This window comes from Anas acuta, chromosome Z (genome assembly GCF_963932015.1).
Source record: "Anas acuta chromosome Z, bAnaAcu1.1, whole genome shotgun sequence".
Lineage (NCBI taxonomy): Eukaryota > Metazoa > Chordata > Aves > Anseriformes > Anatidae > Anas > Anas acuta.
Window position 1 is genome coordinate 6,940,607 of NC_089017.1, and position 60,948 is coordinate 7,001,554.

A 60,948-nucleotide genomic window follows, 5' to 3' on the forward strand; every position below is an offset into this window, starting at 1 on the left:
TTCCTTCTCTCTTTCTTTCTCTCTTTCCCTCTTTCCCTCTCCCCCCCCTCCTCTCTCTCTCTCTCTTTCTCTCTCTCTTTCTCTCTCTTTTTCTTTTTTTCTATCCCTTCCTCTCTCCCTTTCTCTCTCCCTTTCTCTCTTTTGATGACGATCTCCTCAAAGTAGCTGGTAAAGTGAATTTTCTTTCTCTTGCACATAGGGAAACAACTAAACAAGGGTCTTTCTGTCCACTTGTCAGTAAGCATTCAACAGAGAACTCCCACCAGAGACCAGATCCAAAAACTGTCCAGGACAGCTGCAGAAAACTGAAGAAGCAACTGAATTTTGCAGGCCAGGTTATGGTCTCCATGCCAGTAACATAAATCCTAAAAATTGTTTCAACTGGTAATACTTAGCAGTTTCATAACCATTACGCCTTCCAGAAGCGCTGAGTCTTTTTAGTACGCACTCCACAGGCCAGGAAAGCCCATGAGGCACTTGCTTCTCCTCTGATTCCAGCAATACTATTTCTGTAAGTAAAGCCTGGTGATCAAAATCCCTTGAACATGCAGGTTCCTACTCATGCCTTGATAAGTAAATCAAAAGTCATGCTACATCAAAATTAAAGTAATATGCCACTTTTACTCCCAGTCAGCTCCATCAATTTAATGGAAGGAGTGTAGATAAAATTAGCATTCAGCACTGTGCAAAAAGTAAGATGAGTGTTTTTTTTTTCTTAGCAAAACATGTTAACTTAGTTAACAATATACCAGATGTTTTGCAGGATTGATTTATTTATGTCAGCTCAATTTTGAAAGTCTCTGCTATAAATATTGGTTATATCAAATACTTCTCAATTGATTAAGAAGGCTTTAATTTATCTGCAATTTAACGTGGTTAGATATCATAAACTCCACTTGTCCTTATGTGTTCTACAGAGTACCTTGAAAAAACTCATTGTTGGGTACATTTCACATGTTCTGTTCCATCCCTGTGCAACTACAATGCAAGTGAGGCATTTTATTTGTGAGTTCATAAAAGGTGCTTCTCCTTCTTTTAGTGTAAGCTTTGGACCTTTTCAGAGCAGAAAAAGAACATCAGAAAATACCTCTTGTAAACAAGAAGTAGTTAAGTATTTTTCTTGGAGACAGAGTTCCTACGTCTTTGGGAACAATGTTACTTGAAGCATTTGTTATCACTTCCTCTTTTAAACAGTTAAATAAAGAGACCTTAAACCAAAGGTTCACTGTGATATTAGCAAAAGGTTAAGATAATATTTTTAGATTATTTTTTCATCAATGATTTCAAAGGGGAAAAGCAGCATAATTTAATTTTAATTGCTGGTCCCATTTCCATGGAATGGCGTGTATTGATAAAACAGATGTAATCGCACCCTTGCTGAACACTCTCACATACCGTAGCCATGGACAAGGTAAACGAACCAGAACAGAATAGGAGGAAGTAGGGGTTACATGAAAACACTGTAAAATGGTGTATAAATACTTTATCAGAAACATGCTTTTACACAATGCTGTTTGAATCATTTGACAGTCAGTCCTCCAGAGACTAATTTCATCGTTGCTCCTGGTCCCTCACAGTCCCAGTGAAACTGCACTGCAGGTGTGCTGGAGCTATGCAAGGAAATTAAAAAACAGCTGAATCAGTGAATTACCTCCATTTTCCCTCACATTGGGCAGCAATAGTGGTACCCTGGAGGATCTTGCAGGGCTTCAAGGTATTACAACTGCCCCCTCTGCGTCATTTGGCTCTCCTCTTTGTACTAATGTACATCTTATGCTGTGACTGCAAGCACCCATTCTCAGGGCCTCCTGGAATGGTATCTGAAATCACTGCAATGTTTTTTTTGCATTCAGGAATGAGTCAAATTTTGGTGCGTCTTATAAAAAAAAAATGTATCTGTGGCTTTAGTAGTATAAATAAAAGGTTAAGAAGGATGAAGAGAAGAGAAAGTGAACATGAAAGAGTAAGAGGACACTAGGGGAAGACTGGAAGCTACTTATGAAGGAAAAATATAATGATAAAAGATCTGAGGAAAGTAATCTAGGCAGTCAAAGAGGCTATAATCCTGGAACAAAGTATAAAGTCATTTACTGAGCTACATTTTCATAGTACTGAAAGTTTCTGAATATTCTGTAGTGAAAGAAGCTGCTGATTCATTTTTCCCAGAAAACTAACATTAAAAAAAAAAAAAAAAAGGATTTGAGGATTTGTAGATGTTTAGTGAAATAATGGGATTAAACAGTGTTGTAATATACAGTAAAATGCTTTATTTAGTGATTAATTTTGCTTCATTAGTGATCAGTTAAATAAGCTGAAAATTTCTGTGAAGAGATTGGGAGTGAAATGCAAATAGGCTATCTTCCCAGCTAAAGATTGAAATCAAAAACTCCAGAGTGTTTCAAATTATCTGAAATCTACTGGTTCAAACAGAACTAAATGTTTCATTTGATGATTGTTGGTTCACTTTTTTTCCCTTTTCATCTGGAATTCCTTTACCCAATCGGATAGCTGTTGGCATATATGGGCATTGGACCTAGGAGATAAACAGTACATTTAGAAATAAATCCAAGAAAAGGGCCAGGAACAAATACTGAAATATTTTCTATCCCCTCTGTTTTTCTGCACGTCAGCTAATAAAACTAAAGCCTTAGGAATCCTACCTAGATAGCAAACTACCTCGACCAAGGAGCTAACCTGACATCTTTCTTGATGTTTCAAATCATTGTTAATGCAAGAGTGATGAAGAAAGCTGGTATTTGAAAATGCCTTTAAAAAAATCTGTTCTCATAAGTGAATGAATTAGGATATAGAACTGGCCTGAAAAATTCCTTATGGGTTTACAAGTTGCAGCAAGTCACTGGGGAGTTGGATTCTGGGCTATAAACCTGCCAAAGTACACAGATCTATGTGGTGTAGACAAGGTTTGGGAGCCGACAAATTTCCACAACAAAGATGCCTCTGATACCGAAAACCAGACCCCTCTGGCTTTCTATCTCCTGTGTTAAATCACACTTAGCATAGATTTTAATTTAATTTAATAATTATAGCGTTAGGAAGAAGGAAAATGCTGGATAATAGTATAAAAACACAAATAAGTGTAGTTGTTCTCAATTTAACAAACTTAGTAGGGTTTCTTCCTCATTTCCTTTGATACCCAAACTCCTGTAGAAATGATTTAATGTTCATTAGTGTTTTAGATGTGTTTTGCAAAAATATTTATCCTTCCCTTTCCTTGTCCTTTTCCTCTGTTTATTTCAATGCCAAATGAAAAATAATGACTGCGACTTACACTACCATTCAAAATTGTTATTATGAAATGGGCCTAGGACAGCATGCTTGATCACCCGCTTGGTGCATGGGTTTATATTGGCTAGCATCAGGCTAACAGAGATGGTAAATGTTGAAGCCAGCTTTGATTCCTTCCATCAGCAGAGACCTTCAGCTGTTTCTCTCTCATGCTCACTCTCACATCATGCCTTTATTCGCACAAAATCTCTGAACTCCAAATATGCTTCGCACCCCTTCACCCTCTGTCAAATGTATTTGAAGTTAGTCACCAGATTAAAAATGTTATGGACAACCTACTGAGTGAATAATCCAATTCCTTTAGTAAACAAGGCAAACACTGGGGAAGGCTTACTGAGGCTTTTGATTACAGAAACTCTTTAAGTTTTACCTTGCTACAAAACTCTTGGTTGAGACTTCGTTTTTTTTTTTTTTTCAGTAAAAAATAGTGAATATTTCTTAATACGTTTACTTTGCCTTTGAATACTTTCTTTCTATTCCATGCTTGAAAACAGAGCTGTTCAAAACAAAGAGGGCTATTCTCTGTTCAGAAAAATAACATTTTAAGAAGACTGATAGAAATGAATATTTTTCAGTTCAAGACACTGTAACAGTTTATCAAGGGTTTTGAAGGAAAGAGTATTACGAGCAGGGTTCACCAGACTTTTCTCTTTCACAATTCTCAGCTTTCTCCTCTGTAAAGGACAACGTGCATTTTATATACACTATGAAAACTGTAAGATGCAGTCTGGTTTGCCAGACTAATACTGAGAAGAAGAAAGTCATGTAAGGTGACATCAAAACATTTGAACACCTCCACTTAAAACTGTTGGGACTAACTCAGACTGAAATAATGGTTTTCAGTTCTTTGATGAAGTATATTTCTCATCAGAAAATAGAAAATATTTTTTCAAACAAAATCTAATGAGTAATTTTCCAAGGGAAAATAGCAATGATGAATATTTTTCTGTCAAACTTATGTAGAAAGCTTTTTATGTGTGACCATCTAATCGGGTATAAGAATGTCAACAAATTGAAAATATTATCAAGAAGTTTCATAACTTGGAATAAACACTGAAACGATGTCTTTCATAATATATATTTTGCTTTGATATTACTATCTACAAGTGTTTTTGAGAAATCTTGTACTCATTTGGGACCAATTTCAGTGGTGGGACAGTGGTAATAATTCTACTGAACTCATATTGGCAGATCTTGAATAATTTCTGAGGTTCGTCACTTAGTATACTAAGAGCTCTGTATTTCCTTTCTGAATTCTACAACACCTAAAGAGAGTGAAAAGAAGTATAATCAGGGAAAAGAGGGGATAAATTGGACCATCATTTCCATTAAAAACTGTTGCTTCTCATCTACAAATTTTCTCTAAAGACATTGGAGAAAAATCTGTAAATCTATAGAGGAGACATGAACTTTATGGCATTAAAAAGCACTTAGTTCTAACCTTCTGAAAATAACACATAGGTACACAACCCAGCTCTGTTTCACTGTGTATTTAATGCATGATTTTAGTATTTCTCATATACATATAGCATGGTCTAGCAGAAGACAATGTGTTGCATATAAGAATGCGTTGATACAATTTGTCTAGGATTATTAAGTTGCTAGCAATGCAGTGTTTAGCTAGTACAATATTACCTCCTTCATTTTGAGAATTTAAATATGATAGGAAACAATATGCGCTATTAGCAAAAGGAGACAGACAGTTTGCAAATCTGTCCAGCTTCCTGCCTCCCACCTAGGATGCTAACCTTCTTGGGAAGCTTGAATTAATCCAGTTAGCCCTGCAACCACGAGGGAGCCTAAGCAATGTGTGAAATGCGGAGCACCGGAGCACTGTAAATGTAATGTAAACACGTGTGCATTTAAACTTACCATAGCTGCAGACCTGAGAGGCGAGGTCTTGATTGAAAGCCCTGCTTCAGATTGTGTTTTGAATAGGGGTGTTAGCCAACCGCTGGCTTTGGGTTTGTTATATCCGCAGGGTTAGTGGAGCTTCTGCCATTCCAGGAGGTATTTGTATCAATTCACAATAGCAAAAAGGATATGAATTAGGATTGTTCTTGACTTTTTAATGAGAGAAGCACATGCCTTTCTATATGAGTATTTGATAGAGTTAAAAATCATTTCCTTGTTTTATTTATTTATATTTTATTTTAGGTTTTCAGATTTTCATGTACAGTTTTATTGTTGTTTTCAGTGAATTTTCAGTGACTTATATTTTCCAAATGACTAGTGATTTTGGATGCATTGTTTAGACATGTATATGGGCCTGCTTTGCCCAATCTAAAGTAGATCTAATTATCTCAGAGCAAGGTTTTGCCACCGGAAAAGTCAAATTACATCAGAATATCTCAGATGAGGCACCGCTGAACAGAGATTTCAAACTACCAGTCCTTTTTCAAAGCCAGTGGTATCTGGAAGCATCTTAACCCAATCAGCCGGTCCTGATGCACGTAAATTACAGGGGTTGCCCCATAGTCAGGTTCAACATTTAGTCCAATCAACAATAGAAATGCAAGAGCCATGTCAGATGCCTGATTTGTCATGGGATATATCAACTTACATAGAGCTTCATGCAAAGAACTTATTTGACTAGGAAAATTGGGCTGGCTTTCAGTCAAAACATCAATACATTCTTGTCAATGCTGTGTGGTGTGTGTTAGTTAAACTTTGTAATGGTCTTTCTATCTTTGTGAAATTTTATCTAAGATGCAGTTACTATCAGTTCAAAGATTTTCTTCTGAGATGTAGCTCTCTTTGTTGCTTGAACGTAGGGCTGTAGGTCTTATTAAGCAATACAGCCAGCTTCAAATTTTACAGCCCTATAGGAATAGGAAGAACTGTGCTGGCATCATGGAAAAAGTACGGGTGTGTCTTTGCCTCCTCCCTCTGAAATGGTACTATCCTGTTAACATTAGCCTGCCAAGTTAGGTACATTATGTTCTAGCAGAACGCTGCCTCCTAATATCAGTTTAATAGACAATAAACTTCGTTTTCAGCAGGTGTTCTCTGCGTAATTGAAGGCTGCAGTGTTGCAATTGGGTTTTAATCATTCTTTCAGCCTGGGAGGTTAAGTCCTGAGAAATCAGAGGTAAGCTGATTGTCTCTATAAATAAATAAATAAATAAATAATCTTTGAAATGTCCTAAGGAAATTTGTGCTATCTTTTATGAAAATAAATAAATAAATAATAGTGACACTGTGGCAATCGCTAATGGACAGATGGCATAACCAATGTCCTCTGAAGGAATGCAGTTTGTGGTTATTTACATTTCTGCAATGAGCCAGAAATAAAATCAGAGCATTAGTAATATTAGACAAAGGTACTTTCTCCCTCAGTAACAGTCCCTGCAGCAACACAGATGCAAAATGGCACAGAGAGCCTGCTCAGTGACAGGAGGAGCAGAATGCGTAACTCCTCAGCACAGCCTGGTGGACCCAAAGGAAAGGCTCCTGGGCCAGGGATTCATTGCCTCATGGCTGCAGCATGACAGAGGCTTTTTCACGAGGCACAGACAACTCAGGTGGGCTCTTCTAAACAAGAAAACAACAATTTTAAAATTAGCTTTAAAGAGAGAGAAAGCAGGAACTTTGGGAAAACTGGCAGGTGTAGGGAGGGAAGGGGGGTTAGGTACGGAGTAGCAGGACTACAGAGGACAAAGGACGAAATAAAGGGAAAAACCGGCCAAGCGAAAACATGGGATGAGAGGCTATAGAAAGGACTGACAATGTAAAGGGGTAAAATAAAACACAATCTCTTATACAGACATTCACGATTAGGAAAGGTTATTTCTCCTTCATTTTTATTTCCTTGGCAGTAAACAGGGAGCTGTAGGGTGGAGGAAATTAAGTGTTTGGTACTGGTGCCGGTGGAAACTTTTGTTTCAGCTTCAGCTCAGGCAGGAGAAAGAATTTAAGACTGGTCAGACCCAGGTGAGGGCTTACAGCACAGTGGCAGGAGCCCTTAATATCTGAATTAATTTGTCAGGCTTTGACTAAGGAAAGTGGTGTTAATGAGGCTTTGACGTACTTGCCACTGCCACGTGACATGCATCTATAAATATTCAAGAACTGATGGGATCACTTAACCAGTCTTTCTTTGTTTCAACCTCATTCCCATCCCAAACTGAACTGGAAAATTTTTTATAGACTTTGGCTTGTCTCAGTTAAATTAATCCCCCCACCCCTCTTTCTATACCTCCTTTCCTGTCTACTTCTTCTGAATCACTCTCGAGCTGTGTCCAGGCTGCTTTCAGCCCTGGCGTTGAACTGTAGCTTTGTCACTGAAGGCATCCTGGCATGTACATAAAGGGATTTGGAGGTGGGAATGACCACCAGCTAAATCACCTCATCCTCCCTCTAGTCAGTGCAGGATCATTCCTGCAGCACACTCCCAAGGGCTTTGGGTTTTAATGCTTTGAGCAACAGAAATTCCACCCCCACCCCCTTTGGGAGGGGTGCCTGAGGGCTAATAGATCACACTCTTATGCAATTTTTCCTGATACATAGCCTACATTTTCCTTTGTTTGATGTCTTTACTCTGTTATTCCTATTTATAACTGGTGCTGGGTGAATCCCAGGTGGTTCTGAGGTTTATTTCTGTTTAAGAAGGCATGCAGAAGGGCAGAGTCTAGTCCACATTCTTTAAACCTTTTGGTGCCTTCCTGTCAGAGACTCCATTATTTCTTCCCTAAAAAACTGCCCAGGACCCAGTAGAAAGCCTCATTTCTCTCTGTCCCAGGGGGGTAGGAGGTTGGATACTGGCCAGTTCTCTGCTCTGGTAAATCTCTTCTGAGAACAGACACTGAAGCCCTGAACTCCTCTATCTATTATATGCCGTTTTCTCGTCATTACCCAGTAATGTAATTCCTCCAGCTTAATTTCCTCCACTCATCAAGCTCTTGCCATGCTTTTTGTTCTCCCTGAACTAGTTGAGGGTGTTTATCAATACCTGTTCATTGAACCTGTTTCTTTGATGCATTACACAAGTATTTCTTAAACTGTTTATCCAGTTGATATCCCATACAACACCACAGTAATCAAACTGGGATCCTTTCCCTTGTCATGAAAAGATCTTGTATGCAAGGATTCAGTCAGGGGCTGCGGATTATTCCCTTAGACCCTCCATCCTGCACATGGAGATAGGTACTGTGGAGGAGTCTCAGCATACTTCACACTTTAACTTAATCACCTCTGGTAATGCTCAGCAGGCACGTACATGTATTATACCTGTGTGCAAGATCAGTGAAAGTGCTGCTGGGACTTTCTCACTATCTGAAAAGTTTCACTATGAGAGCAGCTTTCTCCTTCTTCAGATTTCAGATCCTTTAGTCCAGTCTTTGATTCAGGCATCTAATTTGGCCAGATCATATAAATCACACTATTCCCTCTACTGCCCTTTTAATCAGTAACTGTTACAAGAGCAGTAACAAGTCCCAGATCAAATCTTTCCTCTCTTTGGTTTGAAGAGGGGTTTAAATCCAGAAATTCACGTTTCTGGCAGAATGGCCCCTAAGCCATGGTATATAGTGTGTCTTCTCAATATTTCCCTTTGAAGACTAAATAACAATAAAGTGATTGTTCTGCTGCAGCAAGAGAAATAAATGATAAATCCCCGCTGTAGTCTGTTTGTCTAGGCATACATTGACATTATGGGAAAATTATTTTTAAATGCCTTTACTGAGGCATTTTCATTTTTTATACAACAGCAAAAGAGTTCAGCAGGTCACTAGTTCTCTGACAGTATTAAAGTTTAGATTATTCCCTTAGAAAAACTGCAATTCTATACCTGATCCAAATCTGTGACACTGACTTTCCCCAGATGTGCCACTACTGTTCCAACACCAGGCAAGAGGCAGGGGCACAAGGGCAACTTCTGCTGTATGTTTTGTGTGGTTTGAACATGCTTTAGCCTGCTAGACCCCAAAATGGAGGGAGAAATAACCAATTGTGAAGCCTGCTGGCTTGTAGGCAGCACAGTAGTATTTGGACTTCAGTGCCTGTTCACCCAGGGAGCGCAAGGAATAGAACAGGATGGGGAAATTGTCAGCTTCAGCACTGCAGCAAAACAGGTGGAAGAAGAACAGGGCTTCCAAGGATATGGGCTTCCTATGTCCCCTCACATCCTGGACAAACATAAACCCCTGGTGACAGTTTTCAACTTCAGCTAGTACCTAAGCTATATGTATATATCTAAAATTTGAAAGCAGGATTTTATTGAGTAAATTGAATGGCAGTGTTAAGAAGCAATGGGCAATGATAACAAGTCACTGTACTGCTAGAACAAATAGCAGTAGTGGACAAAGTAAATACTTATAAAAGGGAAATAAGAATTTTTTTTTTTTTTCTGAGGCAGACGATTGAAGACCATCAAACCAGTCCTAAGATGACTCAGGAAAATCTACCCAGAGCAGTATATGTACACAGGGAGACCCTTTTGGCATCACAGACTGAGAATTATGGTTACTCCTAGGAGACAACAAAAGAGGTTCTGTCAGTTGTACAATTACTTTTCATTGGCAGTACTCTTTCAAGTCAAGAAAACATTGGCTGAGTTTCAAGACCAAGATTTGGCTCAACTGCTACCATATTTTTTCAGAAATGTGATGAATATTCCTCAAGAAATAGTTTCCTAAGAAAGCCACAAAAAATGTGTCTAGCCAGGTTACGGGATATCTAGAATGATATCCAAAAATTGCTACCACTGAAGATCAATTGCCATAAGTAATTTAATCAGATGAAATTTTTACCTGTCACACTGGCTGATGACTCTGACAAAGAGATAACTAATGCATTTGGATGAACTGTTTCATAAATACTGATGTATGTACATATGTGCACAACTCATCACATCTCTCAAACATTCATTTTGAAGAAGATGATAAAAAAGGAAAAAAAAGTCAGTGACAGTGGAAGGAATTCCTACCAGTGTGGAGGTACCAACATGCTGGGCATGCAGTAAAAGCATGAGGGCCATATACTGCACATAAATTCAGTCAATTATGTCTCATGACTGTTCCCAAACATGAGTCAAAACTTTATGTTATTGAAGCTGATTAGATTTGTTTCCATGGCTATGGAAAGATGTCAGAGTTTCTCCTGCTGTGTTCCCTGATGATGTATCCCTAGAATTTAACAGCAGGGAAGCATGTATCATTATTGATCTCACTTCTAGCAAACTTAGAATGTTAAAAAACATTAGTAAAATGATCTTTAGTTTATCCTGACTAGAATCGTAAATTGTTTGAAGACACTGGAGATGAGTCATGTAAAATTTGTGCTTTTAAAAAGATCACAGAACCTCTTTAATGAACACTGCTGTTACTAGGAACATGAAACACAACTACTTACACAATTCCTTCTACAATTCTTTTTAAAATAATACTCAAAAATATCATTAATTTCATACAATTCTTGATTGTAATTAGAATTAGATGAAAATATAAGAGCTTAAAAACAAAACTGAAAAGAAACCATCAAGTAAAATCTGGAAAAATAGTAATTTGTGTCTGTACAACATTCATAAAATTAGATCTAAAAAGATCAGATTTAAATCTGAGATTTAAATCTGATTAAAAATAATTCGAATTTTAACATATACCAGGCTTATTTTATACAAATTCAGGAAAGTTAACCTCTTTGCACCTTTAATCAGCTGTACAAACTAGTTGCATTCATTTACTTGATGACAGTATTGAGCTTATTAAATTTAGTGACATGCTGGGACAGTTACCAGTGGAAGGCATTGCAGCTAAGAAAGTAGTTCAACCCTCTCCCAATTGAATGGGCCTCTCTGAGCGTGTATTTTCACCCTTTATCCTTTCCTGGGCTGCAAAAAGATTTTAGGTCTATAGTTAACTCAGAGGATGTTTCCATCTCTGTATCAGCTCCCCAGAGAATTCTTGGTACTTGTAGTTGTGATACAAGTGTGATCAGATATTTCTTCCTTGTACTCATTTCCCAGTTATTTTAGATTATAAAGGTTTGGCATACTCTCAAGCATGAATCTTAAATTTGGCAACATTGCTACAACAGACACATGCTTACAGAAAGCAGGCGGCTAGACAAAACAGGGTAATTTGAAGACTGTATCTAAAAGCACGGGAAAGAAACCGTATGAAATGCCCACAGTTTGATAAGATTGCTGCAAAGAAATGAGCTTGGTAAAACTTGTGAGTTCTGTTTCTCTACAGGCTGTAAAAATCAGTGCTTGCTAGATAAGGTTCCAGCATATTTAAATAATATTTGATTCCTATTTAGTTACATTCCTGGAGAATTGAGAATAAGTAGAAAAATATTCACTACTTGTTTATACCCATTAAAACCTATCCCAGACCTTAATATACTAAGGGAAATACTTTCAAAGACAGGTTAGACTGATTTCTGTTTTATAGTCATCATTAAAATCAGGGTTTTAAATGGCCCTCAATAATCCTCCTGATATTAACTCCTTACCATCTGATATTACCCTATCTATGAAATAGACCAAAGGAGTAGTGAACATATGACAAAAGACACCAGGGAAATAGGTGATACCATATTCCTATTTCTTTAATGGAAAAATTTTGTTACAATTTAGGTATGTGATATTTTTGCATTTTTAAAATGTGTAAAAGAAAATGCACATAATAAAAAGTCAAAAGACACCAATGAATGTAGGTATTTTAAATGACCAAGTTGTAAAAGAAATAAAATACATTACACAAATAAACAAAGGTTATATCCACAGTCATGAATACTCACTCTCCTCTACACAAAAACAACAATAAATAAAATCACATTATATGCAGATAGTTCTACTTACATCAGTAAAATATACTGTGCAGCTTTCCATTCGATTTCTACTAGACTGATAATAGGTTTCTCTGTTGTCCAGTATTTTTACAATAATGAACAGCATCACCCAAAAAAAGGGGACAGAGTTAACGTCCACAGTGTCTATCCTGAGTCCTCTTAGTTTTGTGATAATTACACCTTATGCACAAGAAACACAGCAAATTCTACCCATTGCCTTCATCCTGCCACTATACCTAAGTATTCTCAGCACTTTTAGACCCGCACAGGAGAGAAGACTTTGTTACTAGCACATACCCAGACCTACAGGCATGGTACAACCTCTCCTCTGCACCCCTTAAATCCCATTTAAATGTTAGGTAAGGGAGCTATGTGGGATTTAAAAGGTGAATAAGCTTTCTGCTGAGTCTCTAAGAATTAGATATTGGATAAAGACAGTGTACTGTGGAGGAAGAGCTTGATCCCACCCTCTGTACAGTCAACAGCATCATCATGGGAGTATAATCAATCCCTGAGCATCTTCCCTCTTCTCTCTCCCTAACTCAACTGCACAGATATTTTCCTATTATTCTCAATATATCTCTTCTTTTTTTTGCATCCTACACTGCAGAACTCATTATGTCATCTGCTGCGAAACTACATCAGGGAGATGCCACATACACCTTTTACCATCTTGCATGGCACCAGGATAACTGGCCACCGATTACTAACTGTGACACTGGCTTTCCAGTAGTCTCATTCCTCTGTCACACTGCATTTGAACTTCACAGAGAAAGAGAAGTCCAGACCATCAGCAAGCATGAATCAGCACAGCTGTACTGATTACATCTGCTGAAGTTTCAGTATAACATCAGCAAACCCTCTGATCTTAGTCTGGATGGAGAGAATTGCGCGTTCCTTGTGCATACCAGTTGAGATTACAAAAGAAACCATTAAAACAAGATTATTTTTAAATACCCTTTTTGGTACATTTCTTTGCTTGCTCAAGTGTCCTCTAGAAACATTCACATAACAGAAACACCAAGCAATACTTCACACAGAGTGGATTTTAACCTTTCAGAGATTTAACACCTAATGAGTCCACGTAAGATTTCTGAAGTACTATAGCTTAACATACAAACTTTAACAGTGTCATATTATTGAGAATATTTTGACTTTGATGCAGAATATTAAGTTAGTGGTTAGTGAGAGATTTTGAATGAACTCTAAGCCTCTCTTTTGAAAGCTAGTTTTGTATACTATAAATTCAGTCTATGTCAGTTAAGAGGCCTCCTGCAAAGTAAATTCTGGAAGAAGTAATAGCATAATAAAACAGTCTATGTAATGATACACTGGACATAACTAAACACTACCCCAAGAAAGCCTCAAAGCCATGGCAGCGTTATCTTCTTGATCAAAACCAGCCGTAACCTCTTAAAAACACCAACATTAACCTTTATCCTTTCATCTTCTATTGGTGAGATAAAGGGAGAGTTGCATTTATGCCAGACTTAAGGCTTCACTGGGGCAAGCCAAAGTGCTTAGGCTTCCTGTCATTCTCTGGAAGAGAAACAACACTATCAAAGTCTGCTGCACAGCTTGCTGACCCCTGTAGACAGCCAGGTCTGAGGTCTCTCACAAATAGCTAGTTGTTTTAATTTCATCAATCATTTTTCATCAGTCTCAGAATGTTAAAAGGTATCTGAGAATGGAAAAAATACAGGCCTGAAGCCATCTGAATTCATTTCTGCCTTTAAGCAGGGATGGGCACAGTGCAAACACTTCCGTTCTTCCACTTGAAAGGTTTCACACACACACAAATCTTTTTGTGCTTTCAACAGCAAGAAAGAAAGGGGGGGCAGGGACATGGGGGGAGGAAAGGAGACACACACATGACATCTGAAGGCAAAACTTTTTCCAGTATGTCTTCAAAAATATATTCCAGAAAGTAACTTTTGATTTTCTTTGTTTCTAAAAAGGGCTAAAATTGCCTCCATGGAACGTGTTCCTTCATCATTCACTGCTGTGAGACAAGTTACTAGAGCATGTTCCTGATCTCCAGAAGAAGTAAGGTACCATCAGAAACTCATCCACGTCCATCTGCCCTGCTTTGGGTGGGGTCACTACATTTGATGTCATTTTATAGCAACAATTAGGGTAAAAACAAAAGACAGTGGCTGACATCACCTGACCATGCTTGGACTACTGCATGTCCTGTGAGCCCAGTGATGCCCAGTAATCATTAACTTCAATGGGACTGCTCCTGTAATTACAATTTGTGGTGCCAGCCTTGGATGTTCTTACAAGGAACGGATGCCAGCTGCAAAATTCCAATTAAACTTCAGAGGCTTTTTGGTCAACCCCATTTTTCAACTTTGCATAGTTCAGGAGTCAGGCAACACCAGACAATTCTGGGTGTAAATCTCAGAGAGAGGCTGGTGTGGCAGTGGCCCAATGTGAGGTGTGCCTGTGGCTGAACAGCATGTCAACAAGGAGCAAAGGCTGAAATTACAAAAAAAGAGCCACCTCCCAGTGAGGAGGGAGCACATCTGGCAACATGATGCAAAATGGTCATCTCCTTTTAGAGCACTTCTAAAGCTGGAGAAAAGAGCATTAAAAATAGGGAATTCAACAGTGTTCATTCTACTCCAGGAGAAAATGAGCAAAAAAAACTCAACTGCTTTAAAGAAACAGAACAGCTACATGGCTACACTGAAGCACAGAGGAGGGTAGTGAAGGATGTGGAACTGTCTTGAGCTCCGGAAAAGGTGGACTGAATTGCCAAAGAAATTTATGACCAGGACTATTAGCTTCCTGTCTTTGATGTCTATTCTTGGCTTTCCAGGAGCATTATGGCATTCATGAGGTGAAAATTGCTCTGGAGCCAAGGTCAGCTAAGGCTGATGCAGCCTGTTCTACTGCAAAGCTGAGAAATTCACTCTGAACTGCTTCAAGATGCTGAGTGTAAAGCCTGAAGACACTTCACTGAGGGTCTCAGTTTGCTTCCACTGAATCAAGGAGAGGTTTTTTTTTCATTTGCTTAATGAGAGTGTAATTAGATCTCCAAGCCCCGAAAACGAATCAGATCAACCTCCTGATAAAACAAGCTGTCTGGGTGCAGACTTACTTTGCCCAGCTCAACTCCCATCCTCCCCAGTGTTTTCAAAGCATTAGCTAAGTCTTAATAATTACCCATTAAAAAACTGTAAAATACTTTCAATAATGCAATAAAGCATTTCTTAAGGACATGCTGAAAGCAGATCAACAAAATATATTTTGAGAAGTGAACGAATGTAACTCTTTAATAAACTGAATTCTGGCCACAGTCCGGCAAAGTGCACAACACTTTCGATTCCAATTTTTAGCAGTTGCTGCATGTTCTCAGAACTGAGCCAGATTTGGTCGTCACTGAGGCACATCACAAAAGAAACTGGTAATTAATGGGTACGACGGCAGTCATAGACAGTTCTGGACACACAGACTCTCCATTAGCAAAACTTCCAGAACTACCTCTGGCCCACACCGAAGTATCTAGGCATCTGACTGAAGCTGTGGGTCCCAGCATACTAAATCACGGGTACTATTAGAACTTCTTGTTAATCTTTCTATTTTGGAGAGTATGCTGCAACAGCCAACTTGCAGCGGAAGTCTACATGTTGCAGGTAAGAGGGTGGAAGTGAGGTAATTTGTCCATATAATCCTCAAGAAGAGGATTTTGAGGTGAACCAGCTATTAAGCTGACCAATATTTGGTAGTTTAATGAAATGCTAAATTAGCAGAATTTGCCACTTCAACAAAAGACATGAAGCCACCAGGTCAGTTTCAATTTAGCAGGCACAACTGTAAGACTGTGCAATAAACACATGGAGTATGGGGCCAACCTCACTCCAGTTCAAGCACACCGCAAGACTCCCTTTGGTTCAGGCATTGCCAGGACGATACCCTTTGGTCCCAAGTGAGCAAAGCACTTAGAAGCTGAAGTCAAGCATATTTTAAATGTCTTCTGAAGTGCTGGGCTGAGTCAAGGCCTTCCTTGTGCTGCTCTGCAATGTATGTTTGTAATATGGGTAATTTGTTGAAGCCAAAAATGTAGGTTTTGAAAACTCTTTTGAGAATCAATTATTATTATTTTGATTAGACATTCCCTTACTGAGTTTAAAGCCTAAACATTGTGGCATTGAGCTAATGCACATGAACCATAAAGGAAAAGTGCATTAGATGGTAAAGAATCTCTGCTGAATAATCTAAACTCAAGACAGTTGATCTATGGTTCCTGGAAGACCTGGGAACTATTAACACACAGCGTGTGAGAGGCAGCTAAGAAGAATTACTTATGTGAAACATCTTAAATGATCTCCACACCTCCAATGGAAAAGTGCACTGGTGTACACCAATTTAGAAAGATTAAAGCCCATTGATTTGAAATGTTCTAACATGCAAGAAAGGTTCGCCTTCAAAAGAAGGTGGAAAGTGCTGGGTTGTAAAGTTGTGGCCAGGCCTCCATCAATATTCCACCAACAGATATCTCATGACAACACTTTTGGAAGTCATGATTAAAAACCCCACATAAAATTGAGGATCGGAATTATTTTTACTTGAAGAGTGACCTTTCATGCTATTTATTTTTATTTTTATTTTTTTTTTTTTTTTATGTTTAGTTATAGTAAGATGACATAATAAAGAAGTCCTAACAATTTGTTGTCCCAGTCAGGTATTATTGCTCTGATCTTCTGGACTGACATGACTGTACGTGGCACAGCATAAAGGCAGATCTATGCTACTGCTTCACACCCTAACTTGTTGGGTACTTGTTCAGGCAGAAGGCAACTCATAGCAAACATTGTTTCTAAAAGTCTATCCTTTAAATCATACCCTATTTCCTCTACATGCTTAAAACATTTCATTCTCCTTTTCCGCGGCAAAGTAGCCAAATAGATAAAAAAATACTGAAAAGCATATTTGCAAAACAAGATGTAGATCAAAATTCTCTTTGAAATCTTTTTTAAACAAATACAAATAAAACCCTTAATCAGACACTAGATAAACTCAAATACTTAAAAGAAAAATCAAAAAAATAATCAGGAATGTTTTTTCTCCCCGACTCTATGACAGTATGAATGCTGCTCTAGCCTATATCCTTCTCTGGTACCCATGAGATATGGAGGCTACTTCAGAAACCTGTCCCTTGAGATCAGTGTTACTTCGGATAACGAACCTTTGCAGAAGTCATACAGGCCCTGACTGGAAAATGGGAGGATATAAATCTTGCAGGTGAATAACGCCTGTTACAGCAAGTCCTAAAGATGCTGGATCTACCCAGTCCACAGCCATCATCTACCCTGCAGCTGCCCTGACAGTCAGGAAGCCTGGCCCTCTGGCTGCCTGGGACATTGAGCACAGAGGCAGGTGATGAGCCACTATATATGCTAAGAGATAGTGCAATGTAAGAAATAGCAAAAACAGGCCAAGGAATTATTCCATGGAGTATTTCCCCATGGACGAAAAACAGCAAAAAGAAGACAGAGCCAGCTTTCGCTCTTCATTCACTTCCAGCTACCCCAAAATGGTTTCTTCGAATTTGCACTCTGGCTTCTCAGAGCGTAAAAGTTTTGTAGAACACAGGCTTCAGTGCCAGTTATGACAATAACTATTGTGTAAAGTCTGACTGTGACTCCTGAGACCAGAAAGTTCTGTTTATGAAATCAGAAAAGGATAAGCCAAAGGATTTCATGCATTGCGATCATAGTCATAGCTGGGTTTTCTCACAGACAGTATTTTCTCAGGTCTTCTTCACCACATCTATAATAATAGCTGTTCATTTGTTGACTAGAAAGAGCTCTCCTCTGTCTAATATAAAATAACTTGCCAGTAGCTAATTCATCACAGATTCAGTTTTGCTCCTGGTAAAGTCAGTGGCAAAATTCCCAGGGATACCGATGGCAGCAGAATTAAAGTCAGCCCTAGAGTAGCATTTTACCACCCTGATTCCTGAAGGTAGCTGTTTGTGTGTTTAATTGCACACACGTGAATAGTTAGTTGGTCTCACCGATTTAATATGTAAACAGTTCATTATGTTCAGGATCCGAGCCATCATTGTATAGACAACTTGACAACTGCATTTATATTGGTTAAAACAAATGTTTGCATGTTGCACATGCCTGGAGAAGAACGGGGGACAGAAAGTTTACTATCTACAAAGTCACTTCTCCTTCCCTAAATGTTGCTTCTAAAATGTACTTACAGCTGTTGACTTTCCCCGCATGTTACTCCTGTCATAAAAAATACGTCTTCAAAACATTCTCTCCCTTAACTTTTAATCCTAACAAAGCAAAAATAGATATTTTAATAGAAAAATACAAGATAAAAAAATATCCTAAAAATAAAATGGTAGCATGGAATGTCATTTTTACAGAAAAAGACCACTTTTTGAATTGCCTCAGTTACACACTTCCATATTTACATATTTTGGATGCGATCCTGTGCTCACTGAAGTTAATGGGATTTTGCCATTGACTTCACTGGGAACAGGAGAAAGCTCCACACAGATGATATTTGCCTCTCTGAAAGGTGATGGTAGTGGAGAGAGAAGAGTGTGATAAAACATGCAAGACTGAAGAATTGGCCAGCCCTCTCTGGAGGTCTGTCTTCTCTCTCTCACTATTTCACACCGGTGACACTCCACATCCTTCACTGGAGTTTTTCCTAACTCTCAGTGCATAAGAGGGAGAATCAATGCTTTTGATTGTGATACTACACAAACAAGGGAAGAATGATTTGTGTGTGTTTCCACCTGCCTATGAGTGGAGTTTGTTATATCCCGTGAAGTTAATTACACCCAAACTGCTGGCTCCCTCCCAGGACTAAGCTCTGTATGTCTAATTCTGCATTATTCCCTGTAATCAGTGACAATAATTTAGTGATGCAGGCTCATAACCCAAATGACCCCCCCCTTTTTGTAAAATTTGACAGCAAACCAGCATCTGTGTCTGTGAAACCATATTGATACCCATGAGTGAGATGCAATTAAAGAAGGAGATGGTAGGAGCTAAAAAACAGGGAACAGAATGAGGCATCCCCATCAACTAAACCCACATCTGCTGCCCTTAATATATGCCTTAATATGTAAAGACAGTATATCTTAAGTACTTCCTATAACATCAAATTGCATCTTTTTTTTTTCATGAGATGAAAGGCCATGCGGCATAATGTGATTAGTAAATCATTCCTGAGCTTCTGAAAAAAATTAAGACAAAATTACTGCTTAAAAGATTGAGTTCTTCAAGAGCCTCTTCTTTTTACACTGATGTCTTTGGTTGTGTCCATTTCCCCATTTCTTTTTTTTTTTCCCCAGGAAGAATGGGATTATTTTTCTTCTTTATGCAGCAGAAAAATGAGATCTAATGGAGTCTTCGCGTAACTGCCGATGTTTCCCCATGTTACAGTCCTCCTGTCGAGTTCTTCTCTCAATAGTTATTCTGTATTTCTTTCTGCATGAAAGGAGAAGAACAGAGTGAGAAATCCTTCTCCAGCTATAGGATAACAGGACTTCCCTTATAAAGAATGCCCGTAGGGGACAGCTGGGTGCCAGTTGAAAAATGAAATGTGACAGAATGTGAAACCCTGGTCAAAGATTAAAGAAGTTTGCCTTGAAACATTTTACCCAGGCTCAGGAATGCTCGTTACTCTCTACACAGCAGTCTCAAAGCACCCAGACACAGACATTTGCTTCTTTGAAAATTACTGATCTAAGTGATTAGGAAGTTTTTGCGAAGTGTCATGTGAACTGTGTCACATCACTGCTTTATACTGATCAAAGCCAAATTTCTTTCCTGTATATGGGGGGCACTTTCTGCAGAGTTCAAACAACGGATCTTGCTCTTTATTCAGTTGCATTTCTCACTGAAACTGTATGTTAGCTAACTAACCCTCCTATCTCCCTTTCAGAAAGCTATTCTGTTTATAATGTCAGAGGAGGTAGTAAGATGAATTAAGAAGAGGGATGTAGATGGTAGATAAGACGTAAATACAGTTGGTCATGCCTTAGACACAGTTTTTTCCTGTGTGTCTTCCTCCAGAGCCTTTGAAGAATCCTGTTAAGCTAATTTTTATGTCAAACAAACCCTATGAACTGCCTTTCAGTTTCCACTTTAGTACCCAAATTGTGCCCCAAAATCATAAGACTACCATGTTTACAATTCATGTATTTATGCTTCTACTGAGTTGCAGGACCAAATTTTCAAAACGGCGTTAGTCCAGCCCCATCTGCACACAGCACTGCTTGTGCAGATGCATAACAGCATGCTTGCGTGCCATGGAAAGCTCTGTTCCACTTGCATGTGTAGCATAAGTCAGTGCTAGATACGTGGTGGTGGATACAGGATTTTCAAAACACCACGGTTTTAATTTGGATAATATGGCTCAATAGAAAGTGGGTACCTACATTATTCTGAAAAGATTCCCTAGGCATCTGTGTCTGTATCTGTAGGCTCCAAAATAACTAGAAAAATCTATCTTATTTACTTTACTTATGTATATTTAAGTCAGAACACACCCAGTAGTAGCTCATCCCCACAGATAGATTCCTCTTTCAGAAATGCAGCTCTTTGAGTTTAAATCCTTTCAAAGATACATATCAGAACCACAATCCACACCTTTTGATGGGGTTTGCATGCACACTCAAAGCTGTATTTGCATGCCCATCTGTGGTGATTAGAGATCCAGATGATTAGAAAGATGTAATCAGATGGTGCATATACAGTCTGAAAGTTACAGAATCTTCAGGTAAAAATCACTTCCAGACACACAATTCCTAGAACTGCGTTTTCTGAAAATCTGACCCATTCTTCCTGATATGCTATGTTTCCTAAGTATATTCTACTGCTGGAGTTAGAGGACATTTCTTGTCTTCACCTACCAATTCCTCCCAATACCAGCAATGCTAAAGAAAAAAAATACCTAAAAATTATCAGATCAGATTGGGAATGTATAAAACATGCAAGAACCTCTGATGAAGTACAATATAAATAAACAGTTGTTTTTTGTTTTTTTTTTTTTTTGTCTTTTAAACATAGTCTATAATTAGTCCCAGATAAATTGTCTTGTCTCAGACCTATATAATATAAGCACCAACAACATGCAAGACTAAAATCATCCTGAGGAATTACAGTTCTAAGTATTTGATGAAAAATCCTGTTTCTCAGATCTTTTGAAACCCTGGAAATGCGCTAGTAAACTTATGTAACTTTTACTTCTTCATTTTGTTGACATATTTTTTATAAAACAGATGTTTTGATTAAATTAAATGACTTGATTCTTACATGCAGTGGTTAATTCTATTGTCCTGTCTGCCTTTTCTCTTCTATACCATAATAGGATGAATAATACCATATGCAAGATGCTGAACAGGTATAACAATAATTTGGTCTGTCAGTGTAGGATCAAGTCTCTAGACTTTGCATTTGCTGACTAGCAATGTACAAATTATTTTACCTAAACAGGAACAAAATGCTGATCACCCTTCACTAACCTCAGCTTATTAAGTCAAATGCACAGCTTTGAGATCCAAATGCTTTCTTAAACCAAAACAGAAATCCCTTTTTAGCTTCCCATACATTTCCATCCAATGCTCAAAAACTAAGTATCAGGCAAGTGGTATAAATCTCTTACACGATCACAGACTGCACAATTGTTCTGGCAAAGAATACCAAACAAAGAAAACTTTCAAGGCCAGGCCACTTTATTAAGGTAGCTTGTGAATGAATAGAACTCAGTGGAATTACTTCCATGAGTAAAATTACTCAGAGATGTAAACAGTTACACAATGAGGCCCTGAGTTGATAAAATGATTCCAATTTACACAAAAGGACAAAGTGTATTCACTATCTATAGTAGAAATATTTCCTCAGATGATTATTATGCCTCTTTGTCTACGATCAGGGATGTGATGCAAGCAGCTGAGAGGTTTGGATGGTGAGTAGAGTTTAACAAAACTTTCAATGAATTGGACTAACCTGAAGAAGTAAAAAGCCATTAGCAGGCCTGCTCCCAGCAAGGCGCCCACAACTATTCCTGTAACTGCTGATTCTCCTAGACCACCTGCTTGAAAAAGGGGAAAATAAACAATCAATGTTCACAATGAGAACTATTTGCATTCATATACTGGAAAATAGAAAATACACATGGCTAGAAAATGAATGACCAACACCAGATAAAGACATTCAGAGTTCAGGACTCTATGGGAACCTCTACCCCAGTTCCTGCATGTTCTGATAGCATTGAAAATCACTCTGAACTTGAAGGGCAAAAAGTACTCCCTTCAGCACTGAGTCCCCCAGCTGCTAATTATCAGTATGATTATTCTCTGCTTAGGCTTTTGGTTATATCCTTCTTTCTGGCTAAAACAGATCTTACCTTTTAGCCCCTGGAAGGCTCTAAAGCCTCCAGGGCCCTGGGCTGTGCCTCACATAGGCATCATAATTATTATCACATTTAAGGAGAGGAAAGTGATTCAGACCACGTACCATCCAGGGACGTCAGACCCTAGCTTCACAGAGAGTCAGGAGGGAGAGGTAGTCAGGTCCTAGTTGGACAACTGTGCTGAGCAATTTAATACGGCCCGTTACGCTGCTTTGCCACGTGGGTTCCTCTCTCTCATCACTAGGTACCATTAAGTCACTAAAACTTACATGATTTACACGGTGTATTGTTTGTGTGCTCCGAAACTCGGCTTTCATCTACTCTCAGTCTGCCGTGATTCCAAGGATATTTCACATTTGATCGAATTTCAAAACGTCCCTGCTTTCCATAGTAGTCCCCAATCACCTACACAAAAAAAGAAAGAAAGAAAATTATTTTCCTATCAAGTTAGAGAATTAAAACAAACAAGAGAGCTGCAGTATTCGCTTGGACTCCTGTGGCTGGATGCTGAATCACACAAAACAAGGCTGAAGGGGTCTTTGGGAGGTTATGTAGTACATGTCCTGCCCCAAGGCAAGATCAGCTGAACAAGAGCATTCTTGACAGATATTTATCTATCCTATTCTTGAAAGCCTCCAGAGGGAGACTTGACAATTCCTGTAGACAGTTATTCTGGAACTTAGCTATCTTTACTATCAGTGATTTTCCCCAGCATGTAACTCAAATCTCCCTTGTTGCAATTATCCATCACTACTTATCCAATTGCCAGTGGACATAGAGACTCTTCCTTTCTGAAACATCCTTTTACATATTCACAGATTCTTATCTGGTCTACCCTCAGGCTTTTCTTCTGTATAAACCCAGTTCACAATTATTATTTTTTTTAACCCTCTTGAATATTCTTCCTGCTCTGCCTTTTTTCTCTTCAGTTCCTCCACAGTGGGTTGAATGCCCAGGACTGTCACTCAGCCAAGTGAAAGAATCATTTAAAGTACTTAGTATTTTGGATTTTTTTTTTGTCTGTTTTGCAAGAACCTGGAGATACTTGATCACATTTAGTTAAATCTTCAGCTCTTCTGCAGAGCTATTACAGAGCCAGTCATTCTCCACCTTCTCTTCTGCTTTTTTTTTATATTTGCACAGGAAAGGCAATTTTGTGCTTACCATTCTGGTATCATGGGCTATTAATTCAGACCAATTCAACAAGATACTTTAGAATTTCAGTCCCATCCTCAAGCATAAACTCAGGCTTTATTCAAGGTATCATGTACTGCATCTACTGCAAAGTTCCAGGATTAAATTGTGCTATCAGCAGTTTGTAAGTCATCTGAAAATAGTTTGAAAAAATCTATGCACACTAGTAAAGGTAAAAGTCCAAATATGATAACAATGAAGTAGTCAGCAGCAGTGACAGGAACACATCAAAAATGTATTTGTCTAACTTGTGGATAAGAAACATCTATAAGCACACTGGGTTCAAAATTCAAGACTGATTGCCTGTTCAAATATTTTACCTAAACTCTATTTTGAAGAGAAATAGTTAAAAAACAGATAACATTTAACCTGGCTTGGTACGCAGAGGTAGATTTCACACTAAATAAATGAGCTAATTTCTCTCCCAGCATTTCAACAAGGAGTTAAAACCTTAGAAGAAAGACTTTTTATAATATTTGTTCAAAAATAAATGCTAATTCAGTAAAATGGAAAAAGGAGAGGAAAATAAAACCTCAGAGAGCATTTGCAGGCAGCAGACTTAATTGAGGGATTGTTTAATTTATCAGACTGGAGTGGGAGAGGCATCTTTATTACAGCGTAAGCCTCCTCTACCATCAGGATTTACTAAATATGAAAGCATGCAGAAAGGCTTAAGAACAACAAGTAGCTACAAGCAGCAACCAAACAGATTCAGATCAGAAATAGGATATAGATTTCTAAAAAGCAAGAGTGTTTAAACACTAAAACACACATCAAGGGAGCCAGTGAGACAGTCACCGTTCTTCAGTGCCTCCAAACGCAAAATGTATGCCTGCCTGTAAAATGAACGTTATGGTGCAAGCTTTACTCCCATGTGAACTACAGGGGTCCATACAAGGGTAGGAAACCCACCTGCCTGTCATGAAGCGGAAGCTGAACTAGGTGGACTGATGTTTTCATCTAGCTTTAAACTCTGCACATGGTCCTTTGAAAACAGCTCTGCCCAAACATTGATTCATTTAATTCAGCTTAACTGTGAAACAAATACTCTTGTACTGACACAGAAGAAATAGGCAAAAGGAATAAAAAAGGCATCAAAGATACACTGTTTTTAGAGTGAGGCATGAGGATAGAAATGAATATAGCAGATGCTACAATAAGTAATAAGTAAATATGTAAAGGATATTAATTATCTGTATACATGGATCAAAAAGCAGAGAAAAACTAAAATGAACAATATGTTAAAAAGTTAAAGGTAACATGAAGGAAATAAAAAAAAAAAAAATTGCAAGTGAAAGAACAACGGAAGGAAAGCTAAGTGAGGGATATTAAACTGATAAACAGGATAAAGAGCTAATGGGCTGAACAAACAGAAAATATACAAGTTGTTCATACCAAGCTTATCCCAACTAATTTGTCCTCCTAACTTCAATTAATCATGATTACTCCTACCCCTGGGAGTGTCTGCAGTTTACTGCTGGATTTTTTCAGTCATTTTTACACACCAAAACACACTAGCCACCCTCTTTCATTTAAAAAGGCTTCAATTTGTCGTTGCTGCAGCACTGACAAGAAAAATAACTTGACCAGACTTCACAGAGAAATGTCCAGCACAGGTTTACTGCTGCTTCGCTTTACTTCTGAGCTTGCTGGGCTCTTGACGAAGATGGGGAGGCCAACAAAGTTTATGCTGATCCTTAATTTACAATTAACAGCACAACTAGTAGAAGCTGTATGCCTCAGCTGGAGTTACAGCAATCTGTGCATTAATAAACTCAATCCAACCATGCTGTTACCTGTGTGCAGGTGCTGCTATTTTGCAAAGCCTGTCTTCACAGTCCATCTGCTTCTACTCCTGCCACATCCACTGGAATAACTCAACTGGTGTACATGATGCCTAATTGTCCTTCTTACCAATGTATAAAAGGACTTATTTCAAACAATAATTTATCATATTCACAGTTTACCAGGGTTTAGATACCATATGATATTTTATCCTTTAAATTTTAAAGAGTAGCATAACAAGAAGACAGACATGAAGAATTGTTGAAGACGAGACATTAAAGTTTAAACATTTTTCTAGGAACACTTCTAGATTTTTTTTTAATAGAAAGGATTTGGGCTGCAGGTTGACACAGTTAAGCAATATCTTTCTCATGTGTATATTTAATAAACAGATGCCTACTGAGTAAACAGATGATAGGATGTTGTTACACTGCACTGGCTAACTCATCAGTGGCCAAGTGCAATGGTGTTTGTTTTCTTACCTCCTGCGTGCCTGCCTCAGGGTCCGTCATTGCAATCACAGAGAAATCCCCGTATCTGTCTCCATTGGCATCAATGGACACCTGCCCTGCAATGCCTAAAGAATGGCATGTGAGGAATTAGAAAATTAATTAGTTAAAATACTGAGCCTTTCCAAGGAAAACAAGAAAACAGTGGACAGGTTTTTACAGACTGATATGACAGGAAATCTCATCAGTCTCCCAGCATTTTTGTTGGCATTCCAAAAGAAATTGTAATTTCATCTCGGTGTCTGCATTCCTGAATTCTTAACATTTCTCCTTTTTTAAATATCAAATGTGTGAGACTGTTTGGGGAGCATGTGAGAAAAACCTAATCCAGAAAACCACCATGCCAAAACACAAATACATTTAATGTGGGCTATTTACAGAGAGACTAGCCCTGAACTATCTGACGATGCCCTGATAAGGACAACCCAGCTCGTGTGCTGCAAGGAATGCAGGGGCATAGCCCTGTGCTCCACAGACTGACAGGGTCGGTGCATCCATAGAGCCAGTCCAGAGTTGTTTCCATCTGATGGGATGCTGGAGGGGGGTGAAGACAGGAGACACCACGTGCATTACATCTGCATTAAATCCTGCATTCATTTATGTAGGATTAACAGCCCAGTATGTTTGTGTTTTATAGTTCTAGATCCCCAGCTCGCTTCCTTCCTTTACAAGCTTGAGGGGAAGATTTGATATTCCCTTAGGCCAGCTGCCAATCTTACTGCACAGACTTTGACAACATTTGGACTCCCCAAACTAACCCAAACTGTCACCCTAACTGACAGATCATGGCATCATCCCAAGCAGCCCTTTAAAGGATGAAATCACATTCAAAATTCTATACACGAAATCATGTCTGATTCCTGGTGATTTCAGTATTCGTTTTTGATAATGAGGAACAAATTAAACATCTGTTACGTATTTTGCATGTCTTAAAACAGCATCTCTGACTTCAACTATTCATATTCTACGAAACTTTAGGGAAACTTGGAATCACAGACTGATAGGATAACTCTGGTCTGAATGGACTTCAGGAGGTCTCTAGTCCAGCCTCCTGCTCAGAGCATGGTCAGCTAGGAGGTCAGAACAGGCTGTACACAAGTACATTTAATGTGAGATTCCTTTCATGGAAGAAAAAAAGTTCCTTATATTCAGTCTAACCCTCTGTTTCAGTGTATGCCCTTTCCTATGAAGAGCACAGGTCCAGCTTCTTGCTGTGTAGGGTGATGAAGCTGTTGGGTGACGGAGCACTGGCACAGGTTGCACAGAGAGGTTGTGCAGTCTCCTTCCTTGGAGATCTTCAAAAGCCACCTGGACATGGTCCTAAATAACCTGCTCTAGGTGGCCCTGCTTGAGCAGGGGGTTGGACTAGATGACCCTTCCAGCCTTAGCTGTTCTGTGGTTCTATGAAAATTAAACAGGCACTTGAAAACTATCGAAAAATACCAACTTACTCTGATGAAGCTCTAACCTAACTATAATGAAAACACCACAAGACATTGTGGATATGTTTTATCGCCTAAGATATTCTAAAATGTGATCCTGTGATCCCTGCTTGACACCAAATACAGCCATTTACACCAGAGCAAATCAAACAGGCATCATTTTACATCCATGCTACACCAACTACATTACTAAACCAGGCACAGAGCAGTAGAGAATCAGGTTCTCAGTGACTGTTAATCAAAAGAGAGAGGTCAGGTATTCAGCCAGAGTATAAATTCCCCTGAATACCCTAACAATAATAAAAACAAAACAGATTAACACACCTCTATTTATCTTTTCTCAGTTCCCATTTAGGGATGCAGGGAATGTTTCAACCTGTTGTGCTTTTCTAAACATGCACTGTTCAATGAAAGATTTACTGTCAAGTGTCTATTTCTTCAGTATAACAAACAATACAGTAACCAAACAATCGCAAATGTGATTACTGCAAGATAACAGAATGGGTGTAACTTGGCTACTGTATCACCAAAAGAGGCCACTATAGAGAGCTGCAACATCCTTTTTTACTCAACTTGGCTTCTGGATCTGACAGGAGATGTTAATTGGAACAGACACCTTCCTGGACAAAGAAGCCAAAATTGGATTAGTAAAAGTAGGTTCTAGAACTTGCTGAAACTCAGAATTCCTATGGGATTTTTAATGGGAAACACTTATATTTTACTTTTCCATCTGCTTCAGAGTTTGAATTTTTGATATTTCCTGCAATGGTTTTCCTCAATAGATGTTTTTAGGAAATTCTGAAACAACCTTAGTAAAGAACTGTGTTTGGATGAATGCGGAAAGATTTTATTTGGGCTCTGTTGCTGTCAGATACTTACATACAGACAATATGATGCAGATGCTGCATTCACTTCAGAGAGCAGCCTGCTGGCAGAATAAAGGGATGTAATTTCCCTGAAAAACTGGCTTATAAGCCATCAGGTTGAAGATCTCTTTTAAAATCAGGTTTATCCTTGTAAATTATGTCCAGCAACGTACTGCTGCAGGTAGGAGATGGTGTATAACCTACATGGCATTTTGACCTTTTCAACTGCACCCTCACAGCTCAGCTAGAAAGAGTATTTTCAGAACAGCTGTGACAGGTTCAGCAACAACAAACTGGTTTTCACAAGTGGGGAAAGAGAACATTTTTCCTTCCTGTCTTGTTTTAAAAGGCAGGTGTGAGAATCGACCACAGAACCTGCATGAAGCACATGGTACTATAAAAGAACTGCATGAGCGCATCAGCTGGTGGCTTCCTGCAGCAGAGAATTAGGCAAGAAAACACTGACAGGCTGCGCTTGAGCATCTGTTCCTACACCAGATAGCCAAACTGTGAGCCAAATCCTTAGATGCCAGATTCCCCCTATTAAAATAGTGTGTTTAGAGAAACTGTGGGTGTGAAGGGAGGTAGTGACACATTCAGCACTATTTCCAACTGATGCAGGACTCCTTATGGGATGACTGCAACCAGCATAATTTAAAGCAGTTCCTGTGTTGCCTTAAACCACTGGAGGCTATTCTCCCTTCTGTTCAGGCCACAGTTTGAGAACAGAAAAGAATTTTGGAGCTGATGTCCTTCTTGCCTTCCTCCACTCTATCCAGTGGGGAATGTTTTCTTCTCTTAGACATTTCCATAGGAAATCTTGCCAATCATGCACCAAAAGACTGGAATATTGTAAGAGGTGGATGGGAATACAGTATGAAATGACAGATAATTCAATGATGTCACACTCAACACTCAGTTTCTTTATTGTAACCCCTTCCTGGCAAAAGCCCTTGCATCACTTTGCTTCAATGGGGTGACATTCACTTGCCACCTGTGCCATGGAATCACAACTGACAGGGTTAGGCATAGGAAGGCACCCTATTGCAGCCTCAGAGATAATATGCACAGCTCCTTAAAGGAGGCTGAGGGAAAATCCTTCCAATGCCCAAAAGAGCCCTGTCAAGAAAGAAAACGAAACAACAAAAATAAATCCCAGCACCCTGGCACCACCTTGCTTTGATCCATTCCCAGGCTTTGGTGGAGGGGAAAAAAAGAGAGTCAAATGGAAAAAATGAGGCAATCTCAGAGCTAGTAGGTACACGTGGGTAAAGTGAGCAGCTGTATTGTTTTTTTCAAAAAGAAAGAAGGAGCCTGAGAAAATTATTTGTATCCCTTTACAACATCAATGAGGGTCATTAAATTGTTAGTTTTTTTAAACTGAGTAAGACTTCAAGGGTTGATGCAGAAAAAGGCTGGCAAAGTATGTGAGCCAGTCCTAAAGATATTTATAGTTTCATATGGATATTTTCCTCTTAAATGAGAGTGGAATAGGCACTGGTCCTTATTCTGCGCACAACAAAGACCTGAATTTTTTTCTTGTCTCTGAAAGCTGGAATTCTACATGAACTATTACCTTCATATGTTCTGTTGCGTGTTTGCTGGACGATTTTTTCCCCATCTTTCTTACTGAAACCAAACTTCAAGACTTCCTGTAAAGCTAGAGCATAAAGAAGAATAGCATCATGGAATCCTTCCACAAACATGTTCACCTAAAAAATAAAAGAAGAAAAAAAGCAATGGTAACTGACACATGAAAAAAACATTTTCCCAACTGAATTAACTGGAGGGAATCTCCAGATTGAGTAAAACTAGCAGTTTTGAGAATTATGATGTCAGCTGCAGGTATAGGAATGTCTCTCGAAGAAAAAGCACGGGGAACAATGGTAGCTTTTGACGTATTTTTGAGAACAGCTAACCACTATATGCTATTCTGAACATTCAAATCACACTTAAGTGTTGTGTCTGAACAGTTCTGCAGATAGGGGAGAAATGTACTGATCCCAGGTTCCATGGCCAGCTGCATAAATTCTGCAGTTGACCATATGAGGTTCTGTAAGGTGCTGAGCATCCTCATCCCACAACCCCGAGAATGTCCCCCTCCCTCTGCGCAGAGGTCTTAGCACCTCGCAGGACTGGGAAGCATGATCTGCCATGATTGTTTTGGATAGCACAACTACTGGATTTGCTTGTTTAATGATTACTGCTTCCATTTCTGGCCCCTGTTCAGCTGAGCATCTCTCTGCTAGCAAATGAGCAAAGCAGGAAACTGCTTACCCTCTACAGTAATGTGTTCTGGAACTGCCAGCAGAAGTTTCCTATCCTTTGTGTTTTTTTTCGGTAAGCGACATGAACTGAATGAAATGTTGCTTTCTAACCCTAATATAAAGTGACAGTGCTGCAAACCAGCTCTATCTACCACAAGTCAACAGAAGCAACATGCAGCTTTTGGTCTGCATCACTGTGAGTAACAACTGTTAATAGCAGACTGCTACAGGAATATTTCAGGTTTTACACAGGAGCCTGGTGTGCTTTGGTTATGAAGAATTATGATGAATTGTTATTAGCAGACACACATGGCTTGAGCAACACAGGTATGCTTGTTCTGTAAGAAGCAACTCACATCTCAGTCAATGCATGAATGAATTACCTTTTCAGCTAGAAGAATTATGTTCCCACTCACTCACAGCTTCACTACAATGGAAAAGCTCCTGATTTACTAAAACTAGCAAAGGCATAAACACAGATTACACGACATTATGGTGTCTCTTATTGCCATTTCCATTGAACAATGCATTTTGGTAAATATCCTGCTGGACAGTAACATTATTTAGCTTCTCCATGACAGTGTTCCTAAAGAATTAAAATTGTTGGTAAATAAAGTGCTGCTCAAACTCTCACAGTTTTAGTTGGACATTAAAAAAAAAAAAAGTTGAAAGATAAAAACACGTAGACAGTTAAGTAAATAGCCACTCCACAGATAAAAAAGTATTACATAGCTGATTGGCTGAGCTGAACTAACCAACTCCTGGTAATGTAATTACATGCAAGACATTCCTTCACTCTTAAACCAGTTGCCAACAGTAAGGAGAATTTCAGAATTATTTACTGATAATACAAAAGTTTACATTTCTCTGACATTTAAAATTGGACTTTTAGATAAGTCCAAACTATGTTTCACTAAGAAAATGCACCACAAGTACAGGGGAAAAAAACAACAGAAGGCACAGAGCAGCTCAGTTCAGCCTGACAGCCAAGGACCAAAAGGCAGCTGCAGTTATTTTGACCTAAAGAGAAAGGACGAAAGAAAAGGTATAAGTCTGGCTTTTGGTGGAATATCAGGAGCTGATGGACAAAGTGCACACAAGGACAGGCATTGCCAGTGAGGGGTTTAATTCTTCAGGATTAAAAAACCAAAACCACAAAGCTCAACAACTGCTTTATGTGGCAGCCTTAAAGTCCAAGTAGCCTGTGCATGATTAAACATGTCCTTTCTTGATGTGACACTCATTCTCTTCGGAGAGAAATGAGTCTCTTTAGTTGCTTTATCTCCCTGCTGGCTGATTTACAGACTGTGGCTGGCATCAGTTGCAAGGAAAGCTATTTGTCACTTCCTTCGTCCATGGCAAAGACCTCTCAGTATAACAGAGAAACCTTCAAATCCATTTTGTCAGCGAACTTGCTCGATCTGAAATTTACCCGTGCAACTGGCCTGGAGACAAAGCCTCTTGGAGAGGCCATGGGCTTGCCAGATGAGCCCTGGTAAAACTCATTTGGCAGTCTGGGAGGTTATCACTGCAGCCACCTACCTTGCCTCTTGGCTACAAGCCCTGCCATTACAGAGGAAAAATCATGTTTGAAAATCATCACTAGATGATTGTGCCACCTCTCAGTTCCTCCTCCACAAAACCCCATCATTTTATCTTACGTTGTCAAGGAATGTGAAGCTGGTAATCTATGCCATTTATTTCCCTAAAAGAATGCAAGTTACTAATTAGAGCTGGAAAGCACTCCCCAGCCAAGCTTCACGTTATACACTGGCTACTTTTCACATTATTCCAGTAACATTTTCAAGCACAAGTTCTTGAAAGGAGATGCAGAATGCCATGAAGGTAATCAAGTTTTGTTGCTCATCATCTTGTGTGATCATTTAGAAGTTCTCATGGTTCTACAAAGAGAATGAGCTCTAACCTAGAAGGGATACATTTGAGATGTGAGGACTCTTACAAAGCTAAATAACAGCTCCAGATACTTTTTAAAGGCTTGCTGTTTCTTTGTGCTCATTTTGTAGGTTCATTTTGTAGCCTTATTGTCTTTGACTAAGATTGCCTACAACAGATACTCTGAATAAAGAGCGCAAAGTCTTTGCCAGGTTGTCATCTGATACCACTTCTGACTTACTATAAGTGTCCCAAGTGCTGTGTAGTCCCAGGATTGTCCTTTTTGGACAAGAACGGAATATTTCTGACCTTGTGTTAGTAAGAAGGCTTTTCTTTATTTTTCTTTCTCTCTCTCTTTACTTATTTATTTATTAACATAGCTTCTATTCTGCATTTAGTCTAAATCTTGGCTACTAGAAATGATGAAATAGATTGACACTGAATTTTCCTCAATATGAATTTTACACTTTTTGGCCTGTATTTATTTAGTTTATAGAATATTGAACAGTAACAGAATCATAGAGTGCTTTGGGTTGAAAGGGACCTCAAAGATCGCCCAGTTCTAGCCCCTTGCCATGGGCAGGGACACCTCCCACCAGACCAGGTTGCCCAAAGCCCCATCCAACCTAGCATTGAGCACTGCCAGGGATGGGGTATCCACAGCTTCTCTGGGCAGCCTGTGCCAGGGCCTCACCACCCTCCTAAGTGAAGAATTTCTTCCTTGTTTCTAATCCAAATCTACTCTATTTTTAGTTTAAAACCATGACTCCTTGTCCTATCACTCCACTCCCTGACAAAGAGTCAGGAACAAATACTTACAAAAAACAAACAACCAAACAAAAAAAAAAAAACAACCAAACAAAAAACCACCACCCCAACCTTCCTTCTCCTTGCCTGCATGAAATATATGACCATGAGCAAAAGGGTTATAAAGGGCAAGAAGTAATGTACATTCCATGAATGTGCCAAATAAGGACCAGAATAATTGTGAAGATGTCTTTAAGATGTTGCTTGAAGGCCTCCATGGTAACTGATAATGTGTGGTTCAACATTAGGCTGGTCTCAGGACAAAACTACACCAATTATAAAAGATAGTGAAGATCCACTTAATCTTGTAGGTAACTAACAATTCTCTTAGTTGAGCTCTAATAAAAGTTTTTTTTTTTTTTTTTTTTTTTTACAGTGGTATTTTCCATCCTGGCTTATGCTGTTTTTCCTCATTAGAGCTGAGGTCCAAATGCCACAATTATAATTTGCACATCAGATCTGTTACCATGTTGCTGTCTCTGACCTCTCTTGCACAGCACAGCCACCCCACTGTGGTTCCTTAAGCAATGAAAGTGGCAGTAAAGAGGTTGCCAGGTTTGCTGAGTGTCCTTGGAGGCTGCAGTACAAATATGTGGAAAACCCCTGTCAAGATATATTCCCAATTACTTACCCACCCCATTCAAGGTACAATATGAGAACCTCATAACTGGATGAGATAAGTATATTACTGCCTCTTATTTTGCTACATTTCTAGTCTAATTAACCATCTTCCATCAGAAAAAAAGGAACTCTCCATGGAAATCAAATGAATAAATTTTACACACTTCAAAGTTATGGTTCCCTGAGCAGCTATAGTGTGACCACACTTTTCATATATACCAAGGTGTTAACAGCATGCACAGCAATGCAAAATACTACCGACGTGGAAGACAGCCAAGCTACAGCTATGCAGGACCCATAATTTTCCATATCCTGCCCACTGACTGTTAAGTAAGGTTATTCTCTTCCATCTGGAGCTGCCCAGCTCTGAATCACAGCAATTACAGCAATTCATACCACTTCTGTGCAAGGTGAGGAGGATCATCATTACTCTCTCTCTACTGCAAAAGCAAACAGCTAATGTTCCCCCAAATGGGTGCCTAAATCTACTTCCCAGTACACCCACAGGGTCTTTCAAGTTGTCAAACCACAGTCCCAGGAAGAAGCAGTGAGGACTCTGGTGGAGTTGTATGAGGTGTACCTAGACTTTGCAAAAACTTCACCAATTTACATACTTGATGTGGATTTAAGACTTTGTGCTAAAGCTGCAGTGAGCTAATGCATACAAAGTCCACTGATAGAATAAAATATAGAATCATATAGTCACTTAGGTTGGAAAAGACGTCCAAAATCATCAAGTCCAACTATTAACTCATATTTCACTCTCTTTCAGGTTAGTCCATGGAGATGCAACTTTAATCAATCAGGTTTGGAAGTCTGGTGCTATAATCACCTGAAACTCATCTAACCTCAGGACTATGAACACTACAAGTGAGTGCTCATGCGGTTTAGCAATGCTGTATTAAGCTACAAAACTACAGTATGACAGTAAAAATATGGCAACAAATTTCAAATAAAGAAACTATATTTCCAGTATACATGTATATACACGCCATGATGCATTTCAAACCAATCTCATGCCAAGTTGGTTCATATGCTTCACCTGACCATGAATTTCTGTGGCACAGCAACACGTTACATTTTCAATTTTCTCCTACCATCTCATTTTGTTTTCACATGTCCCAATAGTCTTCTTCCAAGCAGTTGTAACTTAACTCTCAGTTCTCTCTTTTTAATCCTTCTTTAACAAGACAATTATAATTACTGTTATTTCTTTATGAGCTTTTCCAAGAAACGGTCACGCTGTCAACATTTTTACATCCATTTCTGGGCACATATGTTTGGTTTCCTCTGTTGAATGACTCACTATCCAGCAACAAACTTTTCAAATTATTTTGGAACAAGGACTTCTATCTTTTATACCATTTGCTGATGTCATATGCTTCCTTTCATACATTGCTGCTGCTGTTGTCACTGTTACAAGCAGTCCTTTATGTTTGTGGGATACCCAGTGGGCCCTCAGCAGTTCCTGAGGTATAGTTCCTGCTGTACTCTTCTTCTGAGCTGCACAAACCCAGAATAAGATGCTCATGATCTCCATACAGTAGGTGATAGGAAGATACAATTGATGTGGTTTTAAGAATTATTATTTTTGAATAAAAAAGTTAAAATACGATTGTTGCAGTCATTTCTGTTAAATTTTTGGTTTGAATAAACCCAGCAAGAAACTCTGGATGAAACTGAGATGTAGACTGAGAATTTGAAGATGACAGAAAAGTATCCTTATGTCTGAGCATTACCTGCAAATATGGCAAATGCATTTGAAACCAGTAATTTTCTGCCCAGTTCCAGCTTTGCAGTAATCCTGCCACAAGATAGCATACTGCAATACTGCATGTTACCGTCATACCATAATTGCATGGCAGATGTGATTTCTGCATCTGTGAAGCAGAAGCTAAAAGAGTCCCTAAATCTTGTCTGTGGATAACCACTACTCCCATGCATCTGGATTGGGATTTCAAGGACTCCTAAGTACAAAACAAATGCAAAGGCACAGGATTCACTCGCAGCCAGCTGTCATAAACAGCATGTCTTGGTACCTACAGATGCGTGACCTGACCTGTTCCCACTGAGACAGTATCACTGTGAAACCAGCCCAGCAACTGGAAGGGAGGAGAAAGCTGTAAAACAGTTAATTAAAGCTGTACGTTTAAATAGCTGCATCCTAAAAATACAGCCTGTTCTCATGGGCAGCCAGACCAGTTCCCTAATGGAACTGGACCTTAGTGGTTCAAAGAAACAGGAAGGGAAAGAGAAAAATAACAGAACTAACATGCCTCCTCCAGAGAAGGCCATTTCCTCAATATTTAATTCACAACTGAAAAGAATATATGGCGTCACGCCAAACTCTGGGCAATGCAGATGTAACCAAGGACAGCCTCTCAATGTATTCACTGATCCCAACTCTGTGAAAATACATAAATACATAAGCTGGCACCTGCTCAAGAACACGTTAGACCAGAGTTCAGGACTTGGTTTTCCAAATGACAAATAACCATCCCAAGCCTCATTTGTTATCTGGGGCTGAATCCCACATCACTTCTTAGAAAAAGGGGTTGAGTGTTCCCCCATATAAGGAGACATCACGTAATAATAAATCAGTGTGCATATTCTAGAGAGATTTATTCAAATGCTGTTGCATTTATCAATGAAGCATCAATTTAATATTTCACAGGGAGACAGTGTACATGTGGAAACCCATACAAGGCTTGTGATATAGGGGAGCATGTGATTTTATTACAGAATTCTGCGAAGTGAGGCTTATGCTCTGTTTAAAAATTGAAGGTTAAAAATACAGCAGTGAAAAATTATTAGCACTGCAGCTGAAAGGGACATCTCTTCCTTTTAACCTTAGGAAGGCTTTTTCCAACAAGACTGCATGCTCTTCTCTATCTCCTCGCTGGTAGTTATTGGCAGAATGGTGATACTGAATGCAGTGGTGATGGAGGCGTGAGCCTCCATCCGAGGCCCTGCACATGACATGGTATGGGCCCTCCAAACTACAGGAGTTTGAGATCAAAGTGTAAGTCAAGAGAGAAGGTGTATAGGTGGAAAAACAGGGAGGTGATTACGCCTGAGAAACAGCAGCAGTCACGGCACATCTGCTGCCCACCTCCACCATGAAAGAGTCTCCAAGCACCCGTGGGACAAGATATACAGAGAGATCCCTGCTTCTGCTCATTCCTGCATCAACTGCATCTTTGCTCAGCCTCTGGAGAAAGGGGAAGAAACCTCTCCAAAGACCCAGTTCCTTCCCACCCAGATCACTAGCTGGGGCGGGCTTGCTGTGCCACAGATTTTCATCCCTGGCAGCTGTCTGCAACAGTGATGTAAAGGAGAGAAGCAAGCAGGAGATGCTGCAGGCTGTCAGCTGTAGGGGATCCTTTGCAATGGGGCTTACCAGTGATGCCTTGCTCTGCAGGAGCACATGCAGCTCCCCAGAAGATGGCAGCAAGGGGAGGTGCACGGTCAGGAGACCTCTCCTGGCAGTGCCTTCTGCATTATTTGGACACAAAGACATCCTGCCAAAGCTAAGCCCTTCTCTTTCAGGATAAGGTCATGCATTTATTTGTCTGCCTGCACTCTTCAGCCATGCAGCTGACCCAGCTGGTACCCGAGCTGATGTGCACCCCTGGTGTGGTAAACCATTGTCACCCTTGTTCCACCTAGACAAGAGGACGCCTACTCCAGTAGGACTGAAATACTGCCTGCAACAAATACAGTGACAAACTCCCACCCACTTCAAAGCCAGATGCAGACTAGAAGCTAGCCCTTTGTTCAAAGATCTGCTGAAATAATATAAAAAAAAAAAAAATGTAATTAACAACCAGTGTCTGGGATTTACTTAAAAAAGCTGCTAATTTCACGGAGTTCAGGGATTTTGTCAGTGAAGGCTATTTTCTTGCTAGGGAAAGAAAACAAACCACAAAACCATCTCTGCTGGTCTTGTACCTCCTCCCCATTCTTCATGCTCTCTTCCTTGTTGTTTTTTTTAATACCCCATTCTTGAAAAACTGGTAGATTTACTCACTGTCATCCAGCCAGGGCAGCCACAAGCTGCTCTTTTGTTTCAGCCATGAATTGAAGGAGAGACCTATTCAGTGCTAGACTGCAGGGGAGCCGCGCTGTAAAACAGTGGCCTGGACACAACGCAGCACAGCCGATGAGCAAGTGCATGGAGGAGCCCCACCACCACACTGCTTGTGAGAGCTGCCTGTTGTTTGCTTATTTATTGCTTGCAGCCCTCTTGTATGATTATCTAGGAAACAGCTCTAAACCCCTTAGTGCCTGCTGCCAACAGGCAGCTTTCCAAACATAACCAAAACCCGCTCCTTCCATTTAACACAGATACTGGAGTCTCCACCTCAGCAGATTAGAGACTTACCCACAATTAGCTCATGTAAAGGGGCTCTCACAGTTGCTGATTTGCACCAACTTTGGACCAGACACCACCGTCTGACATCTGACTCCCTACAGACCTCCAACAGCACAGCCAAAGCACAGGGAAGTGAGGGAGAACTGCCCTGGTCCAGGCAAGGGGAACATCTCTGGAGCAAGATTTCCCCCCTGCAAGCCTGTACAGGCTCTATTCCTCACTCTATCAAACATGCTCACTGATTTCTTCAGCAATCCTCCATGTTTTGGCTTCTGTATTGTGTTTTAATGCTGCTCTCAAAGGAGTGCAATTGCCACAGCTAAGCAGCAGCGCTGCTTTGTACCAGAATTGAAATACCTAGAGAATAAATATGTGGAGGAATTTTCCCCTTACATGTACTTTACAAACAAAATATTCACATATTTAATTTAGCTTGAAGGACTCCAAGCCACCAATCAAGGCAATAGGCAGAATAAGAGCATGTATTAATGTGTTCCTGCACCTCACCACATTCATAACTCTCTACGTAAATAACCAGCATGAAGGATCGCTAGCACAAAGAATTGTATTACCTCTGCTTACATACTGAAGGGACCTTTACTATAAAAGGTATCGCTGTCAATTAAAAATAAACGTCGGCCATTTTTAGGATTTCCTGCCTTCTAACAAACTACTTAGTCATTCATGTGATGAGTTACAAAACTATTTTCAGAAGTTGTACTTCTAGTCACAGAGGCAAAACAGGAGAGATATTAAGTTATTCTTTTCAGCTGAACACACAGAAATTAAAACGTGCTTGTTTTAAACAGACTTTAAGGCCCCCATTGGCAGTCTGATGATAACCTGTTCTATAGTTGGAATGAATGCTTACGTTTTAAGTTAGCATTTTATGCAACAGTTGGGACATTTTAATTGCAGATGAACATCTAGTAACCAAAAAACCACACTGGTACTTTCATTAGATATAAAGTTTTAAATGTCAGCAAGTGAACTTGTTTTTCAAGTAGGAACATATTTCAGTTTTCAGGATGACAGAGTCACTCATCCGAAAAAATCAGTTCCACTTGCTAAAATAAGCTAACTGGTTTAAATATATGCAGGGCTAGGACAAACAGGAAGGACATTTTTTGTTAAATGTTTATCTTTGTGCAATTGTTTTGGGTTCTGGATTTCTAACTTTATCACCAAACCACAAAAAAAAAAATCATGGAAATATTTTATTTTCTATGCAACAAACTCCCAAGATCACGTCGGATCTCATGCGAAAACTAAGGCAAAAATCACTAAATCACTGCTGTGAAAACTCGTGTGTTCAAACTGTATTTACCTGTGCTATGTTTTAGCTTATGAATAGGTACTATAAGGGTGGGCTGGTGAAACCTTTGACCAATAAAAAGCATCACAAGGTTATCACAAGCATTTGCTCACAGAGCTACGGAAGGACAATGGCATTTCTGCTTTGCAGCAGGTTAGCAAATGCTATCCAGCACAGGATTTGCTTTAAAAACAGTCTTAAGGGCTGGATAAACATGGACCATTTAGGCACAGCCAAAAGTAGTGCTTAGTTCAAAAGTACCCTTGGAGCTGGGATTAGGCATCTAAGCTCCTTATTCAGTACTGGGCAAAAACTAGGTACACAGAAACAGGATTCATAAGCACCAGCACAGCTTCTTACCCCCACCAGCAGGGAATGTGAAAGAGGATGGGTGGAGATGACCCCATCACTCTCGCCCGGGCAGGTAACAAGCTCCCTGCTATGTGCAGACATGGTCAAGTTTTTACAAAAAAAAAAAAAAAAAAAAAAAAAAAAGTCCAACCCACAGGCAGCCAAACCTTTCAAATCCCCTGCCCCTTCCATCTAAAAGCTCTGGGGCTACAATTGCAGTGCTAGCATGAGAGAAATTTATGACTGAAGCCTTCCTTTGAGGCAGCCTGATCTCCTCCCTTCCCCTGCCTGACCAGCAGAACATCCCAGGGAGTGAGTTCCCAGGAGCTGAAAGCCAGGAGCTGGGTGACCTGTGAGTACCTGGGGTACCCCTGTGTGAGAAGTAAATCATTTGCCAGAAGAGCCCACCTGAAGCTGTGGTTGCCATGACAAATGATCCTTTTGTTTAATACTGAGGTAAATGGGCATACTGACTTGTAAACCTTAGTGGCACGGAACTAATGCAAACCCTCAGGCAGCTATTAATCACGTTTCCATTCCAAATATTTTAAAAATAGATGACTTGCCTTTGTTATTTTCTTTCAGATAGCGGATATCTGATGAAAAGTGTTCAGCTGGCTGATTAACCATCCCTTCACCAGCCTATCTGCAAGGAACCCACTATCACAGGACAGAGAGGTACAGCATCTGTCCCCAAAGACACGTACGTGTACCTGTCAGCAGGCAGTAATGTTCCTGCTACGCACCTGGAACATGTCCCACCACCCACCACCAGCAGCACGGTAGTTAAGTTTGAATATTTGAAGATTTATGGCCCTTCCAGAAGACTTAGAACTCTCTTTTAGCTTCTTGTTTCCCTATTAACTGCCCGGTCCCTGAGATACTGCTAGATTTGGCTTTCTGAAGGTATCCTGTGGTCTGCAGTCTGGTGGGCTAACTGGATGCATTGTGAAAACATGTCCCACCAAATGTAAATGTCCTCCCGCCTACTGAATGTCGCCTTGTTCCCAAAGCCTGAGCGAAGGCTACTCAGAGCTCCTCACCTACCCTCCTCCCATTGTCCTGCGCCCCTTTCTCATGCCCCTCTTATTCATCTGCTCTAGGACATAGACAGTCCTTGTCTTTTCATTCTGCCTTGATATATTAGCTCTTCTTGGAATGGACTAAACCTTTTGATTTTGTCTTGGGCTTCTTTTCCTGACAAAAAAAAAAAAAATCTTCTAGAGAGGAGGAAAGCTGGGAGTATCCTCCAGTGGATTCCTATGGCTCCTTCTACACACAGGAACACCGCTGCCTTTATTCACACAGCCCATCCTCACAGGCTGACTATACTAACCCCTCCACATTAGAGGAATTGCTAAATATCCACTGGAAAAAAAAAAAATCTGAGCTGGCAGAGCTGTATGCTGCACTTCTTTTACACACAGGCAGAGCATATCTGAGCTCCACTGCCTGCCTGTGGGTGACTCCACTCACACATGGGGGCTGGCACATCCTCCTCTCTGGTGAAAAGATGTGCAGCCCTGCAGAGTGGGTCTCAGTGCTGCCTTCCAGTTCTGCACGCTCCCAGTTCTCAGCCACAAGTCTGCCAGTGTAGCAAGAGCTCACAAGCTTGTGGTATTACTGATTTCCACCCAAGTGAATCTTTTGGGAAGGCTGATACCTGAATGTCACAAAGTCAGACCTCCCCTGCTGTCATTTGGGCTAGCTTTTACAACATCAAGAGCTTGAATGAGGACAAGAAATCTTTCCTGAATGACCTCAGTGTGGGATCTGCCTCTGGGGAGGCAGCATCTCTTCTGCCCCATAGCCCTTAAACCAGGAACACACATCTCTGGCATTGAAGAATTGCCTTTTCCTTAGGGTCCCTAAAGAAAACCAAGCACTGAAATCTTAACCCCATACATTTTACTGTAGCTTGAGGCTAGCAATGCAGGTAGCTCCCATAAGAAAACAGCAACCAGCTGTGCATCCAGAGCTTTTGTACTGTTGCTTGCTACCAACAGCATCCTGACACGGGGCAGGCACACTCAAACTTCCACTTTATGCTCAACTTATGTCAGGATTTTTCTCTACATTTAAAAAGGAAGCTTTCAACTGAATGTTATTTTCACAAGCTACTCAGGGAACAGGACTGGTAGAAGAAGATATCAGCTAAAAAAAAAAAAATTAGCAGAGGTCTTTCACTTTTAAAGTGTCATTTTGCACAAAACGAGATGCACAGTTTTCTGCTTTCATTCAAACAGAGCCAAACCTGAGGACCATTTAATATCAGTAACAAAATTCCTATGAATTTAAATAAAAACAAGACCTCAATGGGACATACTAGCTTTTGGATCTTTGGCAATGCAAATAGCATGCAAAGGCCTCAGACAAAAACAGTTTATAAAAACTTTGCTGGAAGACAGTGATTCAGTGGTTCTGTCATTTTTCACACTTTAATGTTGGAAAATAAGGTGTATTTCTAGCAAGTACTTCAAAGGAAGAGTGCCTTGCCCATAAATGTCTGTGTGTCTGTTTAGTAAAGTGGAATGTGAATGTCTGTGAAACCAAGTGAAAACATGGGGCTATGGAAAATATACAACATCATATACGAAGATCAATTCTAAACTTTTACATTCCCAAAGAGTTCAGATGTTACTATTTTCAGATATACCTATGGTTTTATATTATCTTGTTCATGGTTAAAACAGTTTCAAAAATCTGCTTAGACAGGCTAGAAAAACTAAACAGAAAGCCACTGGAAGAGAAGAATAATTTCTTTCTTTTCCTGTCTTTTATGACATCTGTTAACTGCAAATAACATGCTATTATGCTGCAGTTTTGCCCAAGACCCCAACATGGTAGACACTTGCCTTTCATATCACTGAGAAAGCATTAACTTCGTCCAAAAATGCATCTGCCATGTTCACAAAAATTAGCAGCCCAGAGATCAACATTGCTCTTACGGAAATCGGAGAACATTTCATTATTTCCATGGGGTGATGAGCTGGTCTCAAAAATCCTAAATATGTTTTACTAATAGAATTCATCTTGTTAATAAGCTGGCATGTGAACCCGTTTTTTTCCGGCTGCTGAAAGCAGCTTGTGGTTTGCTTTTATTCTTTTGAACACAATTAGCAAAGCACTCCAGCAGCTGAATAGGTCTATTCATTTGAACAAATTATTCCCTGGCAGAGTTTAAAAAAATCTCCCCCAAACTCTCTCCCCATTCTGGTGTAGTCAGAATAGACACAAAAGCTTGCCTGTCATTAATCTTGCCTGGCTATGCCTGAAAAATACAAGTGGGACATACACTGTTGAATACGTTACATTTTTACCATCTCTCTCAGTGCCATGACTGAATTGCTTGCTTCTCCCAACCCTTATCTTAGCTGGTGTACAATCCTAATTAAAAGGCTGACGTAAGGAATACACACGGGGAAGAGTCTGGCACGGATGTAATGGATGAGATGATAAACTTTATGAGCACAGCTACCTCCCACGTAGCTTTTGTAGTGAGCTGTTGGCGCTTGAACAGTTGCTCTGATGCTGACCATTTCTCATTTCAGAAGGCTGAAAACATTAAAAATAACAGACTTGCCCTTTCTAATAAGTAGTAGCATCTCGCTCATCTAATTAATCTGTGTAGTTCTGACTCTCTGCTCATTCTTTCACTGAGATAACTTTACAGGCAAATTGGGCTCTAGTTCCCTTCTGCAGCCTATTTTCAGTGTTGCAAAAAGGACTGTGGCTAGGATAAAACCCACGCATTTACCTAGTGAACAATGCTGTCATGTAGGTAACACAGCAGAAATATTTAATTAGTTGCACTTTCAGTTTTTAAATGAGAAGAAAAAACAAGCCATGGGTGGTCTGTAACCTCAGAAGAGCAAATATCCCCGGCTGTAAAATCATCCCAGCTCAGAATACTGGGTTAGACATAAAAAAAAGCATTTATTGAATCCTAGGCCTGAGCCAAGAACAGAAGGTGCATTAAGAACTTCCAAACTGCAGCCTACCACCAATTCATTAAGTGTTCGGCATTATTTAATAAAAATGGCTTATGCATATACTTTAACTGAAACGCTATTTATTCATAAACATTTTTAACTAGAGCATCTGTTGGGAGTTACACACACACCAATTCAGAGACAGTTTCAAATTCCTCTGTCGAGTAAAAGCATGCAATTACCATTGCTGCCTGACCTAGGTTATAGGTCTGCATGTGGAATTTGTCCCATATTTTGCTACTAAACCAAGGGTCTCAATTGCATTATAAAGACCAAGATATGCTGCTGTTAATACCGTGGCAACATGTTAGCATTAGAGAAGTGAACAAATGTTACAGTTTGTGTAACAATGTTAAAGCCTTTTGTCCCTATGCCAGAACCCCAAATCTGAATGGGTTTTTGGAAAAAAATATCTACCTTTAGCTATTTTATCAGAGAAGACAGACTCCAAAAAGTAAATAAAACGGTCAGGCTTTCTAAGGAACAACATGATGATTGTTGAAAAAAATCATGCAATGGGATGTTGCAGACAGCGAACATCAACGTTTTTAGTCGCCTACCTAAATACAAGTAAGATGTCTGCTCAGACACTCTCTGCATCTCTTAAATTTCACTGCTGTTTAGCTAGAAGGCTTAATGAAGCTTTTTACTTCACAACAGAGATTTCTTGGCAAGTCAGAGAAATTGCTTTTTCCACACTTTCCTGCTCACTTACAAGGTACACGTTATTCTACCTTCCCCGTCATCAGAGTGTAACATCCCTGCAAAAAATTACAGCAATTTCTGACATGGGAAAGATGTATCCAGAATACATTTCCTGACTTTTTTTTTTTTCCACTTCTTCCTGTGTGATTTCACAGCTGGAGATGAGGATGACCAGCAGTCTTTGACCTGATAGTCCTCCAAGGGCCACATGTGTTCTCCAGTCCGGCAATTTGACAGCTGCTGTTTTAGGACTTTGCCCTTTCTGTCTCCCTTATCTTTCTTTCTGTCATCTGGTTATTTTCCATTTTTATGATATTCTTTTTTGGTAGATAATAATGCCTTTAGGATTAATGCTGGCAAGAAGCCAGGACAAAATGGCAGCGCTAACTACTCTTGTTTGAGCTAGGGTCACTGTGAGATAATTTAGGCCATAGACCCAGGGCCCCATTTTCCCATAACACTGCAAAAATCCACACAGAGAAGCAGAAATGCTAAATGCTTCAAATCCAGATTTGTCTGAATTTGTTCTCTTGGGATACAGCTTGCAGAAAAGGATGAGGATTATATTTCAACACCCGCTGATAGGACTTGAGATAGACTGTACCACAGACTGTCTTTCCCCATAGGTTTTGTTTTTAGGAGCAGAATCCAGCAGAGAAAATCTGTCTCTGTCACTTCCCAGCCCACTCAGCTGAATGACCTCTCCCCAGTGAGTTTCCCTTGGAGAAAACAGCCCTGGACAGCATGCTTTGAGGCTAATATTGCCACTTTCCTCCCATGCTGCCAGAACAAGTACTGTTAACGAGGTGTCCACTATTCACATATCTTTCTGAGAGGAAGGAACTAGTCCTCAGTTTGGCTTTTTATTTCCCCCCATCAGTTTTTTTTCTTAAGCGTGAAGACTTCACTGAAATGTTTGTCTTCTCAACATGGCAGTAAGACAATCGGTTAAGGGAATAAGAACCATCTCCTTCTCACTGACCATACTGGGGAAATGCAAAATTCATCATAAATGCTTTTGCATCCGAAGTTCCAAAGTCTGATAAAATTCACATACTGTTAATAAAGTATCACACCTAATGTTTTCACTACACCCAGCCCAAGTCTAGCCCTCTTAAACAAGTTTTATTTTCCCTCTATGTTGCGAAGCTCTGAAAAAAGCAAGTATGGGAGGATCTGCTGAGGTCTATACACATTAAGTATCCATATAATATTAGGACATTCTGTGCTTGAAACCAAACCTCTTTTCCTTCTAGCCAAGATATGAAGCTCCTACATGGGGGCCCCAGATACCTACAACCTACCCCGTGAGCTTCTGGCAAGTCAAGAACTGCTATTTCAGACAAGAAGAAACTGCAGATAGATAGATCATGAGTCCTCCTTTTGCCCCAGTCAGAATGGGTTGGAATGTGTACAGAAAGCCAGATGGGATGGGAAGAGCAGGAAGAAAAGAAGAGTCAGCGGCAGTAGCCCCATGCCACTGCCTGGCCCTGGCAAAGGGTGAAGAGCACTGGAGTGCTTGGAACAATGCAAAAGGCTCTGGATTCCAGGTAGGAAGAGGATATACGGGCAGGCAGCCCACAGAGCCAGACAGAAAAAGGCTGAGAATGAGGCAGTAGGGAGCAAGGCTCCCCGGCAGCTGCCCTGGGACAGCCAAGAGCACCACCAGCACAGTCATCTGATTGCAAAAGGAACCATGAACTGAGGAAAAAGGACTTCTGGCAGCAAGTACATGGGCATTCAAGAAGTATCCTCAAAAAACAAACAAACAAACAAACAAAAAAAAAAAAAACGCCTGAAGAATCTCCACCCAGTGGCACTGGGGGATTTACTTTCTCATGGATGTACTTCTGCTTGACCATAACAGTGTTTATATTTGTCCAGTGTCCTTATCTATGCTAAACTGGTGTATGGTTTGCAGTGGGTCCCCATGCTTAAGGACAGCAAATCTTCCCCACTCCCTGCTCCACATTGTCCTCCCAAACACAGACCAACACCCAGGAGCTGGGCAGAAAGCATCCTGAACTCTCCACAGGTTAAGACTTCTCTCATCTGTGAAAACATCACATTGCCTGGACTAAAAATCCCTCAAAACTCTAAGACTGAAACTCTCTGGGCGTGACTGGATCTTTGCTACTCATATTTGCACTTCTCCCCAGCCAAGAACCAAGAAAAGGCAGTAGTTTTTCAAGGTACATGTCTTGTTAAGTGATATCGGCAAAAGGGCACATAGAGGGAAAGGGTAGAACAACACAAATTAGTCCCATGCCTTGTTCAAAACTCATTTAGCAGGTTCTTCAGAGAGCAGCACCTTGACTGTGCCAGTTAGAGTTTCTCTTTCAACTCAAGGCAAAGAATGTCAACAAGACTATTTTCCTACACTCTGAAAGCTCCAGAATAAAAATACAAGCCACCAACATGACTCAGCATTACACTCTAATTAGAATATTTAAATAAAATATAGCCATGTTTTTGCTTTGAACTAGAAGATGATACCTCCATGTGGTGGACACAAAGCTTAAAGTAAGGAGCTGAGGTAAGTGCCTAAGTGGGAGCAATCAAATGAGAGGTTTGGGTTGCTTTCTTGAGTTTAGGGCATAAATTTCCCCAAATCTTTCTTTAGGAAATTAAAGGAGATGCTCCGAATGACTCACTTTTCTTTTCTTTTTTTTTCTTTCAGCTAAGGTGATATCTTTCAAGCCAATTTAGCCTTGCTGGAGCATCTTATTTCGTGGTCTATTTCACTGCAACACCTGAATTTGCTTGAAAAACAACATAATATACTGCCTTAGTCTATGAAGCCAAAATTTCTTGTCTTCACTGGTTCAGTATTCCTCTCTTTGTAGGCAAAAAGGAAAGCTTTGTCTCACGCTCTTGACTGCGAGAGATTTAAGTTCTTCCCCTGACAGTCATTATTCCTATGGAACTCTTTGTATTACAGCCCTCATATCCTATGGCTAAAATGGATCAAACTCTCTTCAAGCACCTTCTCTTTCTTAGTGTATTTGGAAGGCTTACTCCCTATCATAGGGAAGGGCTGACAGTCAGGGAAATACTTGGATGATGGTGCACAGACCTAAACATACCTCTTGTACCTTCTGTTTGCTTTACGCCCCCCCCCCCCCAAAAAAAAAAAAAAAAAAGGAAAAAACAGATTGTATAGACAAGAGCGGGTTTTTACAACTGAACCTGGGTGTTTCTGTCCTGAGGAGGGCTCACTTTTGCTTTAATTTGGAGAGTGTTTTTTAAAAAGATGTTAATACCTGGAGCCTGTTGTTAAATACTTACATAATCATCCTCATGCAGACCTTGCTTCTGAACAGAACTTTTCACCTCCAGGGAAAATTTCTCAAACTCAGGCTTCACGGTCCTCAGCAGAGTGATGGTTTGGAGGTATGAGTATGCCTTCTTTGCTTCAAGGTCATGTTTGTCTCCTCTCCTCCAAGAGCCATTTCCTAAGTGAAAAAAAAAAAAAAAAAAAAAGCTTATTTCGAACTCCAAATTAGGTGCCACTACAGCACCACCTTCCTTTTTCAACCCAAAAGTCCCCTCTCCTGCACTGTGAGGAGATGGCACAGTACGAGGGAGAACAGAACCTGCTCCAGAAAGAGACGGAAACCAGGCAGTGAGGAACAGCTGGTGGGAAGTAAATGTGCAAACAGAAAGACAACTTTACTCCCATGCTGTGCTTGCTTATTTTTAAAGGGTGGGCTGAAGTCTAAGCATGAGAAGACATCTCAGAGCGAAAAAACAAGCCAGATCCTGAACACACAGATATTTAAGTTACAACAAGTGAGGGAGGACCTGACCACAGAGTTTTTATTTCATATCATCCCATTGGCAGCACTCTTCGGTCCTGGGCAGTCAGAAAGGCACCAGTAAAGTCAATAGTATGATCATCACCCTGAATGGGAGGCAGATGGTGTAGCTACTTCTCCCACAGCTCTCCCACTGCGGTCGAGGAGAAAACCATGTGTGCAGTGGCTGCCAGACCAGCCCTGCTCTTAATGGAAAAGAAACACTTACAAATAAATGGGATTCTGCACCTATGCTGTATTTACATGGTTTGTGTCACAGAAGGGGCATGATTTAACTCAGACCACCAGTAAAGTAATCAGAATTTAAGAAGCAGGACAGCGGACAGGCTGTTAGTTAACAGAGAAATCCTTCTGCCTAACAGGCACTGACGCTAGCAGGTCCTGAGATCCTGATACATAGCTTCAGGACATCAATGGAAAGGTTACCCTAGATCAGATTTTGTGCTATTTTCCATAAACAATAAATAAGAGAGACCTACAGAGAACAACAATAGCCCTAAGCAATGTGCTTTTAAATACCAACAAATAATTAAAAGCTAGATAGTCACTTTATTTTTGGAACAGCAAGGAACTCCCCGCCATGGCTAAATGAGCCATGACAAAAACTAATACCAAGCTCCCACGTGTGACTGGAAGGCACACAGGACCCTGAAATGACAGTGGATATGTTTGCTCTGCATGGTTAGAGGACCATGGTGCTGTTTGGACCAAGAAAAGTGACTGCTTTGGAAGCAAAGATACTAATGGCAACAGAGTTCAGGCATGAAACTCTCAGTGCTGCTTGCACAGCACTACAGGCTGCACTGGGTGCCTGTGGAAGAGCAAATGCATGAACAAGACTCTCCAGGTCCTCCTCTTTTATTATTTTTTTTTAAAGAAAAAAAATAGTCAATTGAAAAATTGCTCTCCTTCCTCAGAGAGTACAGAGGAAGCATTGAAGGACCTGTACTTCTCAGAAGAGCAAGTCTTTCCTCTTGTTGATATCAGCTCCCGGTACCCTCAACACAAGGAAGGAGGCACAGGAAGGTCTAGATTGGTCTGCCTTGGTTTAGAGATATATTTCCAAACCCGAAGTTTAGCTGGTTAAAATCAGTTATACCAGGAATCCATTCATCAGGCTTGGTGGAAACACCAGACAGCAAGTAGCATCGTGCAGCATGATTTTGCCCTCAGAGGTAGCAATGTCTGCTATTGTTCCATGCCTGCACTCTGTCCTTTTTAGAGAAATAAATAAATAAATAAATAAATAAATAAATAAATAAATAACAATGGGAAGATACAGAAAAGCTCTACTGGAGTCTTGAAGCTGAAAAGCCTCAGCCCAGCTGCATACCTGCTTTTCAGAGGTACAGCATTTAAGATGTACTGCAGCGATTGTTACATGGAGGAGTTTGCTATGTCTTGCATTTACAGGAGCAGATGGCTAAAAAGAGTGGGATTACAAAAGAAAAAAAAAGATAGTGCTGGTGGAATTTGAGTAAGTTTCTGTCCTAGACATTATACATATTTATTTTTAAAAATACTGACAGGGAACAGGGAAGCTACACTTGCATAACAGAGTTCCTAGAATAATTTCCATATTTAAATTCCTTCATGGATTATTTTGTGGGATGTAGTCTTGCCACAGCACTTTTCTGCAATTATTGCTGCCTTGGCATTTAATATGTCTACTCTTCTGAAAAATTAAAAATATTCAGAACAGAGGGCAACAACAAACTGCAATACGGTCATCTGAACTTGAAGGGAAAGTGCCAATTTGTCTATCACAGCCACTTTTAGTTTTTGTGCCTCTTATAATTCTTGTATCTCCCAGCACTCTGAACAAGGAATTTAGGTGGAATTTCTCTGCATTTCTCTTTTATGTTTGCTTTCCACATGTGATGACCACCTGCACAGAAGTCAGTTTCTAACAGTCATTTTGATCCTCGTGGGAAACATCCACAAAAAAAAGCACAGAACAGAAAAATTGTTTTAAAAGAATTGCTACTTATAAACATCAGGAAAATGCACTTTCTAACAACACAGACAGGAGGCAGACAGTTGTCATTTATCTCTTGGAAAAGCTACAGGCAGGCTGCGCTACCTGCCATACAAAGCAGGATCATGCTGAGACCCCCATGCAACTGCACTGGCCACACTGCCAGGGTTCCCTGGGGGCAGGATGCTGATCTGGGGGCTTGAAATGCTGCCTCCTAGCAAGCACTGTTCTGAAATGCAAAAGCCTTCACATAAATGTAGCAGCCTATCTCCTGGTCTTACAGGAGCATCACCTGCTCAAAGAGGACTATAGGAATCACCTGTCCCAGCCAGCTTCTGTGTTTCCCCTTCTCTGCAGCCCAGCCACCGACCCTGCTCACTTCAGCCAAGGCAAGAAAACCATCAGTTTTAGGGAATAATTCACCTGGGCCATTTCAGACACCTAAGGATGAGGTGAATCACTGTTTGGGGGTGCCTAATTCTCTCTTGTGACCCCAAAGGGTGCCCACCTCACGAGCAGACTTGTACTTGGGGCCAGATGAATCACTTTTGATGCATTTTTACTCTGTGAGAAGAAATGCAGCAGCAGTGCAGTGGTAACAAAGCACCAACGGCAGCCAGAGGGGTTATTTGATCAGTGATTTCTAGGCACAAGTAAAATCATGTCTGCAAAGCTCCCATGGTCTATGAATGGGCTGAAACTTCAGAGTTATGTGACTGCCGATATGGATTCAGCTTTTTGCGTGGTCCCGATTAGGGCTGCAACACCAAATGGCTTCACTTATGCTACCGGGGATGAAGTCACACTGAATTTCAGTCAGCAAACAGAAAACCTTGATTTGAGCCATTGGCTTTGATTGTGCTCTGCAGTTTTATCTTTCAGTTATTTAAGTAATTTCCTTATTAGCTGGAAGAACTTGGCACTTCTTCAGCTAACTTAGACACATGTATGGGTATCTTTACTTCTGTACCTATCTGTATCTTTGAATTTAAACAGTTACATGTGCTCATTATAGAGCTTTTCAACAAACAGCACTGTTTATTGTAAAATAATCTCAGAGGTGGTAGATGGATAACAGTTTATGTAAAAGAATTTAACTTGCAATTAACTGATTCATTAAACAAAATACATCATCCTTTTGTGAATTCAGTCATTTTTGTTCATCAGCTTTTTGAGGCTTGAAAGAAAAATTTTCCTTCTTTCTCAACTCCCACTTGGTTTTCAATTTGAAAATAATTTGTTATCGTACTGGGTTAGTTAAGGCAGCCTGCTGTGGGGGTAACTACTTTTTATGCACCTGCAAAAGAGGCTGCTCCATTCAAAATCTACTTTGGCAACTTCAGCTAAACCTAGTTCCCAGGCAGGATTTCTCCCAGCTTCAGTCTGTAAAACTCTGTCAGTAAACCCACTGCTTCACCTTCAATTTAACTGAGACAGCTATACCAGCTGAGAGTAGGTTTAGCCCCTACCATGAACTGCCACAGCATCAGATGTAACTAAACATAGGTATATTTCAAAAAGCAAACGTATTCAACTTACATTTTTAAGTTAGGTTTTAACTTGACAAATCTTACCGTATTTACTTGGGGTGAAATCAGCCACTCAATAAACCCTAATCTAGTACATTTGGACTGTCTGTGCTTTCCCTTAAATAGAACAGTGCTGGACAGTTTTGCATATACAGTTTGCAATCAAAAGCTGAAGTTCACAAGCTTGACTGGTTCATTTGGTGACTTCTGGAGACCCAGGCCTTGCAGCTGCCCACAGCTCCTGCCTCCTCTCAGGTGGCTCATGGACCACAGCCCACCAGGACCACAGCCAGGAGTGCCCCTGCTCTGAGATCTGGTGGTCACCAGGCTGGAGCTGAGCGCGCACACGCTGCAGCATGGGGTGCCAATGCTGGGATGCTAACATGCCTGTCCAGTGCTGCTCCCCCTACAAGTAACTAACACCTATAGTGGATTTCTTAGGTTTGGGATGAAAGGGACCTTAAAGACCACCCAGTTCCAACCCCCTGCCATGGGCAGGGACACCTCCCACCAGCCCAGTTTGTCCAAAGCCCCATCCAGCCTGGCCTTGAGCACTGCCAGAGATGGGGCAGCCACGGCTCCTCTGGGCAGCCTGGGACAGGGCCTCACCACCCTCTGAGTGAAGAATTTCCTCCTAATGTCTAAGCTAAATCTACCCACTTTAGTTTAAAACCATTATTTGGTATCCCATGATCCACTCAGTGGCAACAAGAGCTGCCGGGTCCCTTTTATTTCCCGCAGTGTCATAACCTAAGTGGAAGGTAATCGCAATGATGGGGAGACAGCGGTGTATTCTGGAATTCAGAACAGCGTATTTTGAGACTAAGAAATCTAAAAATATTACTGGGTTTACAGAAGACTTTGCAACATACTTGGGCAGGAAAAACATTACCATATGACGAGCTGTTGAAGAGTTCAATATTGAAGAAAGCGTAGTCCCCATTGGTCATTCCATGCCGATGAGCAGCCAACATGATGTTCCTGATTGTGTCACCGCTGGCACACATGATTACAACTGGTGGAAGAAAATGGAAAACACAGATAAGGAACAGTTCAAGAACTTTATGGAACAGATTGTTAAGCATGAATGCTGCCAAAGACAATGACCCGAGCTGTCCTCCCAATGTTGCAACAAATGTGACAGCGCAAACAACAACGAAAGCTGATTTCCCAAACCGCTCACAGAAGACAGGTACCAAACACGGATTGACTTTTTACTCCTGTCTCCTCTGAATATAATTACAGAGCCTATACGTGATCTTTTTTTCCTTACTCCTGCAACATGCGTTAAGTTCTAGCCTCAAGTTTCCTCAACTTCATGTATTGGTAGAACTGATTGCTACCACAAACCACAGTTATACTTCAAGTGGTGCATAGGATGATCTGAAGGTGGAGAATTGAGATGATACAGGGATATTACCATTTCGATTTCCATTCTATTGAAATATTTGGGGTAGATTCATCTTACCTACACTTCAGCTACACAAAATTTGGGTATCCAGTATAGAATTCATTGCCTCTCTACAGTTACCATATAGCAGCATCTCTGCAGCTGATTCGCTGCAAGATTCACTGCAGCTGATTCATCCCAAGACAGCTTCTAGGGACAATGGTACAAATCTGTCCAGGACACAACTATCTCCAACAACTATATAATGAGCCTTTGCAACCACCTTTGATAGGACACAATGTTCAGCCAGCTACAAATGGAAAAATGAGTGTTGCTTTTTGGGTGTGAAGATTAAATGTGGTTACAAGATTAAATACCACAGAGCCTCGTTTAGGACAGATCAGAAGCTGAACAGGGTGCCTACAAGCCCCCACAGGTGTGCTCCGTGCAGGTGCTGTGATCCCCACTGCCACAAGCCCATGGGAGAAAAGCTGTGACAAACCTCTTGGATGTCACCACCAGTCCCCAGCTCCCTTTCTGCCTGGAAGGAACAGAGATGGGCATGGAGACGATTCAGTCACAACCTTACGTAGTGTTATCAGGTGCCCAAAGGGCTGCCAGTGATCTTCAGGGGTAAGAAGACCTTTAGGCAACCCTGCCCAGCACCTGAGCATTCAAGCTAAATTCACTGTGTCCCACCCTGAAAGATTTTGCAGCCGGAGCTTGAGAAAATAGAGCAGAGGACTGCTCTCCACCCAGCCCAGCACTGCCCAACCACCTCTACTCCAGCGGGCTGGTCTGTCCTCAATCTCTTCATACATCAACATACCCCTAAAGTGTTTTTCTTCATTAGATTAATGATGCTGATTGAGAAATCACTTCCCCAACCTGCTGGGAAGGGGAAACTATACCCCTCTCACACAGTCTCCCTGCAAAAAGAAAGCAGAAATTCTGGCGAGGTCTTCAGCAACGGGGAGACACCTCCTACCCTAAGCATGTTATGCCATAAACTTTTATATGCATTCACAGAACTATCAGCATGAAGCTACTGACAACAGAATACTGCAAAGTATTGTGTCAGTGCGTGCTTTGTGGCTATACCCAAGGCAAGGTCATAAGAGAACTTGTTGGGACGATGATCTGAAACCAACGGCATGCACATTTCCAAGAATGCCGTCACGCATAGCAGGGCTCAAAAACTACAATAACGAATGCAAATGTTTTCACCCCAACAATAAAACTGAATCAAAACCACATTCAGCTTTTCTGGTTAGAAGTGTTTGCTATTATAAGAAATGAAAATTTGGCCCGTTTGGCCTTTCTTCTCAGACAATGAATCTTCTCCCATCGCTTTTCTGACTGGGTGCCATGACAGGCGTAAAATTCCAGATGCACCACAGGGCTGAATCACGTTCGGTACATCCCCATGCTCCAGGAGAGTGATACCATGCACAGCTCTGTCCTACTGATTACAGCAGAGCAACGTAACAATTTCCAGAGCAGCAGAGCAAAGCATATTTCATGACTATTGTGAGGTGTATTAGCATGGAGGAAAAGAAGAAAGAATTTCTTACAATAAAATTTGGATCAAATCTTTTCCAGACACACATCAGGAATGAATTTGTCTCGCTGTTCCTAATTTCAGTATAGGTGAGAGATTTCCTTCTGAAATGTTTCCTTGCTGCCCTCCCAACTCCCCCTTGACTTTGCCTTTATAATTCACATCTATCATAAAACTGTAATCTGTAGATGGAATCAAAGAGACTCCCACAGCACCAGTAAAAGATCTTGAGCAAATGGAATAAGAAAGAGTGGGGGAAAAAAACTATTTTAAAATATGTTAAGTCATATTTTGTAAGCCTCTAAAGGAATGTAAGGGAAGTAATATTAACTATCTGGATGTGGTTTTTAACCCAGCAGGAGAGCAAAGATTACATATTTCAAGATTTTTAAGCAAATAAGCTAAGGGCAAGTCTCTCACAATCTTTCAGATATCTAAATTAACGTTTATTTAATCAGCATCTATGCCTTACTATTGTATACACACAGATATAAAGTGGTCTCCCTCCAGCACCATACACACAGAACACGGTCATTTTAATACTAATATTCTGCATTTATTGACTCACCCTGCAAATACTTAGTTTAATTCCAGTTAGAGGAGTAAGTTCTTAGCAAAGTGAGTACCTCGGACTATGCTCGTGCAGAACATGTTTCAGCACAGTGCTGGGTTTGTGGCCATTGTGGCTAACCTGAGCCTACAGCATCAAGTCTACAGCATGGGGGACCGAGCCGGCAAGTGAGTTTGAGCTACTAATGATATTCAGTAAAGACAAGCAGTTAACTTTTATCATCGTATTTTTCCTCATGATTTTGTTATGACTCTGAGACATCTGAACTCATTCCAGGGCCTGGACAGGCACCTGCTGGCAAACACAGTGGGTGGCTGGGTGTGCCCCTGCCTGTTGGCACCCCAAAAACCCAATGCAATCCCCCAGCCTGACACAACCTAACCCACGGGGCCAGCCTCTGCCCTGGGAATAAGGCACAGAGCCTGGGCCCCCACGGGCCCACTGATGGTGCAACTTCTTTCTCAGCCCTGGAAGGGTCTTGAGCAAATAGCCCATATCCATTCTAAAGCTTGTTCTTACTCAGGGCGGGTCAAGAAATCCCCGTCATTCAGGTGCAACCCCCAGCAGCAGTGAAAATGGAAAGGGCGCAGGGCAGGAGCCCTTAAAAGCTGCTGAGAAAACCAAGCAAACAAAAATGAAGTGCTTTGGACAGTGTCACCTTATTTACCAGCCCTGCTGCCCCATGGGACACCTTCCTAAGAATCCCAAGAAGAAACGAAGCCCTAATCTGGTAAGCAAAGGCACATCGTGTGTTCTTCACATGATAGACGACATTTAAAATATTTTGACAGCCTGCAAGATGTTGTAAACAGCAGGACCACCCCTCAGACCCTGCAAGGCAAGCTGTGCAGTCAGTCTTTAAAGCCAGAAACACAGCATTGGAGGCAGAAGGGCCTCACTTGCTGCATTTTGCAGTAGCAGCATGAACCAGAGGACAAATTAGGAGGTGAGACGGAGTGAAGGGACCCCACTGGGCACAGAAGGCTGCTTTTATTCACTCGTTTGCAAGTCACAGAACAAGGCAAGACCAAAGGTCCCAGCTCAACAAAGCATTTGAGCCTGGGCTGAAATCAAGCCTCTCTTCCTTGGCTGTCAGCATGGTCTGAACAGTGGGGGTTGCCCTTAGCTATCAGTCACATTCCCACAGCACATTCACAACTCCCTTTGGCTAGGGGCAAACACTCATATGTTCTCGCCACAATCACACTGTTAAATTCTTTGCATCGGGAAAGCCAAGCACATGCACAAAAGTTAGGCTGATTAAAAAAACAGAAAAGCATCTTTCCATACATAGCTGTTTCCCCTAGCACTTCTACATTTCTTTCTCTCCATTCAGCATATTTCCACTAATGGTACTAACTAGGACAGCTCTATTTTAAGCACCTGCTTCGGTGTTTCCACAAAGTGAGAATTAGGGATACATACATTGTTAGACCCCAGTTACCTCACAGGTTAAGGATTTCACAGCAGTGTAACTGCAGCACCAGCACAATACTGCTCGGTCAAAGCACCGCAGCCTACAGCATGGCAATGTGATTTGTGCCAGTCCCATGCAGCATGAGCTTTTATCTGTTTTCATTTTGTTACCACCTTAGCATTCTGCAACTGGGGATGTAAAAGCTGCACAAAGTATTTTTCACATCTATGCCTCTATTGAAAAACACCTGAGGACTTTCTTTGAGTTGATCCTGCAGTCGACTTCTGGAATACATCTCTTCCCTTCTTACAATAACTTACTACGGAAATCCACAGTTGGTGAAAGCCTCTAGCAGAAAATACCTTTTTGATGAGTCCATGTATCCACACATCATTTGACAAGATCTCACTTTCAAGTACATCTAACTACAAATTCATATGCCCCAAAGTACTTGGAGCATTTTACTGCTTCCTGATGCAAAGCCGGTTCATCCGGCACAGGGGTGACTTTCCAGCAGGTTTTACAAGCCATTTATCTGCACGGTGTTTTGCTAGCAGTTGGTGGCAATATTACTGCACACACTCACGGGTTTAGCACTCACACATCCCCTGAAACAAGAGCTAGCCCCAAGTGGGTTTGTTATTTATGAACTAACCGAGGGGGCTTCTAACTGCAGGAGTGGGGAAAAGGCTCCCCACAGCAAAATACAGCGGGGTGAGAAAAAAAAAAATACATCTTTGCTCAGCCTTTAAACCTATCCAGAGTCACTTTAAAAAAGTATCTCAGAATGAGCAACAGACTCGCTGGGCAAATGTGGGCAGATGTGGGCAATTTTGGCTGTGCTGGTAATCTGGACTGCCAGCAGAAGGCTCATTTCTTACCATGCCACAAAACCATCCCAGTGCAGTCCTGGAGGGCGATCCTCCATCCCTGCTGTGGGATGCAAAGTGCTAATTGACCTGCATGGGGCAAAGCCTTACCGATGGCCCCACTCTGGTGCACACCCAGCCCCAGGATGCTCACGGCCAAGCTTCCCCACCACAGATCCCAGTCTGCAACGCATCCTTCATGCAACCCCTTCCCAGACGACTCTTGGTGACCCATCCCCAACCCCAATCCCCCCCAAAAAACACACCGGCAAGGCATCACGCAGCCCCAAACCCACCCCCAGCCTCACGCAACCACCACTCACCCCTCTCGCCGGCCTGCAGTGCGCGGACCACTTCATCAACGTCGAGGTGCCGGCTGGTCTCGTCGAAGCTGTGCACCGCCATGTGGAAGGCCTCCTCCTGGAAGACCACATGGACGCCTTCCATGGTGAAGTAGCAGCTGCGCTCGGGGTTGCTGTCGCTGTAGAGCAGCGTGGCGCGGCTCCACTGGTGGTGGCGGAAGAGGGCCAGCAGCATCTCGCCCATCTTGGCGTAGGCTGGGGCGACACGGGTGAGGTGCGAATACTCGCCACCCTTGACCCCAAAGCCGGCCGCCAGCGCCCCGGCTGACAGCATGGGCACATCCCAATGGGCCGCCAGCCGCGCCACCGGCGCCGCCGCGTACTCGCACACCGGCCCCAGCAGCAGGTCGGGGCGGCGGCGTTGCAGGGCCACCATGTCCACCAGGCTGAAGAGGGCGCGGTTGCCGCACGCCGAGTCCTCGTAGGTGAGCTGGAAGGCGTAGCCGGGCGGCAGCCCGAGCCCCCCGCTGCCACCGCCGCCGCCGCCGCTCCTCTCCCGCAGGCTCCGCACCGCGTACTCGATGGCCGGCCGCACCCGCCCCAGCGAGAAGAGGTAGGCGTCGTCCTGCGGCAGCAGCACCAGCACCCGGATCAGCTTCTCCTCCTCCTCCTCGTCCGCTGCCGCCTCCGCGGGGCCGCCGCCCAGCGCCGCCAGCACGCAGCAGAGGCTGCCGAGCAGCCAGGGCGGCATCGCGCCCGCCCCCCGCGGCGACCCCAACTCCGGCAAAGTTTTCGCCACCACCCTCCCCTCCTCGCCCCCTCGCAACCCCCTGGCCCTTGTTCGGTCGTGCTTTATTTCTCAGGTGTGTGGCGAGACTAACAACCTGCCCCAGCCTGCGGGTCACGGACGGAGCATCTCATTTCCTCAAAGTATTCGTGCTTCACCTCGCCTGCTCTCCCCTTTTATTATTATCAATTTTTTTTTTTTCTTTTAATTTTTTTCTCCCATCCACCTCCCTCCCCCTCGCCGGGGCTGCCTGCCCCGCTGCTCCCTTCCCCGCTTAAGTAACGCGGCTTCTCCGCACGCCCGGCTCGGCGCCGCCGGGTTTGTGCGCAGGGAGGAGCCGGCCCCGCCGCCCCCCCGGCCCCGCCCGCCGCCACCCCCCCGGGCCCCGCACCTCGCCCCCGGGACGGGCTGTGGGGAGCACACGGGGCCGGGATGTAGGGCAGACCCTTCACGGGACCCCCGCGGTGGTTTGGGGGTGCGAGGTGCAGGGGGGGCTCGCCGCTGGGAGGCTCTTTTCACCGAGGGGTGGGTCCCAGCGGGCAGGGGAATGGATGGGGTTGCTACAGGGGAGAAGCTTTTGGGGTGTCCCCACCCCACACTCTGCTGTTCCCTGCATCCCTTCGGGGTCTTTCTGTGCCCCCCTCCCCCGCGCCCCCCCCCCCCGAGAGCCCAGGCACGGTTTTGAGTCCCTTCCCACCCACGGTGGCTCATGCCACAAGCAGTGCAGATTTCCCCCGGTGACAAGTGTTGCTCTGAGATTGTTTTTTCAGAGGGAAAAAAGAAAAAAGGAAACTAACTTTTCTGATTATCTTGACAGCACTGCCCGATCAGAGCACATCAAACGCATCCCCGTTCAGCTCTCCTCACCGATCGTAAAGCTGCTAGGCATCATATTTTGTCACGGTCCGTTTAAAATGGACACTCCTGTTCTGGAATAAGGAACAATGTAAGCGTGAGGCATGCAAAGTCTTTTGTGAAAGAGGCTTTTGGACACCTGATGCTTTTCAACAGCAAAATCCTAAAGGATGTCTCTCTGTACATTTTTCTATGTACGCATCCTCAAACCCGGAGCCAGGGCTGCACGGTTTGATGCTTTCTGATCACTCAGCGAGTGCCAGGTTTGCGCTGGGAAGGTGAGTGAACGGCTCCTCACTTTACAGAAGGGGTTTGTTTAGTTCAGCACAGAGGTCGTTGTCAGGGCAGTATGTGTAAACTTACAGTTGTTGCTGCCATCACTGTGCAGCCCATGAATGGGAAACCAGGGCTCCTGGGGTGACCAGCTGCTCACCTTTAAGGTTCCTTGATTAAAAAGAAAAGAAAGCTGTAAGTGCTTATGCAACTGCAACTGGGAAGTGGAATGAAAACACCAGATAAATACAATGCACAGAAATAATCATTAAAAATATCTTTTTTTTTTTTTTTTTTTTTTTTTTTTTTTTTTTAGGAGCATGTATCTGATGGAGCTCAGTTAAATTAAAAAAAAAAAAAAAAGGTCACAAATGTGAAGATTGGTAGCTTTCCTGAGAAATGTGCCTCTAATGTAGTTTTGTTTGATTACTGAATTGAACTTCAGAGTGTTCTTGAAAATTACATAAACACCCACCCTGGTGAAGCTCGTTTTGTGTGTTCCTGTACCGTAAGTTATGTCAGGCATTTTTTGTTGTAAATGACTCCATATAACATACTGGAGATTAAGCAGAATGTTACAATATACAACATGCCAGCCATCTTCACCACAAAGCTTGCAAAAACATTTTCTTAAGACACATTTTGAAATGCTGACCTTTGTAGTCACTTCTTTATGGTGACCCTACAGATGTGTTTACAGCACCGAAATCTGGAAGGATCTCTTTTGATTCCCTCCTTTCCCCCAACAGAATATCTTTTTCATTTTACGTGTGAGCTCCATACTCTTCTGGCTGTCTTATTTGAGTGTAAGCTGTGTAAACATGATGGAAGAGATAGTAAGCCCATAAATCACAAGGCTGCCACCCTTCACACTGGCTGCTCCTTGTGAGGTAAAAGTACTGCTGGGAATGAATAAAAGTGGGAGAAGCACGGCCAGTGTAAGGGGGGAAAAAAAGCATTGAGCCAGTACTATTTAGCAGTA

The 60,948-nt window shown here is 41.3% G+C and overlaps 1 protein-coding gene across 2 annotated transcripts; it reads right to left on the reverse strand.

Moving 5' to 3' along the window:
- Positions 1–11,831: 11,831 nt before the first annotated feature.
- On the reverse strand, positions 11,832–59,158 carry NPR3 (natriuretic peptide receptor 3). 2 transcript variants are annotated; one of them, XM_068667269.1, is made up of 8 exons: positions 58,073–59,158; positions 52,834–52,956; positions 47,905–48,071; positions 29,867–30,002; positions 25,956–26,050; positions 22,764–22,899; positions 22,089–22,173; positions 11,832–19,565 (listed from the first exon to the last, which is right to left on the reverse strand). In XM_068667269.1, exons 1-8 carry the CDS (start codon positions 58,800–58,802, stop codon positions 19,454–19,456), a joined length of 1,584 nt encoding a protein of 527 aa, XP_068523370.1. In that variant the 5' UTR covers positions 58,803–59,158; the 3' UTR covers positions 11,832–19,453. The 2 variants fall into 2 exon arrangements, with proteins under 2 accessions (XP_068523370.1, XP_068523369.1); XM_068667268.1 differs by having other exon boundaries at positions 22,089–22,176.
- Positions 59,159–60,948: the final 1,790 nt, after the last annotated feature.

Coding starts and splice junctions, on each gene's coding strand:
- NPR3 (XM_068667268.1), bottom strand. CDS start 58,802: ATGCCGCCCTGGCTGCTCGGCAGCCTCTGCTGCGTGCTGGCGGCGCTG. Junction 48,072..52,833: donor CTTCAACAGCTCGTCATATG/GTAATGTTTTTC, acceptor TTTTTCACTTAG/GAAATGGCTCTTGGAGGAGA. Junction 22,177..22,763: donor CAATACACCGTGTAAATCAT/GTAAGTTTTAGT, acceptor CCCTTTTTCAAG/CAGGTGGTCTAGGAGAATCA.